Source organism: Antennarius striatus, chromosome 9 (assembly GCF_040054535.1).
Source record: "Antennarius striatus isolate MH-2024 chromosome 9, ASM4005453v1, whole genome shotgun sequence".
Classification (NCBI taxonomy): Eukaryota; Metazoa; Chordata; class Actinopteri; order Lophiiformes; family Antennariidae; genus Antennarius; species Antennarius striatus.
Genome location: NC_090784.1, coordinates 23,890,848 through 23,960,110, shown reverse-complemented (window position 1 = coordinate 23,960,110; position 69,263 = coordinate 23,890,848). Strand labels below are relative to the sequence as shown.

The window sequence follows — 69,263 nt, the reverse complement described above, 5'->3', positions numbered from 1 at the left end:
TTACATTTAGTTACATTTATTAGTTACATTAAGGAGTAGTTACATTTAGTTACATTACACTGAGTTACATTTAGTTACATTTATTAGTTACATTAAGGAGTAGTTACATTTAGTTACATTACACTGAGTTACATTTAGTTACATTTATTAGTTACATTAAGGAGTAGTTACATTTAGTTACATTACACTGAGTTACATTTAGTTACATTTATTAGTTACATTAAGGAGTAGTTACATTTAGTTACATTACACTGAGTTACATTTAGTTACATTTATTAGTTACATTAAGGAGTAGTTACATTTAGTTACATTACACTGAGTTACATTTAGTTACATTTATTAGTTACATTAAGGAGTAGTTACATTTAGTTACATTACACTGAGTTACATTTAGTTACATTTATTAGTTACATTAAGGAGTAGTTACATTTAGTTACATTACACTGAGTTACATTTAGTTACATTTATTAGTTACATTAAGGAGTAGTTACATTTAGTTACATTACACTGAGTTACATTTAGTTACATTTATTAGTTACATTTAGTTACATTTATTAGTTACATTTAGTTACATTTATTACATCTGGTCCTTTGATTAGAAATCTTATTCATTTACTTGCATTTCGGACCTTTTTCTGCCTCAAATCGTGCCCAAATCTTGGTCTGTCCTTGTGCCCCCTCCCTCGTTATGTCTGTGTGTGGTATGAGCTTTGGATTCCTTCCCAAGGACCATTGAGGGTGGGAGAACAAGGCCCCCCACTGTCCTCTGTTTTCCACATTCTTGGGCCCTGACATCAGCCGGCCTGCAGGAAGGAGGCAGAACGCCCCCCCCCCCCCCGTCCCAGGAGTCTGGACGGCAAATTCTCAAGGGGTCGGGGAGGGGGGGGGCACAACAATGCAATCAAAGGAATGCTTTACATACCACATGTTGTTTTGTGGCATAAATTAGACCAACGGCTACAATGGATTAAACCCCCCCCCCCGCCCATCCACGCCCCCCCAACATAGACAGGCCATATGGAAATTTAGGTCACATACAACGTAAATATTTTCCTTTACAAAATGACAACGTGAAGCCGACGGACGACTGGTCTGTAGCCGTAGAAAGATCGTTAGCATGTTAGCACGTTACGCTGTGATGTGTCTCTAATATTTTACCCAGTCCGGTATAAAACACACTTTTTGATTTGCTCATGAAGAAATTCCAAATTTTGAAGCATCTACATGAATAAAAACTGGTGTTTTCCTCGTCTTTCTGACTCTAAAGCGTTTTGAGGCGCCTCTGGTGTGACTCTTTATGAATAAAGTTGAGTTGAATTTATTCTGTGATTGATTGGACTAAATTTGCGGCTTTATAACGACGATCTGCGACGAACCGCATCCTGACATTGTTTCAGCTTCATGCTAGTTCTGACATCTCAGTGCTTGCATGCTAACATTTAGCACATACCGTGTTTGCCAACTCAGTTAGCAACATTAGCTACACGGAGCGTGTGATGGAAAATACCATTATATATATATATATATATATATATATATATAAAATATATAAATATCAAAATAAAGCTTGCGGTTACAAAATAAACGTCCAGCTGTAGGTGCTGCTGGTGGTGGTGGTGGCTGATGAATCTGCTAAGATTGCTAGCCAGCTACCAGACAGACAGGATCGATATGATTGGCTAAAGCTTCGCTACTTTCACTCATCCGTTACGACTGAAGCGGGGGCCGTCCTGACCCGGAGAGTTTTTTTAAAGACGTGTTTTATTCTCGTTCCCGTTGACGTTCGTTTGTGGCGTTGACATTCTGACTCCTCGTCACCTTTAACCTCCAGCAGCAGCTGACAGATCAGCTGACGGCATCAGGCGGCGACAACAGGAAGCTAACGCTGAGTAAACTGGAGGTGTGAGTGACGGGTGGAACACGGCGTGTGTGCTAAGTGTGAAAAGAAGTGGGCTTCCTGAGCATGCTAACGGCTAACAAAGAAGTCATGTGACCTGATCCAAAGTCGTCAGGGACAGTCCTGTCCTTCACCACCGACTTCTAAACTCAGACGATATGCCTACATAAATTTAGCTAGGGGGGCTAGCTACTAGCATGATGCTAAACATCCATCCATAGTTTAGTTGTGTCGCTAGTTAGGCTAAAAATGTAAGCAGCTGTCAAACTAATTTAATAAGGGTCATCTATTTGTAACATAAGCATGACAACACATTTTATTGTTGTACGCTGATGACTGACTGTTCTCACTAGCCTAGCCAATAGCGTGCTAATGATTTACAGATTCACTCAAATGATTTTAAAGCACTTCTTTTCTGGAACTCTGGTTTATTTTCGTGGACATTTATTAGATCTGCAATATTTTTATTGGTTGTGCTGTCTGACAACTGCCCTGGGGCAGTTTCTCTAGGGCTACACGAGGACGTGTTGAGCGACCTGGGGCAGCAGTCTTACCTGGAGTCTTACCTGGAGTCTTACCTGGAGTCTTACCTGGAGTCTTAGCTGGAGTCTTAGCTGGAGTCTTACCTGGAGTCTTACCTGGAGTCTTACCTGGAGTCTTACCTGGAGTCTTACCTGGAGTCTTACCTGGAGTCTTAGCTGGCTGTGAATGCAGAGGAGGTTGGTGTGATAACATTCCTGGGAGCTGGATTGACTTGTAGAGACTCACCCGTTCAGTTTGACGTTTGAGGTCAACCCAGAACAAAGGAGCTCGTCTGACGTCGCAGCGCCAAACTGTCCATAAAGTTATTTTGACTGATGAAATCCATCAGGTGTGTTTAATGAGTGAGAACTTAGCATGTATTTGACTCTATAAACTATAAAACACCCTCCAAATAACTCATAACAAGTTCTATTAAATAAAGCAAAACCCTGTCTGGAATAACTCCACCCAAAAAAACGTAAACAGGCCGTTCCCGTGACGACCCCAAGGGCGCCACCTTCGACCCGATGCCAGTTTTTCTAGCATTTGTTTTTGTAGCAGAGCCTCTGATTTACCCAGAATTCTTTCCACATGCAGTCATTCTTCAGGCACCCCCCCCCCCACCGACGAGGCCTTGTGTCGAGTTTCCCGTAAGCGTGAGGATAAGACCATGTGTGTGGCTTTGTGTTGGGGGTGGGGGGGCAGCTGAAGAGAGGAGGCTTGGGGAGGGGGAGACATCAAAGGCGAGGGGAAATCGGATCCCCTGGTCCTGGGGGGGGGGGGGGGGGTTCAGAGACAAAGGAAACGCGATCGGCCACATGACCATGAACGCCACGCAGACCCCTCCCCCCCTCCGTCTGGCTTCATTCAGCTTTTCAACTCATTCACGATTATCAGCGCCGCCGCCAACGCCAGAACACCTCCGGAGTGGACCGAAGAGTTCCACCCAAAACCTACGAGAGACTTTATTTTAAAAGAGTGCACAGAAAAATCACAGAAAAATCACAGTGAAATCATGAGAGAGTCATCTGCAAATATATTCATTCTATGTTTGGGGAAATGGAATTTAAAAAAAAAAAGTATTTTAAATTTTTTTAAATTTTAGTTTAAAAAATTAAAATTAATTAAAAATTTTAAATTGAATAAATTAATTCATTTTGCTGAATCAGGAGGTGAACTTCGGAATTTGTTTCCTTGATCATTTCTATTGTCATTGTGTCTGACTAGCCCTAGCCCATGTGAAGTTAGCATGTTAGCGTTAGCTCCTTGTGGCGGTGCAAAGCCCTCATCGCTGCAACTTTTTTCCAGAACAGCGAATCAACGACTTTAACAGTTGAAAAATGTTCCCATATTGAATGTAAAACTTTATCGATGTCCCAGGGGACAGCAGGGAAACTTGAATAACCTTTATTTAAATAGCGCTGCTTTGCAGCGACCCCTACGGTTCAGCGTGAATGTTTTCATCCGTCCACAGGTTGTTGTGTTTCAACTCAGGTGACATCACTGTTGACGCGGACTTTTTGAAAATCAATACATTCATTGATTTTGAAGAAAATTAACAGAATCAGGAGGTGAACTTTGGAAGATGACGTGGAGTCAACATTTTGAGATTGCAGAAAAACGAAACTATTTTTTCCTTGATCATTTATATTATTGCTATTATTACAAATTAGCGTGTTAGCGTTAGCTCCTCGCGGGGCTCTCCCATTGCCATAACCTTCTCCAGACCAATGAAACACCCACTTCAACGGTTGTAAACTCCTCCTTATATGATGTAAAGGTTTATAGATGTTTATAAGTAGTGGGGACATTTTCGCCGCTAGCGCTACCAGAGAAACTTGAATAACCTCCATAGGTTCAGCTGTACGTGTGAACCGCGATGTCACCACAGGTCGTGTTTCAACACGACCTGGGATCGCCGTAAAACTTTATGAATCACTGAGGCTTGTCAGCAACGCAGAAAACACAGATGAAGACGAGGACAGCGATGTCAACCATCGCCGCCTGCCCCGACATCTGCCCCTCCTTCGTCCTGGATCACGCCCCCACCACCGGAGGGATTCTGTTCACCGCTGCTCCAGTAACGCCCCAATAGTTTTCACACCAGTGAATGTCTGGAGGCTCAGCCGTCGTGTTCAGGTGTCCTCAAACTTCACCCCAAACGTAACCTGAGCTATGTTAGCTAACGCTAAGCGCAGCTTTCAAGTAGCGAAAACCTATAAATGCAAACCTACGGGAAAAATTTTTGAGTTCATCTCCATTCTCCAACATCCTCTGTGAAGCCAGAGGCTAGCCGTTAGCACTAGCGTCTATATAGGTGCTCTTCTTGAAGAAGAGCACCTGAACTCTTCTTGCAGATACAGTACTAATAAGGCGAACATGATTAGCTTTAGTTTACGTTCTTTTCTCCTCCAATAACCGCAAACGGAAAAGTTTAGCAGATTAATCCTTCGCTAAGCTAGCTCGTCCATCGCTCAACGCAGAATCGGAAAAATTACCTTCAAACTAGGAGAAACTGAGAAGTTTTCACCGAACGTCGGACATATCATCACCATATTTGCACGATAAAGTGGATGAAAACATTCATTTTAGCTTAGCTCCATTCGTTGAGGGCGTTAGCGCCCTCTACGTGAGGTGCCTCCTGTACGGGTTCGGGCTCGACTTTCACAGATTGTGAAACCAAAATAATAATTAAAGCATGGAAGCGTTTTAAAAATCCCCTCAGTGGTCAGGTGTTTGCATGAAGCTGGTCTTGACCTGTAGACGTTCAGATGCTAGCTGCTCCAGCTAACCTTACTTACCCTCCAGCCCACACTGTAAGGCCAACCGCTCAACGGGAGGTTAACGCTCGGCTGGAGCGGAGGACACATCCGCGCCACTCCTCTGTACAAACAATGCTTGTTATCACGGCTGAGAAAGCAGAACATTTCCTCAGATGACTTAGCAGCGCTGCTAGCTCCACTGCTAGCACCGCCCCGTTGGTGTTTGGGTTCTGATCAGGACGGAACGAAGGGCAACACCCCGAGAATCGACCCCAGGGAGTTCAGGCGGACGCGGTGGTAAAAGGCCGTCCTGTTCGTACAGAGTGTTTCTCATGTGGTTTGTTTGATATGCACTCAGTGTTCAGTGTGTGTGTGTGTGTGTGTGTGTGTGTGTGTGTGTGTGTGTGTGTGTGTGTGTGTGTGTGTGTGTGTGTGTGTGTGTGTGTGTGTGTGTGTGTGTGTGTGTGACACAAACACTAAAGCCAGTGAAGGATTAGACATGTGTGCGCTGTCAACACTGGAAAACACACACACACACACACACACACACACACACACACACACACACACACACACACACACACACACACACACACACACACACACACACACAGAGGATGGGTGCGTTTGCTCCGAGACAAAGACCTTTTGTGCGAGTGGAAACGTCTCGTTTACGCCCTCTAGTGGTGGAAACCCCCCCGTGGGAGGGACAAAAAGAACATTCCCATGAATTTCCCATGTCCACCAATAAGGAAGGAGATGAACGATGTGAATTAATGTCTGGTTTCAACGCCATCAGCATCAACGTGTGACGAGAGAATCCATCACCATCATCATCATCATCATCACCATCATCATCATCACCATCATCACCATCATCATCATCACCATCATCATCATCACCGCCATCCGTCACCGACGTGAAGGAGGAATTAGTTTTATTCTGACAGCTGGTCAACAAACAGACTGTCAGTAGATTTATCTCAGGAGAGAAATAAATCTGTAAAAATTAAAATTAAAGCTCATTAATTAACCCTTTATTATGAAAAACTTCTCTCTACATGTATTTAGTATAAAATATTACTTTGTGGTGCCGCGACCCCCAACCCCTAACCCTAAGTCTCCAGTTTAAGCTAAGCTAAGCTAACTGGTGCTGGTTGATTGTATTTTTTTTTTCTGGTGTGTTGTCATGGCGACTCGATGAGTCTTAAAGCGACAGTTGCGTGTCGTTCCTTGGCAGGAGCACATGAATTTTATTTCGTACAAATGATGACTTTTATTTTGGTCGAATGGTGAAAGGTTCTCACCAAGTGGATGAAGAAGTTCCCACCAGCTGGAGTGACGTAGGTGCCCCCCCATTGACCTACCCCCCCCCCCCCGTGTGTCTGGGGCGACCCTTTGTGGTTGATGAGTCACGTTTCGGGTCGCTCCATCTGGATTACCATCACTTTTTACAGCGGCTGCCCGTTGGGTTCGTTATTATTCTACCACTGTTTGTGTGGCTGGGACATATCACCCCCCACCACCACCACCCTCCACTGTGGTGACACACACACACACACACACACACACACACACACACACACACACACACACACACACACACACACACACACACACACACACACACACACACACACACACACACACACATTATAGAATAAAATTCCAGTCTCCTGAACTTCGGATTCGTTTTTATCGTTTTGTTTTCAGTGACTTTAATGATTTTCTGTTTTTAACTGTGGTGTCAAACTGAAAATGAGAAACAGGAAGTTGACCTGAGGAGGAACACTTCTCTTCCTGCTGATGACTTGACAACTAAAGTTCATCTTTTACAGCGGCGCTGAGCAATGATTAAACATTTAAACGTTTCATGGGCTTCGTGACACATCAAGCTGCATTCAGGTGGATCGGGACAAAACGGCGTGGGAGGCCTGGTGATAAAGTTCTTGAGAAATGTTGAGTCAACACTGGAGTCTTTTTTTTTTCTTTTGGTGACGGAAATTTTTTAAAGGGAAGTCGGAGTTTAAAAGGTCACCTGACCAAAATGAAATATTTCCAAGAAATTTCAAGCTTTGGTTTCAGAACGACAAACATTTTAGAAAAGATTTATTAACAAAACCTTTAAGAGTTTTAATTCAGTCGTGACACTTTTAATGTGACTCACTTGAGGTCACGTTTCATCACAGATTTGTGTGTGTGTGTGTGTGTGTGTGTGTTTTGTATGCTATTAGCGCCCCAATACACCTGATTGATCTGCTCCATATTTAATCAGAACCTCAACCTTTAAAGTCTGACCTGTGAAATAATTGAAAGAAAAATGTAACTTTTTGAAAAAATAAAATCTAATGGAGACTTGTGACGAATTTGTGAACAAAACAGTTTCAAAAATTTGTGCAGGTGAAAAAAGCAGGTGAATGTGTCTGATCGTGAACATCAGATTATTCAGGAATAAAAATGTCAAATCTATGATGTAGAAGTCAAATGTTTGAAGGCCGGGGGAATCAGGTGTGAACTATTTAGGTTTAAAGGTCGAGTCTCATCAGTTTCCAGGTGAGTTCTTCGTCGAGTGAATCCACCTGCGTGCAGAGACTGTCTCTGTGGTGTGTCACTCTGATGATCACACTTTGATCCACTGCTGCTGATTCCAAACGCGAGCCAAACACACCTTTGTTTGTTGACCTCCGCGTTAGCCGCCGTCGCTAACGCGGCCTAAAAGAACAGAATGCGGCCGGGCCACATTCACGCCGATGAATGTGAAGAATTTGTCTATTGTTGCCTGTAGCAGTGTATAACTAGAACAGAGTGTGTTCAGCACATGTTCCGTCTATTAATAGTGAGTGTCATTAAAGGAATTAGAGTCCCCGCCGTCTTTGCGCTCCTTTCCTTTCATCGTGAGCTCACTTATTTGCACGTCTTGTTTTCCTCTCGCAGCTCTTTGGCCCCGCCGCCGCTCACTGGAGGCCTTTGTACAGAAACAACACACGGTTGCTTGTTTCAGGGCAACGATTTCGTAAGAACTTCTCTGCTGCTGTTTCCCCTTCTGTCTGTCTGGCTGCTGCCCCCTGGTGGCGGAGGAGGGGAATGCAGAACGAGTTCTGTGTGATTTAAGATACATTTATCAATGTTTGGGTTCAATTCAAATGAATAAGAGAGAATTTGACGGTATCTTGAGTCGAGACGTGTACATCATCACGTGAAAATGATGATTTTAGCTTAGCATATCCACACGATTTGCTATCGAAAGAAAATAAGGAAAATTTAAAAAGTCATAAATAGGCATAGGAATAAAAATACATTTAAAATATGTTTATGTTTAAATATGTTAAATAGATGTTGATGTTATTTGTTATGTTCTATCGGCTTTTTCCTCATCTTCCTGGCGAGACTGTGGACATTTATAGAATAGTTTAGGCTAATCGTGTTTAAAATAACAGATATTAATACAAATAAGATCACAAAAACCTTCAATAATCTGCAAACCTTTTACTGAGCATTATTTATCAGGTTATTCTGGGGTTACAGGGGGATTATTGGGACTGGACCGAGCAGTAAGATACTCTAACGCCGCCACAGGATTGAATTTAAACCTTAAACGCGACATCTGAAGATTCCCTTCCCATCTTTCAGCTGTGATTTATACGTCTAGTGAAGCTGATTCAGCTTCAAGTCTGTTCAACCATTCATTTCGGCTGGATGAGACGTGTCAAACGTTTGTCTTTTGCTATTGAAGCTACGCTAACGTCTCTTTTGTCAGATCGATGGTACTAAAAATAATTGTTCAGACATACTCATTAATGGGAATAAATGTTCCCATTTAGTTTTCATAGTACATCTTGTTACATTGCTGTGGAAATGCAAATACAGTATGTATTTAGCGCACACGCTAAAGGCTAAACATGGATCCGGTGCAACCGGCTCTGGAGCGGTAATTAAATGTAGAAAAAGAGAAAATATTCTATTGTTCAAGAAGTATTTAATGATATTTGATGTCTGAATAAAACTAATACTTATCAAAGTAAAACTTTCAGGGTAAATCATCTTCTGATATGCTAAATATGCTAAATCACTTACTGCTAATCACTTTATTGATCGCTATCTTGACTGGATGCTAGGCCAATGAGGTTAACATGTTAGCTACAGCGGCTCTTTAGTTCCTGTGACAGTAATTTAACATGAAAGGTCAACTGATCAACTGTCGGTTATGGTAAAACAAACCCACATTTTTAGCTTTCTTGGCTTTTTTTTTTAAATTGTGTTTTAATTTTTACCTGTTGGAAATAATCCTGAGTGCTGAGAATAAACAATTAATGTTTTATAAAATAAAACCAGATTCTTAAAAGATGCTCAGAACAGCAAAATCATTGTGTCGTCTTTTGCGATCGATGATATTACAAATGCTAAGATTTGATTGGTCTTCTCCCTCGTCTTTCTATCTTACCCGGTACCTGAGTATACAAAAAGTTGAAATTTAACCTTGACCTAGTTTCCTCAAGGTCAAGCTCATCGTCTCATCTTCATCCCTGTGCTGCCTGAGTCATGTGCGTTTAGCTTCACCTTTCTGTCTGCAGGTTTCAGACATCTGGTGGACGAAGGGACGAACACCCACCCTGACATGACAACACATCACCGCTCTGAGGCCGGACGTAAACACCCGTAATAATGAAGTTGTGTAGGATCTGACTGCCACCACTAGGTGTCACTCTTTTACCTCCTGTCTCTGTTTGAACTACTTCAGATATGATCATGGGTTCATGTCCCACATTTCTCTCTATGTACACCACCCCACACCCACCCACACCCCTCCTCATTCAAATGCTGACTCCTCAAAGTGCCTGCGGGGGGTTTGTTCATCTAAGCATCGCAGCCTGGAGGCTCGTGTCTGGGGGGGGAAGGAAAGCGAGGGGGTGGGGGGAGACAACTTTCTCTGGTTTCTGCCGGAGCTTCAGCTTCAGCACTGCTCTGCTCTGAAGGTAGGTGCGAGGCTGCTTCTGTCCGTCGCTCTGCGACTGTTTTTTGGGGGGGTATGCCGCCATGTTGGGGTGATCCGCACATCAATGGTTCAATCTGGGTTGCCTGTTTGGTTGCCTGCACCTTCCTCATGTGCAAACCTCCGGATTACCTTTTGGGATGGGGGGAAAGAGCTGCAGGACGCCCCCAAATCTGACTGTTTGGTGACTTCCTCAGACGGATTGAATCTTCTCTTGATCGCTGACGTTTTGAGCTGAAAGTCTTCAGCGGGGGGTCAGGCAGGACTGAACCGCTGTCACTCACATGAAGCCATCCGTTTGGTATGTCGAGGGGTTAAGCCGACCAATAGCTGTCCATCGCTGGGGGGTTAATTCGTCATGGGGGATTTGAAGATATTGTCCGGGGGGAATTTACAGTTTGGAAAGGAGGAAAAGTTTGCCCTCCATTTGTGAGACCCTTCCAGTTAGACCCGTTAACGGCTGACGCATCCGTCACCGGATTAAAGTATCTGTCAGGGGCAAATAATAAGACAGAGGACTCGGCTCCTCATGCAGAAATAAACCTGCTGTCTGTTATTAGCATGCTAATGGCGTCCACTTGTTGCTCACTTGTGAGCAACTCCTTTAATTCATGAAGTTGACTTGCTCCGACTGTCAAAATGTTGCTCTGATATAGTGTCGAGGGGCAACCCAAGCCGGCTGGGATTCACACAAGTGGAAGTAGCTGACTTGAGAAGCTAAAATTAAGCCAAGGGCAGATTTGGAATGTGGCACTTGGGCACTAAGACATGGAGAAGGCAACCTGCGGATGGCGACAAGTCTTCTGAGCCACCGGTCGTCCGTTGTTCTCGCCAGATCATTTCAAAGTAAATGTCCACCACTGCTAAAACTTTACGTAAAAATAGACGTCTATCTGAAAGCACGTTTATTTTCTCCTCCAAAAAACCAACATCTCGACCTCGAGTGTAAATTGTTTTGGAGCATTTATGAGCGGGTGACCTTGGTCAGCTTGAAATCCAAACCCTTGTAATGGTCTTTGACTCATAAAACACACAGTAGGCCCTCGCCGCCGGAGATACTGGAGCTCCTTAATGATTTTTACTGGATTGCTCGACATTTTTGGAGATGCCGTAATCATGCAAACACAGAAACGCCTGGTGTTGATTTTTAAACGTTACGCCACCAACTACTGGCAGGACAGGAGCACTGCAGCGTTTCCAACTGATGCAGAACTTCATGCATGAAATGCAAACATTTCCACTATGCAGCAGGTCGCTGGTAGGACCTGACCTGCACAGGTGTTTCCAATAGATGGGTGTGGTCAGTGGGAGGGCTGTGGTGCATTCAAGGCCTGCGTGATTTTGTGAATAGGTAGTCATTGTGGCTTCATTGAGGGAACAGATGAAGCACAAAGAGGAACGGTTCTGTTCCAGTATGAACAATTTATCTTTCCGTGCTGACAGAATCAGTCTGAAGGTTTTCCGTGAGGTAACTCGTCATGGAAACTCGCCACTGAAATGAGCCGTTTGTGCCTTGTTGTAGTTGTAAGTAATCCGTTTGCTATTTCCTTAAAGTTGCTGAAAAACTCTGCTCTGACTCGTTACAGCGAGTCACATGGTAGTATCAGGTCTCAGGATCAAGGTTGTGCAGAACCGTTCTACATCAGAACCGAAGAGCAGTGACTCCATAAGCTTTTTCTGGTGCTGAAGCCATTAGACCTTTGACTTATAAGGGGGTAAAAGTCAGACCTGGCGTCCCTTCAGCTGCGGTTGGAGTAGTTAAAGTGAGTATGCAGCAGCCGTCATGCATCGAATCCCAATAAAACGTGGACCTGTATTTATGACCCGGCTCAGTTCGTGTCGTAACGGCAGGAAATTCGGACTGGAAAAAGAAGCTTCAGCCGCCAGCTGGCAGCGGCGGGCGACGCCCACCACTCCCAGCTTGTTTTGGTCCATAAAGGACGTCTATTGGGACCGTTGTGGACAGACGGACATCCACTAACAGACCCACTTCCTGTGGTGTGGAACGTGCCAAATTAAATACCAAAACAAATGAACAGACTAGGAGGAGCCAGAACCTCCATCTTCTTATTGCCAAAGCTGTGTTCTAGAAGGAAGTGAAGGTAGTAAAACCTCCACACAAGGTGAATTTAGGTCGATTTGTCTCCTGTCATCCTTTAAATCTCGTGGTCTTCGTCTTCCTCATCTGAGTGATCCCTTGTTTGTGTTCTTGGCTTAACGCATCAGAGCCACGCAGCATCAAGGAGGACCGGCCAGCGGAGTCTTTCACAGGCCAAGATGTCAGTTTCTGCTTTGCGTCCCTGGGGATTGAATATTTAAACAAATACATTTTAAGGATGCGATGATCTTTAATGTTGGATCGGGAAAATGCTGTTACTAATATCAAGTCCAATATTTGAAAAATTTCACGTTTAAAACTCAGAACTCCTTCAGTCCGGCGTTGCGGCGATCGTAACCTCGTAGCACCTGTTTGGTGGGAAACCGATCAGGTTACACTTTATTAGGGACAACAGTTTGTCACCGGAGAGAAGCAACAGGGTGGAGGGGATTGGAACACAATAGAGTCCGACGAGTCAAGGTCGGCTCAGGTTCAGGAGTCAAAGCGTCCATCCAGGTCCTGAATGTTGGACTGGTTTCTCAGGTTGGACACGGTTTGACTTTCTTAGAACGGACTGCGACGGATCATGAAAAACATTCGGCAGAGCGGTATTGATGGGAATCAATCCCACGGATGGGATGGAGGCTCACATGAAAAGTCCCACATGAAGGCATTAGGCGTTAACGTAGCCAGATTTAACTCCAAACACATCGTCTTCTTTGCACAAACAAGAATTTTTTGGGAATTCCAAAAAATTCTTGGCAATCTGGTATTTTAGATATATATCATTCCCAGAGCACCACAGGGGTTCTGTTCCTGCAGAAAACAAAACTCTTGTTGCCATCACTGATCACATGTTCAGGCTGACCGGCTGATGATTCTTCATCTGTGGTGGTTTGAGGTCCTGCTGGTGTTTGAATTGTCTTTGCAGATACGCGTCGGGTGTGTCCGCCGCTCCGTCAATGAGTGTTTGGTGGAGATAAAAAAAGGGATTGCACCCTCCTGCTATTCTTAGTGCTGGTGTGGTGAGCTAAGAGTCTAGGGTTACCGACTCTTCCTCCGCTGTCAAACTGAAGCCCATCAGCGGGTTTGTGTCAGCACCTGACCCAGAGGCGGCTCCGGCCCCCCCAGAACGGCTGGTTATTATTGGAAAAGCATCCATTATCATCATCATCATCTCATAATCGAAGCACTCAGGGTGGTGCCGCCGAAACTCGCAGAGAGGATCACGAAATTATTTGGCAAAGAGAAGAGGTGCCAAAATGTGGAGCAGGGGACCCCCGGTGGTCCTTGAATGCTCGCCAGGGCCCCCCCTCGGGCCCCCCCTCCCGTAATAAGGACAGAGTGATTTATGATTTCATTCATCAAATGCTTTTCAACGCCGTCGCCTCCTGGTATCCCATTGGCTGACGACGAGGTGAGGCGTCCCTGGGGTTCCATCCACGTCCGTCTTTTTGTTGGTCGGTTGGATCGCCAACAGGATGACGCCAAAACTGGAAAATGGATTTCCATGAAAGTTGGCGGGAGGACGGGAATAGATGAGGGTGTGGCTAATTTAGGGGAGGGGTTTGGTCGTTTCTCGGTAACGCCGGCCGTGGAAGAAATTCCACCCTAAAAAAAAAAGATATGTCGAGAACTGTCGAGACTCCGCCTTCACCCATCTCTTGTCTCCACCTCTTGTCTCGCAGCAACCTCTTGCCCGGGGTGTCAGCGGTGTGTGTGAGTGTGTGTGTGTGCGTATGTGAGCCGGAGCCATGTCGGACCCCAGGGACATAGATGAGGATGCCATCCTCAGGGGCCTCAGCGCCGCTGAGCTGGACCAGCTGGAGTACGAGCTGCAGGAGATGGACCCGGAGGTAGGGACCCATCCATCCCTAGACAAACCGTGACTCCGCCCCCCCTCCCCTCCTCATGTGCTCCAGCGTGGCATCAACATAACATCTAACCTCTTGTTCCATCAGAACGCCATGTTGCCTGCCGGCCTCCGGCAGCGCGACCAGACGAAGAAGGGCCCCACGGGGCCGTTCGACCGCGACGCCCTGCAGCAGCACCTGGAGAAGCTGGCGCTGGAGCACGAGGACAGGCAGGACCTGGTGCCCTACACCGGGGAGAAGAAAGGTGGGCGGTTGGGGGAAAAGCTACGTGATGCATTGCTCCTCAGTGGCTCCGCCCCTTGACTTGGGGTCTTGGTGGCGTTCTGGGGGGAGGGCCACTGGGTCCACTGGTTCCAGCAGGAGAACATTTGTGCTCTTCTGTCTCCAGGTAAGACCTTCGTGGCCAAGAAGCCAGCGGAGCTCCCGGCTCACGAGACGGTGATCCTGGAGCCGGAGCTGGAGGAGGCCCTGAAGAACGCCACTGACGCCGAGATGTGTGACATCGCAGGTTAGGACATGTCCAGGAAATGGTCCAAATAATGGGCAGACTGACTGTAAAAAGACCGACATTTGAAAGAGAAGGAAAAAGTTGGAGCACTTGATTGTCACTAATTGTACGAAAGGACAGGTGATCATGAGACACAGGTGAAGCCAATCAGAGTGGGGCAAACGATCAGATGGTCGAGGGACAGCGGAGAAACAAAAAAGGCAGGAGACTAAACCAGGAAGTGAAGCAAGAGAGCAAAACCGGTGGAAAGTATATTTGAATAAAAACACCTGTTGAATTTTTCTGGTGTCACCTGAGCTGCTAATGAATCAGCACGCGACATGCTACGCTACATGCTAAAGTTTCCATTCCTGCCCGTTCTGATCCCAGCAGTAGACGACACGGTGACCTCATCACGAGAATAACCCTGGCCCTGACCCTCATACGGTGGTTCTGCTACACAAACCCGGTTAGCTCTGTGGCTAACCTGGTTAGCCCTGTAGCTTCACTTTGTGAAGAACCCTTTAGCCCCCAGGCTAACAGATTTGAGCAGGCGTGTGACGGGGTCCAATTCCCCGTGGTCAGCAACACAGAAATAAATAAGCCTGGCCCCCGGCCACCAGGGACGGGTGGAGTTAGGGTTCGGGTGGAGGCGAAGATACTGTATCTGTTGAAAACACACCAGAAGGTGTGTGTGTGTGTGTGTGTGTGTGTGTGTGTGTGTGTGTGTGTGTGTGCCGCTAAATCATTTCACTGAAGCTAACAAAAGAATTCAAGTATTGTTTTTTAGATGATCAATTTGTTCCTCCATCAACTGAGTAGAAGGAGACAACAGGTAATTTAATTGCTAGGTGGCTAATTTACTAGCATCAGTGAGCAGGTAACATTAGCCTAGCCTCTGATAGCATCACACAGCTTTCACACAACAATGTTTATGTGTTTGTTGCATATAACAGCCTTCTTGGCCATATACTAGCTCTAGATATACCCCTTTACACCTCTATATGCTAATTTGGACATGCTAACGATTGACGCTAACTGTCATGGGAAAGCTAAAGAGCTATCTGACGGGCCCGCCCCTTTGCCCGGCTGCATTAGCATGTCAGACGCTGCAGTTTTAACGCTGGGTGGAGTCCGGATGAGGACCATCTGACTTCGCCCCCGTCAGGGCTTGTTGGTGACTAACATGGAGCGAATATCTTAGCTGACCTGCCTCTGAGGGAGGGGCCAACATCTGGTAACCATGGTGACTGAATTTCCCTAGTTAATTTAAACTACCAAATTGCTAAATGGAGTGTTTTCTGTAGGCCAGCTTGTGCTGCAGAGTTACGGTGGATTATTCTGGTGATGGGGGGGTGTTTATGGTCGGTTCCGCCCCCACTGAGTAGACAGCTGTCCCCCCGGCCTCCCTCTCCTCACAAGGCCCTTCTCATGGTCCCCCACACTGGGTCAGGAGGCTGGGGGGGTGGGGGGGTTGCTACCACAGCAGTTGGTGTGTGACACAGTTTGGCAGGTTAGAAGAGCAATAAAAGCTCCAGCAGGGCTGCCCCCCTGTGGCCGTAAACAGCAACTACAGGAGAGAAGTCATTAAAACTACAGTATACTACTTTTTTAGGATTGCTGTAAGTAGACAGTACTAATACTGTACTAGTATGAAGTAATCCTCTTCTTCTTCTTCTCCTTTGGGCTTTTCCCTTCAGGGTCTCCACAGCCAATCAGTGTCCTCCATCTAACCCTGTCTTCTCATCCTCTTCTCTCACACCAACTACCTTCATGTCCTCTTTCACTACATCCATAAACCTCCTCTTTGGTCTTCCTCTAGGCCTCCTGCCTGGCAGTTCAAAACTCAGCATCCTTCTACCAATATATTCACTATCTCTCCTCTGGACATGTCCAAACCATCTCAGTCTGGCCTCTCTGACTTTATCTCCAGAACCTCTAACATGTGCTGTCCCTCTGATGTACTCATTCCTGATCCTATCCATCCTGGTCACTCCCAGAGAGAACCTCAGCATCTTCATCTCTGCTACCTCCAGCTCTGTCTCCTGTCTTTTCTTCAGTGACACTGTCTCTAGACCAAACAACATCGCTGGTCTCACCACAGTTTTGTACACCTTTCCCTTCATTTTAGCTGAAACTCTTCTATCACACATCACACCTGACACTTTCCTCCACCCGTACCATCCTGCCTGCACACACTTCTTCACCTCTTTTCCACACTCTCCATTGCTCTGGACTGTTGACCCTAAGTACTTCAAATCCTCCACCTTCTTGATCTCTTCTCCCTCTAACCTCACTCTTCCACAGTTCCTCTCTGGGCACTAATGGTACTAGTACTGCTAGTACTAGTACTAATAGGACTGGTAATGTTAGTACTAATAGGACCGGTACTATTAGTACTTGTACTACTACTGTAGTACTGTCCATGTCCCAAACCCCTAAAATTATGAAAGACATTTTTATCCACCAATAGACATGCAGACCTGTATATAATCAATTATATCACAAGAACACACGACTTGTATCTCCGATAACTCGTATGTAGAGCAGCTCGTATCTCGAGGTTATACTGCGAATTATATCATAGAATGATTGTAGTTTGTGTAGTTCGGAAGTAGTTTTGAACACTCCGCACGTAGAAACAAGGTTCATCAGATGATCTGCTTCAAACCCAACGGTCCGTGTCCTCCTGTGCTGCAGCGATCCTGGGAATGTACACCCTGATGAGCAACAAGCAGTACTACGACGCTCTGGGCACCACGGGCACCATCGCCAACACGGAGGGCATCAACAGTACGTATGACATCATCTTCCTCAGGACATCCTTCAGCACCAATCCCTCCTCGGGAGCCGGTGACAACTCCCAGGTATCTTCATCTGCTCTGGATAGGTGTTGTGAAACAAGATCCTTTCAAGATCTTCCCTGATGAGCCGCCCAACCCCACTAACGTGGAGGAGACCCTGGAGAGGATCCACAGCAACGACAGCAGCCTGACGGAAGTCAACCTCAACAACATCAAGGATATTCCCATCCCGGTGCTGAAGGAGATCTTCGAGGCGATGAAGGGAAACTCTCACGTGGAGTTCCTGAGCATCGCTGCTACCCGTAGCAACGACCCCGTGGCCTACGTGAGCACCACAACGTCTGATTTAAAAACTATTCAAACCTTGGCAGTTTATTTTTCATATTGATAAGTCAGCTGTTAAGGAAATCACTTTTACACTTTATTTATCCATACTGGTATAAAATAAAAACCTTAGCATGCTAGGCTAATATATCAGACATGTTTCAGGTAAAATCCACATTCCAAATTTCGTAATAAAATCAAACAAAATCATTATCTAGTCATTTCACGCAAACTTTAACGTCGTAACTTTGGTGTTGTTTATAAGCTTGTGTGTGTGTGTGTGTGTGTGTGTGTGTTCATGCGTGTGCCAGGCGTGTGCTGAGATGCTGCAGGAAAACACCAGCTTGCAGAGTCTTAACATCGAGTCCAACTTCATCACCGCAGACGGCATGAAGGCCATCGTCAAGGCGATGGCCAACAACGCCACGCTGGTGGAGCTGAAGATTGACAACCAGGTTCGACACGCGTGAACAGACGTATGGCGCGACACGTGACTTGTGACCCGGTTGGCGTGGCATTCTGTCTCATTTTGTCGTCTCTTTGTGGCGCAGAGGCAGAAGTTGGGCGACTCAGTGGAGATGGAGATCGCCTCCATGCTGGAGAACAACTCCAGCATCCTTAAATTCGGCTACCACTTCACCCAGCAAGGCCCTCGCACCAGGGCCGCCATGGCCATGACGCGGAACAACGACATGCGTAAGGCGCCGCGAATCCGAGACGCCCTCAGGAACGCAAAGTCGACTCTGTGGTCACATGTTCTATCTCTATTCTTCTTTCGTTTTAGTTCGCCAGCAGAGATTGAGATGAGAAGGAGGCGGAGCTAGCAAGGAGAACCAATCGGCGACTCGACCCAAACGACTTGGCGTCGGCGTTCCCGGAACATTGGCAAGCGATTTTTTCATTGTAGACTCCTCTGTTCATCACTAAGGCGTGTCCAGGTCACAACGTGAGGCGTCCGCGGCGCTTTTTTTTTTCTTGTGCATCCAGATCAAACAGTTTAACGTGAAACAGGAAAACATTTACGATGTGGTGCTGACTGTGGGAAGAACTGTAAATACTTTAAATAAAAATATATATTCAAGTATGTTTGTAAATGTTTGGCACGTTTACTGTGACTGGTTATGTTCTTTATGTTGGTGTATTTTATTTATCCCTCAAGAATATTTACAGCAGTAAATAACAAAACTATCTAGAGAAGATCTTTTTTTACTCCACCAACAAAACTATGACTTCAAGAGTTTTGAATTAATAAAACTATTAACTATTATTTTAATAGTTTGTTGGTGGAGTAAAGACGTAGCTTCTGTGTTCTCGTGACTTTTGTGTTCTTTTCTTTATCATTTTTTAAGTAACTTATATATAATAATACACAGGTAAAGTTAGAATGTCTATTGGTTGATCATTTTTTTTTCATAATTTAGGGGATTTCAGGCTTTTTTGAAATAATTTTCTTTACTTAAATGTTTAAATTTAAGTAGAGTTCAGTCCCGTTGTGGGTTCAACTCGTATTCCACTGCATTTGCTTTAATGGCCGTTCAGCTGGTTTCCGCGGCGACTTGAAGACGTTATGATGTAAAATCATTACATCATAAATCTACAGTGACCATTATGTGGTGATATCCTCCCAAGGCTGACGGTACTGCAGCATTTATGGGTGTAAAAAATCCAACACGCTAATCCCTTTAAGTCCGTCCTGATCCTCTGACTCGCCTCAAGCACCTGAGCTATTTTTACCCCCCAAGCCTGATGGGAAACACAACCTGCTCCGCCAGGCTCCAGTTACCCCCTTCCTAATTTCAGACGCAACCTTGCATGAGCGGCCCGGCGCGGTTATGAACAGAAACAGCTGCTAACCTCGGAGGACTGCGACAGCATTGCTGCTGAAATTCTTTCACCTGTTTCCTGGTTTCTTCAAAGGGCAGCGACTCGACGCCGAGTCGGACGAGACGGTTTTCAGGTTGCTCAAAGGTCACGTTGTGAAAGGCTTCAGGGACATTTGGAGTCATGAGATTCTAATCAACGGTTGGTTGGAGGTTTGTCAATAAAACAGGTGTATTTATGATTGCATCACACCAGGTTGTGTGATGCTGAAAGGATTGGCGTCGAATTAAAGGAACCGTTCACCCCAAAATCACAACCTTGTATTTTCGCACTGGAATGTTTTTTCTGGACCAGCAGTTAACACGAAGTCTACACAACTTTTGGGCGAACCGCTCCTTTACAAGTCATCAGAACTTAAATATCGGTAAATTTATCTTCAGACGGGTTTCCAAGAGTTGGTTTGTCAAACTGCCGAGTCAGCAGAACGGCTATCTTAAGACCTAATGAAGTTAGCCTGCTGTCGACACATCACGGTAAATCCGTCTGGCTCCCGCCGCCGACCCCGGCGCTGTTATCAAATTCATACCGAGTGGTGAACCTTCACCGCCCAGATTAGCACCGGCGCCGCCTCTGCTAACGCTAACGCTAACAGACTTGGTCCAACTGGGAGGAGGTGAAACAGGGACAAACTAACATTTACGCCTGAGAGAAGATTTTAATCGATAAAAACAGTCACGACGCTCCTAAGGATGGTCAGAGCGACTTTAACATCAAACACATCCGCTCTGCGTTCTCTTCACCTCAGCGACTCGTGGGTGGGCGGAGCAAGCGAGGGAGGCTCCTCCTCATCCGAATCAAACTCTACGCTCTGGTCTTTGACCCACTGGCCGCTCCGGTCCTTCAGCCAGCCCTGGCTATGAAACAAAGAGACGCAAAGTCGTTAGCAAACTGCGCCGCTCGTGTTTAGCGTTGACAAAAAAAACCAACATGGCGGTGCACCTTTTCAGCTTCAGGTAGTGCTCCAGCTCACTCCTCCTCTGGGCCGTTAACGGCACTGCTTCCTGTTTCCCAGCAGCCTTTAGGTCTTTAAGTGCTGTCCCGCCGCTGGATCTGCTTTCTGATAAACTGTTGGAGAAACTTTCCTGGCAGACTCTTTCCGGTTCAGAGGATGATCCGCCGGACTTGTTCCCGCCGGCGGCGGAGGTGGAGACGGGTTGTTGTTTTTCATGTTTCGTACTGGAAAAGAACAAGATTAATTTTCAGTTTGTTATCGCGGCGCACATTCAGCAGGCAGAGGATGTAAAAGCTTAGCTGGGGTGTTAGCTTAGCGGCCAGGTGTATCACTAACCTGGTTCTTCTATGGCAGCTGTCGTAGGGGGAAGTCCTCAGCAAAGCGTGGTGCGTCAGACGCTGGGTCTGTGCCAGCAGAGGGGCCGAACAGGAGGGGCCCTTTAACGCAATAGAACACATGTGGAACAACAGACGTGTCTTAAATGCCAAGTCAAATTCTTCCTCGGTTCTGCAGCAGAACAACAGCTAAAGGTCAGTACAGAAAGTCCTCAACCTACAAACACAACTGGTTCCAAGAGGTTGTTTGTAAGCTGAATTGTTCGTAAGTTAGATGTTCGTAAATCGGACGTTGGTAAGTCGGTTGTTCAAAAGTTAGATGCTCATAAGTCAGGTGTTTGTATGTCAGATGTTCGTAACACAGATGTCAGTAAGTCTGTTGTTCATAAGTCGGATGTTCATAAGTCAGATGTTGGTAAGTCGGATGTTCATAAGTCAGATGTCTGTAAGTCGGTCGTTCATAAGTCAGATGTTGGTAAGTCGGATGTTCATTAGTTAGATGTCTGTAAGTCGGTCGTTCATAAGTCAGATGTTGGTAAGTCGGATGTTCATAAGTCAGATGTCTGTAAGTCGGTCGTTCATAAGTCAGATGTTGGTAAGTCGGATGTTCATAAGTCAGATGTCTGTAAGTCGGTCGTTCATAAGTCAGATGTTGGTAAGCTGGATGTTCATAAGTCAGATGTTGGTACCTGGAGGACTTCCTGTCCCGTACTAAACGCAGCCCCCACCTGTCCCATGTCTTCCTTCTGGACGTAGATTTCTTGTCGTCTTTTGGTGATCTCATTCTTCAGCCGTGTTTTCTTGCCGTAGAATGATTTTAACCCTGATAAACGCACACGGGTTATTTATCATCAATCAGTTTCACCTCAGCTGCCCTCACATCTCAGCTGAATGATCTTCCACCACGACAGACCGCCTCACCTTCCAGGTGTCTCCTCCCCTTCCGGTGGACCGACAGCGTGCCGACGGTGTCGAACACGGGTCGGTAGGAACAGACCAGACACGTGTACCTGGAGACGGGGGGACACGGTCAGGCTAACGGTGTCCTCAACAACATCTGGACAACAGCTTTCACAAAGTCAGGTTCACCTTCCATTTTTCAAAAGAGCTGCTTCATCTTCTGGGATGAAGCTGGACAGGAGATCCGCCACACGCCGTTTCTGTCACCGAAGTTAACGACAAGGAGTAATAACACATTTATAGCTGGACCATCGCCTTCATAGCCTCACAAGCTAGGTCTAGCTAGCCGGATGCTAACCATAACAATGTAACATCTCATCTCACGTCCCTTCAAAAAAATAAAAATAAATAAAGTTTTACCTTCAGGATGTTTAACTGACTCTTGTCATCGCCTTCCCGTTTGAAAGACATTATTTATATTGTTGATAAAGTACGAAATTAACACCTAAGTGATTAGCTTTCAAATTAATACGCGATAACGACAAGTTACTTCCTGTTTTCAGTGCTGCGTTCGACGTCGTGCAGAGAAATGGGGTGAATGGACATCCCATTCGAATGCGGCGTTCTACTCATTCATGACGTCTGCTGTTTTGAAGTTAAGCTTTACTCACTTTTACAAATTTCACACTCACTTTTATTAAGTTATGAAGTCTGTATAACTTTAATAATGATAATAATTACTATGGGTTAATCCTGTTTGCAAACATAAAATCCAAGTGAAGATTGAATGTTCGACCTTTCTTTGGTACATTGAATGCGACACTCGTGATGAATCATGGGATATGGTCGCAGCCTGGCAACAAGGCAGCAAACAACTGAGTTGAGTGAATTTTTAGGAACTTTTTCAGTAGCCTTTTAACTTTTTTTTGACAGAAACAAGTGGATAAAATTTGACTCTATTGATGTGTCGTCATTAACCGGCTGGAGTGCCCGACAACCAGTCTCAGTTACTGGTCAAAGAACGAGCTTTACGGTCGGTGCTTTAGCTAACCGGCTAACTAAGCTACTAATTAAAGCGTTAGATGCCCAGGAAGGCCGCGGTGCATCACGGGAACTCTTACCTGCGCTGACGGTAAAGGTAATTTACATTTCGATGCTCGGTCACCAGCTTAAAGCGGGGTAATTCGTCCAGGATGTCCGGGGAGCGAGCCCCTCTGCCGGCCGGGGAGGACGGCCTCCTGCAGGGCGGCCGGGCCCGGTCCTACGGCAGCCTGGTCCGCTCTCCGGTTCGACAGAGACGGGTCGAGCACCAAATCCAACCCGGGGAGACGCTCCAAGGCCTGGCGCTGAAGTACGGAGTGTCCGTGAGTGTTGCTGGTTTCTACACGTTTAGGGTCACAACTAAATATTCTACACATGTTAAAATATAAAGACGGGAAAGGTCTGATGGATTCTAGTGTGAAAGGTACCAAAATAAAAGTGTGTGACGTCACAGTAAACGTCCTTTAAGTGTAGTCCTGGAGTAAACGTGCTCTCCAGTCTGTTAAGTGTCATCAGCTCTACTTAATTACAACAGGTTCCTACTGTAATCACATGTTCGTGTAAATCCAGTGGATCAGTCTAATGTAAATAATGAGCCCACAAACCACCAGAAGAACAGCTGTTACACTTTATTTACCCAGTGGGCTGCTGTCTGAACACCCCACACATGCTTGGAATGCTGTCCTGGTTTCTTTTGAGCCGACTGATGAAGACTGATGAAGGTCATCTTGTTTTCCAGATGGAGGAGATCAAACGAGCGAACCGGATGTACACCAACGACTCCATATTCCTGAAGAAGTCCTTGTCCATCCCCGTGATGTCGGACTGGTGTCGCTGCAGCGGGGCGGTCGGTTCCGCCTCAGAGGACGGCGTCCAGACACAGAACGGCGTCTCTGAACGAGTGTCAGACCTCAGTCCGGTGGACTTCATGAAGCGTCTGGACGGCCTGATCAGTCAGTCCAAGCAGGCAGCCGTCAAAGGGTGTCAGGAGGCGGAGAGAAGGTACACATGGCGCGTTTACACCTCAAAGAAGTTAAACTGTAATGTGTGAATGTAACAGTTTGTCGTATTTGACAACATTTGTCCTGCAAGTGGGGAAAAAGAGTCTGATGTCACTTAAAAGCAACAAGATTCTCGTTTCTGATCTCCAAGAAAAATTTGTTTCCCCTCCAGTGAACGAATCAAACAATTGAGCATTGTTTTGCTTTAAAAGCACATTGTGTTCTGCGTCCTGATTGGCTGTAGACCTTTGTCAATCAATCTCTTCCATGCCGTGTCTCCTGTTCGGTACAGAACGTGTTGGGTTTGATAAATTACCATCAATCTCTGATCTTTAGCAACATGACTCTGAAGTTCTGGACTGTATGTTTGACAGTTTTCTCCCCAACAAACCCCCAATGTCGACCTAACGTTCTGCACCTTAAAGGCACCTGTGGTAGCACCCAAGAGACAGGTAGATGCTAACCATCGCACAAAACGTTGGTCTTCTGGACACGTTAAAGTTCAAACTGAGGTTTAAACTTTGACAGTTTAAACAAGAGAGAAAACTGTGAACACGATGTCTGAGAAAAGTGTAAAAAGTGTGTAGTGAGGGCTTTGACAGTCTCACAACATCGGACGCAAAACGTCGCCTGCCGTCCAACGGACAACCGACTCAACGCCTCTCTTCATGTGTTCGCCACCCACAGGGTCGCTGCCCTGGAGGCGGCGTGCGCCAGCAGGACGTCGGACCGGTGGCCGCTGACCAGGTCTCAGAGCGCCGTCACGTCGTCCGAACTCCAGCACGCGCCCCGTGGCGCTGTGCCGCTAACCATCACCAGGCTAACCAGGAAGCTGAGAGACAGCGAGGATGAAATCTTCCAGCTGTGACCCTGATCGTCAAAGGAACTCTCCCAGAATGCAACGGGGTGACATTCGGCCTCCAGCATCATTTAAATCCAGGAGCAGACCGTAGAGATCGCCTGTACCCGAGAGCTGAAAGCCATTGTGCTAGCGTTAGCTACAAAGCTAACTGGGTTTAAAAAGCTGCACTTCAGTGGCGTATTTATTTGTTGAGACGTGTCGGAGGAGACGACCCGTGTTCTCCCACATGTGCTTGTGTTGAACTTCAGGAAATGAGAATCACGTTTAGAATCTGGTGTGGGTTGGGTCGTGTGATTCTGAACGCTACCTCACGGCTCGCACCGCAAAGCCACTCCACATTTCTACCCCAAAGAAAACAAACACGCCAAAGAAATTTACCTCCACACTCCCACGCCGACGGTTCACGGAACGTTCAGGAAGGAAATGTCGGATGTCAAAACTCAACCAAAGACTCACAAACATGTTTGTTGTGGAGGCGCTGGTGTTGACATCGGGGTCAGAGGTCACACACACAAGGTTTCAGATGAGAAAACATTTGTGAATCAAGACTTCTCAAATAGTTTTGGGACCTCTGGGCTTCTGTGGAATTAAAATACTTTCAATTAGTTTGTCTCATCTTGTGTTCTTGAAATTTCACCCTGATCTTCTACTTTTGAGAAGGTGAGCAGTTTAATGACTGAAGGTGAAATGTTTAAGTCTAAGTTTTTATTTGCACATGAAATTGTATTTTTTCTGCTGATGGAAGCTGATGTTACCACAATTTATAAAAAACTCCTCTTAGAATGTATTTTGTCGGATTTTTTTTTATTTGTTGTAAGAAAATTCCTTTATATTTTATTTTCATTTTAGCTTCAGAATGTGTTCATTTATCAGGTTTACATGTTTAAAATTTGATCTTCCTCTATAATTGAAAAAAAAGAATATATTTTAGCATTTAAATGCTAAATTGCAATAGCAGGCTAATATTTTAGGTGTTTGATTGGGTTTTATTACCTATTATTTGTTCATTTTTTCTCTTTGTGAAATAAAAACCAAAGAATAGTCCGATTAAAGCCAGGTTTCTCGTCACTGATGCCCTCTAAACGTGTTTTACAGTAGTTATCCTCTGATGGGTGATTTCTTTGTTATTGGCTGCTTTGTCCTCTGGACTCCAGTAAATTCAGCGAGTTGCTGACGGATCCTGGCCACCAGGGGGCAGCGTTCGATCACAGAAGATTCTCTTCTGCTCTGTTCATTATGCAAACTGTCCAGCTGAGTCATGACTCAGAACGCCGGCGGTTTAAAATCTAATAAAACATCTGATAAAGTTTGTATTAAGTTTCAAGTTTGGATTAAATCACAATTTTACAGCAGATATCTGAACTTTACACACGAGGAACGACTCCGCCAGAGTCAGTGTTACCACAACGACGAGTTTTGTTCTCAAAGTCTCAGCAGCAGTAAGACCAGTTCCACCCAACAGGTGCGGTTATCCTGAAGATCTCCCAGTGGTTGACTCGAGGGCGCGGGGGCGTGGCCTCAGTCATATCGTCCCCTCCTCCACCAGTTTGTTCAGTCCTTTGCAGATCTTGGAGAGGTTGGGTCGGTAGGAGCTGTTGGGGTCGTACAGTTTGGTCAGGAGCTCCGGGTTGGAGTAATGGTTGAACACGTGGTTGATGCGTCCGTGGGACTTGGGGGTGAGGTGGTTGTGGACCAGCTTCAGTAGAAGGTCCCTGCAGCCAATCAGGAGGTCCTCCATCACCGTCTTGTCGAAGGTGAAGTCCACCTGCTCCACAGAGATACCGAGCGTCAGTTTTCATCTGATATATCGGCAATATTTACCATCCCGGAGTCGCGTTTCACAAATGAATCAAAGCCGTTATCGGGATGCACGCCCTTTGAAAACACGGCGCCGCTCGAGTCCATCAATTACATGGAAAGATACGAGCAGCATGGAATCATGGGAGTTCCTGATAAGAACCTGTCAGAGGTGAGATAGTCAGAGGTAATAAATTCCATCACCGCTGAGGTGAACCACGTCCCCGGATGTCTCAGAAGGGTGATCGAATCAAACACACCTTTGTCTTCTGACTGAAATCAGTTGTTAATCCTTTCTGAAAAAAGGTAAATAAATGATGAATTATTTAATTGATGTTTTTGCTCAGGGACAATTTGATGCCGATGATAAACCCCAGGTCAGGAGTTGAGGGTGCGGACGTTGTGACCTGCTGTCTTGTAGATTTAAAGGTTAATTTGAAGCGTTTAGCTAACAGTTAACCCAGGACTGAATGCATTCTGACCCCCAAGCTAACATAGGCTTTGCTAATCACAATTCTAATACCCTTCAAAACGGGCTAGTCCTGACGTTAGCCTGAGGCTGGTTGGCCTTGATTTGGGGCGGCTGGTTTGGGGGTATCCCCTGACGATGGGGTGAAAGAGTGAATTAACATTAGCTAAAACAAGTGCTGCATGCATGTCACAGCCCTGAGTTGTTAAACCTGACTAAGGTAGCACAGCATTAAGGCTAGCTGTAGCGTTAGGGCTTGGACAACTCGCCTCGTAGAAGCTGATGGCCGTCATCGCCCCCTGGTTGAGCTTCTTCTTGAACTCCTGGGCCGTTCTCAGCTCATCCGTGTTGAAGCGGTTGTTCCGGAACAGGATGGCGATCTTCACGGCGATCTTGATCAGGTCTTTGATGACCTTCTGGGCCTCGGATTTGCTGCCCGAGTACTCCTTGGAGACGTGGTAGAGTTCGTCCAGGATCTCGCTGGTGGTGTCGTCGATGAACATCTGGACTGAGGCTTTGGTGGCCATGCCGCTCAGGATCTTCTTCTGTGCCCTGCAGGCCAAGTCCTTGGAGTTGAAGGCGTCCATGTTGGCCTGAAATGTTGGGGAGAAGGAGAAGTGTTTTAGTCATACTTCATTTGTATGGTCAGTTGAGTTTTTGCTCATTCTGGTTGCAGGTCTTTGTTAGCATCTTAGGAAACTAAAGGAGATATTTTAAAATATAAAACTTTAAAAGACTCCATGCAAGTTGTTCACTGTCATCTGGAAACCCCAGGGTCCCTAGTTGACTAGAAAAAACATTCTTTATTCCTTACTTTAAAGCCAAACTCTTCACAGCGTCAAAAGTAAAAGTGGTGCTTGTAGCCAAGGGCTAGAAAATAGTAGTTAAAAAAGGGGTATGAAAGCAAAAACACCTTTCAATCAGATGTCTGTGTGGGCTCTCAGTTAATCCAGGTCATGGTATTCCAAAACTGTTTAAATCAATCCACTGGATTTGAAGGGTTAATCAGCTGGGACAAGACCAACCACCAGCAGAACTGAAGAAGCCTCTTGGATGAGAAGTGAAATGTCTTCAAGAAACTTTCTTAAAGTCCAGTGGATTGACTTAAACAGCTTTGAATCTTTTCAATCAGTTTGGGACCTCTGGGAGTCTGTTTTAAGAAGAGTCTCATTCTTCTTCTGTGGTTTGGGGGAACAGTGTGGTGTTCGCTGGACAAAGAGATTCACTGCTCCTCTAACGCCTCCATGAGACGCTGTCAAATAACAAGCAGGAGTCGTTCCTCTTTCCTCTGAGCAAGATTTAAAACGCGCTGAACGTGAAAAGACGAGTGACGGCTCCGAAAATAAAGGAGGTATTTACGGAGGTGGCCTCGGATGAAGTGAGGATCGCTTTCACTCCTGCTTCCACTTGGCTCCACTTCAGTTTCTGCTGCCAGACAATGAGCAGCTTCAGTGGAGGAGCTGGGGGTTAAATGCTGCGTTCAAGGACCGACTGTTTATCATCATGGAGGCAGGGTGGGGTGGGAACATCTGTTCAGTTCAGACCAAGTCCCCCAAATCATTTACGGACTTGACTTCCTGCTAGTTCTTCAACTTCCTTATATTTTTCGTCTGAATATTCCGAATAAAACAAAACTGAAGCGCTTTGGAAACAAACTGTCAAAAGTCGACCTGCTTCCCCGCCGGGTTTGTTTGTTTTTGTGTCTGACATGAACATATGAGACCAAAAGGGACAAGCGCCATGGAAAACACTCCAGAGGGGGTTCTAATTTCTCCAGCGGGAATGGAACCACACCTAGCATCCCTGGTAGATCCCCCCCTCCCACCTCCAGCATCCGCACGGCTACGACAGGTCAACACATCCATGTTTGGATTGGACTGTTGGGGCAGTTTGGATCGTCTTTAATGACGTTTTATCTCCTTGTAACATCGGGGATAAAAGCAGTCGGATACTGAGGACCGTTCCTCGTCCTCAGATCCATGGACATGTTGGAGCATCGGTAGTTTTCCACACCAGAACTGACTTCTGGCCTGTGTGGACACGAATCTGAACAGGGAGGCTGCATAGCTGGGGCAGGTCCCTACCTGCTGCCTCCAGATTGCATCAGTGCTGGTGGGGCAACACCAGAGACGGAGCGCCCCGAATGCCACGGCCGGAATAACAACGCCTCGGGGGCGGACGTGATGGCGGGCAGCATCCCAAAGAAACAGCGAGGGTAAAGACTAGCATGGAGCATCTCTTATGGTTGTCTTAGCCCCCTAGCTAGCGCAAAAACGTTCTGAAAGACAGGGGCCAATCAGGCAACCTTTTTGGGGCCCTGTCCTCACCGATGTCTGCATCCAAACATTCACCACAAACATTTTGAAATGCATCTGCAGGCCATCAGACAACCAAGAACAGATTCCGTCACTCCTAGGAATCTCTCGCTCCGACCACCGCCCACCTCGGCGTGCGTTGCCATCCTGTCCGCAGCGTCCACAACGAGCTAAAGGTCACTTTCTTCAGATATCTCACTAACTTTCATTTTACAGGCGCCATCATTCATTTTAATTCCTAATAGCTCACTTTGCGACGCTTGGAGCTGCGGATTGTTTCCCTGCAGAGAACGGAAGAACATTCATTAGTTTAATTTCCCTGAGCGGTGATAATGGTAGCGGAGCAGCGTGGTAGCTTTTTCTGATTCATGCTTCAATCTCATTTATTTGCTAAAAAGACCGCAGGGATTTGGTGGGACGCGCACAGTGTGCAGTCATCAGCCGGTATTCCTCACGGAGAAATGTGACTTCGCAGTAAGATCGCGTCGCTTTTGGGATGTTTGTGCGTCTGAGTTGTGTATTTTATGCTGATCTGTCAGGTACTTTGGAGACGCGCAACCACCGTCCTTCAGTCGGCCATCAGTTCATTGCTTCTGGTGGGTTTAAGGGGATTAAGGAGGTTACATGTGTTTGATTGTTGTGCGTTTGTTGCCCCAATCCCACCCCGTCTTCTGTTAAAAACCCCATCCTGCTCGAAAAACAAAGGGGGAATCAAAAAGAGGAACTGCCTATGGATGGTGCCTCCTGCCCCGGCCCCTCCACCCGCCTCGCGGTGAAGCATCTTTAAACAGTAGGTTAATGGACATTAAAGGAGGCTGCTGATTGGTGGAGCCATCCAGGCAGGCCAGAGAGGTAAATATTTAGCATTCCTCAGATGACTACAGCCGCTCTGTTTGTGTTCGTGTAGGAACTTGTGCCCGTTGGGTTTCTAGAAAGTGGTTTCCGGTTGTTTTTGGGGCAGATTTAGTTTTTTCTAACTGGAGATAAATCACGAAGAATCAAAACGTGGTTTGTGCTTTTATCAGCTCGATAAACCTCGAGTCACGGACTTCCAGCCACCCCCGACAGAAGGGGGTCGGGTCTTGTTTGATCGGGTCAAACAATGAGAGACAGGCTGGTGGTATCATCAGCATTAAGTCAAGCCTGCAGGAAATCAACTTTCTCTTCTTTAGCGTAGCATCTGCTAGCGTTATCTCACCATCAGCGTGTCGCACCAATCACAGCTTTGCCTGCAAAAGCGTCACTTCCCTTGAGGTACATCGCCTGTTCTTGCACCACCACATGATTTTATGATGGTGATGAAGACAACGGCGACCTCGCTGCTTTGCTGCTGAGCTTCCTGTCGGGAGGGTCGGGGTCAGGACCTGGACCTGTTTGTTTTAGTTGACTAATTGTAATTCACTGGACTAAATCCTCATGGAAGGGTTGTGGTTGGGTTGTTGGCGCAGATACTAGCATCAGTCCACACAACCGCTACCATCCCACATGACCTCATAGTTGCAGAACCTGTATGCAAAGATTTACGACCGCACAAACAGGCAGTCTGATTACACTGCATCAATAAAGTAGCAGTGGTTTGCGGCGGGTAAGGTAATACCCAGGTGTATGTTTTTGAAATACTAACAGATTGGAAGGCCAAGTTCAGGTGTCCTCATCCGTCACGTCTCAATGACCCCCCTCTCTTCCGTGTACCATCTTATCGACGGACGAGGACGAGTTTGGAAACTGTCAGAAGGCAGATTTTACGGTTTGACTTCAGCATTGCACAACTGCCTGGAACTGTCATTGCTCAAGCCTCCACCCATCTGCAGCGCCGCGGAGGGGAAGTGAAACAGACAGCCGTTTCCAAAGCAGCGGGCGACTCGTATTAATCTCTCCACCTGATCACCTGATCAACCCCCCCACCCTCATTCTCACCCCGCCCCCCCGACAGGTTAAATCAAAGTAGGCCAGCGAAGGAGGGAAAGTCCACTTGCCTAGATCTTGTCTAGATCTGAGTTGAGCAACTCAGAGGACAAACACAAGTTGGTGTTTCTACGTCGGTTTGCCCCAGCTGGGGCATGTCTAGATAAAGGGGGGGCAGGGTTGGGGTGGGAGGGGGTGAGAAGAAGCGAGAAGCGGAGACTCTGTTTGCGTCTCCCGGGTGAATACCTGAGAGCTGGAACCCGGTAGAAGGGTCTTACCTGTGTTTACTCTGGTCCCCCCTCCCTCCTGGTCCTCCTGGTTGCTTCAGAACCCCGTCCCTCTGCTGTCCGTCCCAGGTCAGCTGGTTCACGCAGATCCCTTCATCTCCACGGCCAGAACCCAGAACACGAGCCTCCTGCGGTGTTTGTGTTGCTGTTGCCACCCGATCTGGAGACTACGTTGAGTTGGACTTCCTTGAGGAACTAAATTGCTACGACACACCCCTTAGTCTCTCTCTCTCTCTCTCTCTCTCTCTCTCTCTCTCTCTCTCTCTCTCTCTCTCTCTCTCTCTCTCTCTCTCTCTCTATCTGCCCCCCACCCTGCTGTCTCTCTGTTGGTGTACTGCTGACGTTGTGCCTCTGCTTGTCCAGACAAGTGAAAACCCCAGAAAGAATTCAGAGGTAATCCGGTGATGCGTCCGCGTGAAAAGGGAGTGGCTTAACCCGCGTTTTGTTCACCTTCGCTGGAATGTGGCTCCTGTCAGAGCACTGGTGCTCCGAGCCCCCCCCCCCCACGTCCTTTATTTAAGGTGGAATAACAACAAACCCCTCTGCGGTGCACTTTCAGCCACTGGAGTCCTGATGGGGGGCATCCTGCTCTGGACGCCGGCGTTTTCCAGTTTGGGCTCAATCATTTTTTGCTTTGTTTGTTTCCGTTATCGTTTGTTTATCGTTACGTCACAAAAGTGCGAAGGGACGATTGATCATCCCGCCTCTCTTTTCACGCACGTGGCGCCAAAGTCTTGATTGAGCGATTTTCGCAAGACAATTGACGTAGATAAATTTTCCGATTTCGGAGGAGAACATCAACTTCCGGGCTATAATCCGTTACCCTAGGGTACACTTCTTTTACCCAGGGTGTCGCCAAGGGGAGGGGGCAGCAATGATGTCATCACCACTTCCTGATTGATGCATCCAGTCCGTTTGGTGCGTCCTAACCAGGTCCTGAAGGGGTTGGATGTACAGTAATCCCTCGTTACTCGCAGTCAATATGTCTTGAAGCGCGAGTACGTGTCTTTTATAGGGTTGAAGTTGTTCCGCCGCCCCCCAGGTTTGCATCCCATAATCGGTTTCTTCATTTACCTCCTTACTGTCCTTAAACTTCTGCCTGTGGTTCTTTGATGGTTTCCTGCTTTAACTCCTCCCATCAGAGCGTCGCTGTCCTTGGATGCAAACGTACGTAAACTCATCTAGTCTATAAATCCGGTGTCTCCATAACGACCGGCGTGATGTAAACGACGCACTTTGTTCCTGATAATCCTGAGAAACAGCCAATAAAGTTGAACCCCCCCAGCCCCCCCACCGTGGTGACTTTCACTGCAGCGCCGGATAATAAAACCTGAAGGCTGATATCGCTCTGATGAACGAGGCTTTGTTTGAGGCGCCGCCGTAAAAACCCACAACCTTCTTTAAGTCGTGTTTGAGTGAAAGGTAAAACACAGATGAGAACATTATGGGATGTAATTCAGCATGAATTCCCCGATTCTTCCAGAACCAGGAAGTGTCCGCTGGTCTCTGCTGTTTACCTCAATGACAACCAGCTGCACTGAGGGGGCAGCTGTAGGACGAATCGTCCAATCAAATCCTGCCGATGTTAATCGCTGTCAGATGTCGGGGTCAAAGGTCACGCCGACGCCCAGATGGGGTGGGGGGCGGCGGCTCCTAATGGAGCGAAGCACACCTGCTTTGTTGTTACCCCCCGACCCCCCCTAGAAGAAATTAAGTTGAGTAAAGTCAGCAACTAGATTGAGGTCTGTCGCCGTGGAAACAGACAGGAAGTAGTGCTTAAGCGGTTTCCTGATGGCTTCCTCTTTATCGTGTAATGACATCTCGCAAGGAAACATCAGAAGGGAGCTCTCGGTGTGTGTGTGTGTGTGTGTGTGTGTGTGTGTGTGTGTGTGTGTGTGTGTGTGTGTGTGTGTGCGTGAAGGAGCACACACACGTCTTTTGTTGAGCTCACACCTGCCGGTACACAACTTACACACTCGCCTCTGTTGGTGATGAGCTAATAAGAGAAACTTCAATTATGTTACTTATCGTTCATTAAAAGATCACACACACACACACACACACACACACACACACACACACACACACACACACACACACACACACGTAGAACAGCAGTGTGTTATCAGCGGTGACTAAGAGGGGAAGAACTGACCTCATAACCACGAAGGTCAGGGAGGTACAGGCTGCAGGTTTGATGTGAGGATGAGGAGGAGGATGAAGGAGGAGGTGTGAAACAGATGGAGGAGGTGAACAGATGCTGCTTCAGGGGGGGCTGGAGATTTCATTTGATTAGTCTGAGCTAACAGGGATTCACTCCCCCCCTTTCACGTCCTTCTGTCTCCATCGGTTCTGTTTCCCACCTCGTCCTGCAGTGGCAGCCTTCAGCCTCCGGGTGGCGCTGCTCTCCGCTCCCCTTCACCCTCGCAGTAAGACGTCAATGTGATGAGACACTTCGCTCCTTCCTCTACTCCTCTGCTGCTGCGACTCTATTTTTAACCTCTTCCCTTTTCCGTTTGTTCTTCTTCTGCTAACTGGCGACGACGGCCTGCTGCAACTTCCTGCAGTTTGTTTGAAGGCCTGAAACCCCCCCCCTCCCTGAAAAACTACTTCTACACTTTTTTTTGACCCAACTTGTGGGAAGTTTCACATTTTTTTGTGTCACATCAAGGCAAAAACTTTTTCTACTTATATATTTATATGTCTTTGGGTTCTGCTGGTGATCCGGATCATCTCCAGAACTGGGTTCTATCTTCTACATAAATGGACACCGTCACATTTCGAGTCGGATCTGGATCTTCCGGAGCTGTTGATTCAGACAGAGACCAGTAGACTCATGACTGTACATCTGGTTTTATATAAATAAACTCATACAGTGAACAAAGCCGCGTACAGGAAGGAGAACGTTGTGAAGGTCTAACCTACAGACGGACATAAAATACACCCCCTGGAATGAAGGAAACACTCAGAACGTCACCATGAAACTCTCTGGATCTGCGTGGCGTTTGAGTCTAGAGGACATTGCAGTTCCCTTTATTTTTAAAGAACAGTCCACGTATGGGGGAACGTTTTGGGGGCTGATCAGAGGGTTTTTAATCTCAGGAACCTCAAACGGAGACGTTCAGAAACCAAACTACTTTTGTTTTAAGATAACTTTTGTTGGCGTCGTGTTGACCTTCACACCCCAACAATCCGCTCACAGGATGGAGCAGGAGGCGCTGCGGACGGGCAGGTTGGTGGGCAGCTTGACGTACTGCTGCCTGAAGCTGTTCCTCTTCATGCTCAGCAGGGGCCCTGGGTTCTCCACCTCGTCGCTGGGGGGCAGCTCCAGCATGGGGTTCCCCTGGGGAACCTCCAGCCGGGCCCCCTTGTTACTCTTCGCCCGTCTGACCTTCTCCTTGTCCTGCAGCTCGGCGGAGAAGGTGGGGGGCTCGTTGGCGGCCTCTGGTGGCGGCGGCGCGTCCAGGGGCAGGTCACAGGGGCTGGGCTTCCCTTCGGCTTGCACCTCGTCGCTGGTGATGACGGAAAGCCCGTGTTTGGCTCTGGTGCTGGTGGACCTGGAGATGTTGGAGGACGTTAGCGCTTCTCAGGACTTCGTAGGGCGTTCTCCTAAACCAACCGGATCGAGACGCCGACCCCGACTCACCCGTCAGAACTCTTGTCCTCCGAGTCTTTCTGTTCGCTGTTGTAACGGAGCTCCGCTGGAGTCTTGAAGGACAGGTCTTGCTTTCCTTTCAGCCAGTAGGTCTTCATGTAGCCTTTACCCTAGAAGCCGTTGAGATAATGAGAACATCTGAGATCCAGAATCAGTCAGACGATCACCTTAAAACTAGAGAAACCAGGACCAGGAGGAGAACAGCCACTGACCTTCACGAAGATCTTACCCCTCTCCTCAATGATGTAGGGCTCGTGTTCCAGGTGGTCTTTGGTGGTCTGGCTGATGTGGATCTGCATGCCCTGTCCACATAATAATAATGTATGTATAATAAAGTCTGGGCAATTTATGGGTTTAGTCAAAGTAAACACGCGTGTCATCAGGCAATTATTGATGATTCAGCTGATCTTGTGGAACCAAACCAGAGTTTCTGGTCATTTCCTGTGAGGTCACTGATTCCACCTCAGATCTGATAGAAAAAACTTGCAGACATGCTTACTTTCAGACAAAGGGCACGCTCTGATTGGCTGATTTATTCTGAACTACGCCCACCAAACCATCAAATCAAGTTTCTGACAAGTTTATAGTTTGAGGATAGCTGGAGATGCTGTACGCCTAAAGACCTCTGATCACTGGTTCCTCAGATAATGAGAGAATCTCTCCTGAAGAACCTTCAGAGGAACCGGCTACCAGATGGTTCTACCAGAGGGAACCAGGTACTGGATGGTTCTGTTGGGAGGGAACCAGCTGCTACAGGGTTCCATCAGTCTGGAACCCGTGGGTCTTGCATGTTGGATCAGTCACAGTTAGGGTTAAAAGTCGTCGGCGGTGTCCTTCATCGTTTAAAGGAATGAACTATCAGAACCACGAGCTCCATTTGAGCTGAAAGCCGTTTCAAATGAAGGGAAATGAAAACATTTAGCTTAGTGGGCTCTAAAATGAGAGGTTTATTCCTTTATGGCGGCGTATGGAGGGGAATTAAGCCTGCAAACTACCTCTGTTTAATTCTCTTGTCATCAAAACACAGATTCTCCACGTATCCTGACATTAAGTTGTTTTCCTGTAAGCAATGGAACGTAAACAAAGTCATTATCTTGTTCCCTGAACTAAAACAAAGCGTTCCCAACGCTGTCAGGTGTCACACAGGTGTACACGAGCTGGAATCAGGTGCGGGAAGGGGCAGCTGATGGTTTATGAAGTGTTTGTGTAGTCACCACTCCGTTGCTCTCCATCCTGGAAGCCGTGTTCACGGTGTCACCAAACAGGCAGTAGCGAGGCATCTTCAGGCCCACCACGCCGGCCACCACCATACCGGAGTGGACACCTGCAGGGGGACAGGTTGCCCAAACATTTCCTGTTAAATTTCATGCCAGAGTTGCAGTAAAAGCAAACAGAGGACGTGTTGAAGTCAGGACAGTGCCCTCTAGTGGCAAAACGGTGTAAATCTTCAAGGTGTATATTTGTGGCTGCCTCAAAAACGGTAAACCGAGATACCCAGGTGTCTCATGGGGGCTCACCGACTCTGATCTGGATGTTGTCGCCGGTGGACGGGTCCCTCAGGTGGTCGATGGAGCTCAGCATGTCCAGGGCCATGTCGCAGATGTGGTGCGCATGGAAGGTGGTCTTGTTGGGGACGCCCGCCACCACCATGTAGGCGTCACGAATCGTCTCAACCTGGGCCGAGATGTGGAGAAACCTGTTTGTACCGAACAGCGACGGAACGGCTAACCGCTACCCTACGACCAACCTTGTAAACGTTGTGCTTCTCGCTGAGCGTGTCGAAGACGATGTAGATCTCGTTCAGCATGTCCACCACCTGCATGGGTGTGATGTGGATGCAGATCTCGTTGAACTTGACCACGTCGCTGAACAGGATGGTCACGTCCGGGAAGACCTGGGATACAGGCAAAGGTAACGAGATGGACGCTAACCGCAGGGGTTTTTGCGTCGTGGGTGTTGGATCTGGTACCTGACACGTCTCCAGCGCTGTGATCCCCTTCCGGAGGCGATCGGCCACAGCTTTAGGGATCATGGCGTACAGCAAAGAGTCACCCCTTTTCTTCTCTTCGTCCAGCTTCTTGATGATTTCCTGCAGCTGAGCGTATTTCTGTTGCTCCTGCAGGATCGGACAAGTCTGCCATTACCTTTTTCCTCTTTTATAGCTCAAACATCTTTATTTCTCTTCTCTAATCCTCTTAATCCACATCTACTGCGTAACTGGAGTGGATTTAAAGGGTGACATAAAAAGAAAAGCGGGGCTTTCACCTGGTCGAGACTTTTAATGGAGGTTTTCATATTGAAGGACTTAGAATCAACCAATCCCTGGTCTGATAGTGCGTCTTCCTCTGATGCTCTTCACCTGGGGGAGGAGGACTCACCTGATCCAGAGCCAGCTGAAGCTCAGCCGACTGCTGCGTTCCGGCCAAAATGAGCTCTCTGCTGGAGTCGTGGAGGTTCAGGTCGTTCACGTAGACCCCCATTTTTATCATGTCCTCCACCGTCTCTATGCTGCAAGAAGAAAAGGTAAAGTCAGAAACTATGAAAGTTCTGAAAAGACAAGAAAGTTACTGAATTAGCAGACAGGAAGTCACGTGGAAGAGAAAACATATAATACATAAAAGTATGATAATATAATAAATCCTTAATTCAAAGTTTTCTATTTAAAGAAACCTTGACGCATCCTACGAAATCTAAAAAAATTGATGCACAATATTTTTAATTTTTGTCTAAAAACTGATATTTGCCAACTAATTTTGACTAATAATCAATTGTTTTTACAAGAAATACAAAACTTTTCAAAATATAACTCGAGTAATAAAACTGATCAACAGTACTTAATAATTTGTGTTTATTCAAAGCCTTATTTGATTTGATTTTATCGTCAGATTGACAGAAATGTTTTGGTTTCTAGTTTTAATTTAAATCTCTAGGTCTTGATGAAATACAATAATAAAGAAAAGTGTTAATTTAATCTAGATTAGGATTGGATTTGCTTGCAGTCTGGTCTGGGACCAGTAACAACCTCTGACCACCAAACACAGTTGGTCTACAGGTGGGGGTCTTACATGGGGGTTCCCAAGAAGATGAGGGAGTCCCACTGGGGGACGTACTTCATCTGCCCCTTCAGGTGCAGCGGTTTCTTTGGGGGCTCCCTCATGTCCTCAAAGATGGTCTCACTACACTTTCCTGAAAAGAACCAACGGGATTAAAGACATGCTAGCAGACTGTAAGCGGGCGTGGCCTCGGTTAGCCTGAATCGTAAATGTTCCGACCGGTGACCGTCTGGAACGCCAGCAGCTCGATGTCCTCCCCTCCGGAGTTGGCGGGGCTGTTGTACTGGGTGAGGGTGCTGCTGTACTCCTGGTCCGAACCCTTCATCTCCTCCACCGCCTTCGGTTCTGAGGAACAGAGATGATGACATGCAAGACCACACTTGGTTCATATCTGTGTCCGCGAAGGCCTTAAAGGCACCCTCAACCATCTAGATTAGACCAATCATGTTCATCCAAACGGGTCAGTACCTCTCTCTTCTTCCCTCTTTGCTTTCTCTCTGTCCTCCTTCTCCTCCGGCTCCTCCTTGTTCAGTTTGGGTATGCTGATCTTCTGCTTGCTCTCCACCACGGCTTTGGACAACAACTCGAACACATTGTTCAGGTGGGTGTAGATCTAAGGAGAGTCCGAACAGAAGACCTGTTTCGTCAGCAGGGCGGCGGTCTGAGTCGTAATGGCGAACCGGACCTTCTCAACTCACATTGTCCCAGCTGAACTCCAGCATGGGCCTGACCAGAGTGAACTCCTCATTGACCTTCTTGCCCTGAAGGTCGGAGAAGACCTCCTTGAGGCCATCTCCGATGCGGTACATGGTCATGTCGCGGCGGAAGATGACGCTGAAAGGGAACATGTCAAAGAAGATACCTCGCTTCATGGGCAGCTTCTCGTAGCTCGGCGCCGTCTTCTGCTGCGGCATCCGGTGCTTGAAGGCAGCGTTGTCGAAGTTCATCTTATAAACCTGGACCAGCAAAGAGAAGCTTTAGCAGCTTTAGCATTTCAACTACCAAGTCCTGAAGATGCTAACCCTCAAAAACAGTGTGCAGTGCGCCATCGTGCATTTGCGCATCAACGCTCGCGACTTCACCTCATTGTGGATTTTTAGTAGGCAGTCATGTGACACCGTACTAACCGCGAATAATGAGGGGCACTGTATTTGTATTCCTTATTTATTGGTTATTAATGTTAATAAAGTCACTAGTTATGCTAATATAAACACCCTAACCAAACGAAGAGCTTGATTGGATACTGAAGAACCATCTGCTCTGGGGACAACCAGCAGGTGCTGACATTGACGCTACTTGACGCCATGGCAACACTTATTCAATGTTGTACATTTCCGCTCTGTGCTGCTGCAAATTATGAGTTTACCCACAATCCCCTTCCAATAAACACTTATCCTCATCCAATACACACTTCCTGTCTGAGTGTAAATGAGGTCCCCGGCCGGCGTCAGATGGAAACCGTCTGACACAAAGTCGACTTTGACGTCGGGTGAGGGATACTTGGGTACGTACCACATACGTCATCTTCTCTGTTTCCTCTTTGGACAGGATTTCCACTTCGATGTCGGTGTTGTAGAACTGTCGTCCCACTTGAGAGAGTTGCCCTGCAGGAGGCAATGACACCACCATGGATGGGGAGGGGGTTCAGGTTCGCATGGAGGGACGGTATCCTCATCAGCGAGGGCATTAATTTGACTTTTCAACCTAGACTTTTGTTCGTATAGCAGAAAACTTGACTTTCCCACCCTCCCAGCTGCTTTATCACTACCTATCTCCACTCCACAAGGTGTGACTTTGCCTTCATGACCTCAGGGGGCCAATCAGGCGCCCCGTTGGCTACCTTTGACGAACTGGGTGAAGCCCTTGCGGGTGCTCCGGTAGTGTAGTGTGAGACTTGTCTCGCACTCCTCTTCCACGCAGAAGCTCGGCGGCTGCACCTTGGGGAAGGAGAAGCGGAAGTATTCGTGCAGGTTGTCCAGCTCGTTGATGAAGTCGCGGACATTTCGTCCTAAAACCTGGAAGAGACGGAAGCAGATATTTAAATCACCAAATTACCAAAAAAGTTTTTCTGATTTTAATTTGAGATAATCAGACGAGTCACTTTGGGTTGGAGTTAACGTTCTTTTAAGTCACTTCCTGTTTGATCTTGTAGTCTCTCCCCTTGTTTTACTTGACACTTCCTGTTCTTAGATTTTCCCGCCCTAATTAGCCCCATCTTTTGCTGATTGGATGTCAGCAAATGATGACAACCAATCAGCAAAAGTTGGGGGACCTGTCTTCCTTCCTTTGTGGTTGTTTTTTGGACTTCTTTTGGTGTCTCCTTCTTGCCTCGAACGTCCGTAAGTCCTTCATTCTTCTCTTTGTCATTCGGAACGGCATCTAATTCCGGACTCACCTTCAGGATGCGCTCGTATCCGTAGTTCCCGATCCTCTTCACCATGTAGACCCCGAAGGCGTACATCAGCTCGTCGTGGGTCTTCCCCAGAACCTCACCGGCTGCCTTCGCCAGCCTCAGGATCAGGTTGTCGCTGCGGAGAAAGTTAATCATCCGTGTTTGCTCGGCGTTCCTCATCCGTTCTCTGAAGGTCACGACACTGATCAGTATGTTTGAACTGTTCCTGTTCGACCCCCCCAGTAAAACAGTAAAACAACCAGCACCTACTTGTACATCTGGTGCCGGACGAACTTGAGGTGGGGGATCTCTGCCCGGTTCTCGATCAGCCTCCACACATCCTCCCCGTAGGATTCGTTGATGTAATCGTTCACCGCTTCCAGATACAAACCGTACATCTTGGAAACCTCCAGACTGACGCCGACCTTAGACTCTCAGCTAAGGGGGGGTAAAATAAAAAAAAAAACATCAGTGGAGTCACTTCAAATCCATCCGTCCGACTCTTTCATCCTCCTGCCTGGATGGAAGATTTGCTTCTACCTGCTTCTCACTGAACCTCATGAAACCTGGGGTGACCTCCTCATACGCCAGCTACATCTGACAAGAGAGAGAGCAGGGGGGTAAATCTACTGCCAACACGCGTCTGGTAAAAGTTCTGGAGTATAAGGCGCCCCCCCCTGCTAGTTCCCGCAGCGGAACACGGAAAAACAACCAGCGTGAAAGGAGAAGCCCGTCGTACCTGCAGTTCCGCGGCGCTGTGTCGTCCTGGGGTGCGACTGTTCCGGGCGTCGCCTCACCCTGCTGAGAGTTTCCACCTGCAGATGACAGCCCCCCCAGCCCCCATCACCCCCCGCCCCCCCGGGGACACTTACCTGTCAGGTCAACAGGCGACTGATAATAGCTGTTCCGCAGCGTGTTTGTGGCAGGTGGCAAAAAAAGAGGCTGAAATTCGTGGATTTCACCCCCCAGCTGGCAAAACACTCCGAAACGATTCCTGCTATATATATAAAAAAATACACGCTCTATTTCTGTTCCCAACTCCAAACGCACAATGTGATGCTCATTATTCTAAATTGGCCTCGTACTTGTTTCTGTCTTCTTTTTTTTCCCAACCACTCATGAGGACTAATTACCCTCATTTGCATAATTACGGTCAGGTGTACGTTACACCGACGGGCGCCGCGTTCAGATTAGCATCAGAATCGTGCTGCCGGATCGACCGTTGCGACGTTCCGCTTCAGACCTGATGTCTGTGTTTGACCTTCAGAGATTACTTTGACATCGGAGAAGCGTGACGACAGCAGATGGGTGCTATTCTCCGCCTGTCCACTGGGGGGCAGTGTAACAACATGATTTATGTCAGGGCCGAGCCGGAGCTCCAGAACGACAGCAGCTCAGAAACGAGGGGCGATGGTGGCCTTTTGGGTACGACCAGGCAAGGAGATCAGGATGTCTTTTATTTTACGACACTCATGAACTTTTATTCCCGTCGTCTTGCTGAACACACACCGGATTCCAAACATCATTTCTCTCCGTATAAAGATTTGCTCACGAAAAATGGCTCAACTTTGACTCTAGCGTATAAATTCTTCCCCTCAGGATTTGCTATTCCGGCCGGTATGCCTTCATTTCCGGCGTCCTCTCACCTCCGAGGACCAACCAGAGGTGTGCGGACATCGAGACTATATAAACCCTCTCTGAGGGATAATGAGCCGGCCGGCCGCGTCCCATTTCTCCGGCGGCTTCCTGCCTCCTCTTCCTCTAGTTTAATGGCCTCTGGTGTGACGACGCTGTCAGCCCTGGAGGTCCGCCGCCGCCTCTTCGCCGGGGAACAGAGGGAGATAACAACGTGCTGATGGCGCCACCGCCACTCCTCACGGCGGCTTTCATTAACGCCAACATGACTCATCTTCCTCCTGTCGGTTTTACACCCCAGCTTCTTTCTCTTCATCCCCCCCCCCGACCTGTTTCAGGCGTCCTCTCATGTCAGATTTCAGACGCTAACAGGGAGCCAAGCAACACCTACCACCCATCGTTTGATGCTAGCAGACACACACCAGTGGCTGCATCTTCCTCCTCCTCTTCCTCTTCCTACACACACACACACACACACACACACACACACACACACACACACACACACACACACACACACACACACACACACACACACACACACAAACACACACACACACACACACACACACACACACACGACTGGTGTCATATGTTTCCTTTCCGTCCCTGCTTGTTATCTCCCTACGGAGTTATCAGTCTCAGCCAGCCTAGCCGAGCGATGATCCGATCTCCGGGGGAGAATATTGGGGTCACCGCAGGAAGTCGCGCCTCATTGGGGCACTCCGGCACCGGCGCCGGCTGATACCTTAATATTGTAAAGCGGGGAAAAAGGCCCGCCGTTCAATGAAGGCGGGACAATGATTAAAACCTCAGCGAGGTTATTGGACCGCCGTGTTATTGGGGACAAACTTGCACCATAAACGGCTTATTATCGTTCGCAGCCCCCCCCCCCCGAAGCCGGATAAAATTGTAAATCCTGTCGGTGTAGCGGCACAGAAGCTGCGGGGATGAATCATGGGATGTGGTGAAATGGAAATGCGTTGGTGCCGCGCGACCTGCCGTTGAATCCTTAATGGGAGTCTATCGGTTTCCCAGAAGTCCCATCTCTCAGTCCCCCCCCCTCCGCGCCAGGCTTGAATGCCCCAAATGTCTCCCATGATACCCCCCTCTTATTGGTTTTACTGCAGGCGTAGGAAGAGCCGGGCCATAATGCCCCCGCTAGCTGAATGCTAACGACGGCGGGGCGTTTATAGCCCCCCTGTTCGCTGTTTCCTTTCACCCTCACCTGTCCACATCTTTTGCTCCGCCTCCTACTTTTCGCCTTCCGTTGTGACTCGTTTTGCCGATAACTGCGCCGTCCCTCTTTATTAGCGTTAATCGAGTCGGTTGTCAACCCCCCCGTCTTTTTGCATTGATTTCTACGTGGCGCGGCTAATAGCCCCCCCTGAACAAAGCCACGTCTCGTTGAAGGCCTTTTCCATCGGAGTAAAAATAGTGTCAAACCCCAACAAAGGCAATTCTCCAACCAAGGGTGGGGGGAGAAAGGGGTGGAAAGGAGGGGGGCTCAGGAAAGAAAGGGGATTCAGGCTTCTACAGTCTGCATATAAAAATTCCATTAACTGGAGCCGGACTCCATAACGGCGCGGCGGCGCGGGGCCTGGAATTCAAAATGAAATTACAGCAGAGGTGGGGGTGGGGGGGTGGTGCTGTTGAAAACGCCGTTTCCTTCTCTTCTTCCTCTTTCACCCCCCCCACCTTATCGCTGATGACACTAATCTAATTCCAGCCCGGCTGCTGATGCCTCCTACGCGCTTTGGAGTCGCACCGGACGGCGGCGCCGAGGCCGAATCGGATTGGTCCGGAGGACGCAGGTGAGAAAACCTTACAGCCAATTAAATGTCAGACATTTAAAGGTGAGTAATAAGTTTCAAACCAAACCCGGACTCCCTGAAACACTTCAGTCTTTTCTACTGTTGGTTTGTTTCTAACAAACAAACATTAACCAACATGAGACATAATGGAGGATGAAAGAAACACAGTTCAGAACATAATCCTAGTCCACAATGTGAATATTTTACTTAATCTCAGTATTTAGATTTAGATTGAACCCCCCCGTTAAAGTGGTACGCTCCAATTCCCTTCAGCTCCCTATAAATGAGCCCTGGAGACAGGTGTGACTCTTTAAGGAGGATCAGACCAGAACAGGAAGTGAGTACTATATTTATATATGTTCAACAGTGAGGTTAAATAAATGATTAAATCTTTGTTGTACCGAATAAAAATAAATATTCATGGAATGAAAACTGGGTCAAACGTAGCCGGAATAGCAGCATTCAAAATGTTCGGTGTGGAGCAAACAAAATAATGATGACTCTAACTGAAAATAATGGAGTTATATTATAACGTGAAGTCATGCAATGATCAGAATGATGCAAAAGTACAACAATAAATTAAAAATACTAAACTGATAAAAGACAAAACACAAGTGAACCCCTCCAAAATAAAATCAACCAGACGAAGGATTTTAATTTGAGCTGATTAATTCTGTTGGATCACATTCTGGTTCTGCTAAAGCACTGAACTGGTTGGAATTTGCATTTAATCTGTTTTGAAAACAGGAGCAATCAGGAGTAATCAGATTACTCGGAGTAGATCTTCCTCATTATCTGCAGTCCCTTCAATAGGAAACGTAAAGCTGTGATATTCTGCATTAAAGCGAGTCTGTTAGGATTCCAGCTCCTCTCCGGAGGCGGACGCGTCTATGTGATGGATTTCTGTTTGATTATCGGATGTCGTTGCAGAATCACGCGGATGGAAAAAAACCCCCAACACATCGACTTTGTTCCTGATCGACCGAATCCAAAGCTGTACGTTTCTACATCAGTATTTAATGCTGATTTAAAAAACAACTTGTATTTTATTTTTCATGTTCAACACAAACACGCTCCCGTCTTATTCCAGATCCTTTAAGTGGAAACACTTCCTGCAGCATCAATTAACTCAGAGTAGTTATTGTCCTGTTGGTGTTTTCCGGTGATTTATGTTGTTTTTTCATTAATATTTCTGCTGCATTAATGTGTTTTACATTTTCCTGCAGTAGAGGTTTCAGTTTGAGGCCGTTTAACTGCTTTACATTCTGCTGGCTGGCGTTAATCTGCAGCCAGGCTTCATATTCTATATGATAATCGTGTCGTTTAGGAAGCGGAGCGACTTTTTAGCTTTAAAGAAATTAAATTACACTCAGGATAGAGTTGTCCCTGAACAGGAAGACTAATCTGTGTGGTTGTGGAAATAGAAAGCAGAATAAAGCAGTGATTTAAATGTTCACTCAAAACAGGAGTAAATACACTTTTTGCTGCTAATGCTAGGTGAATGGATGGTAACAACCAGCCTCTGGACTTGAGAGCCATGCCCGATGTTGGTGACGCCGGTGGCCGCTTTGTTTGATTTCAGGCTACTTCCTGTCGTTTCATAAATAGAATGTTGGATATGAACCTCTTTTTAAATAAAGTTTAATTCTAGCCCAGCCAACCACAAAAACGTATGACCCAATAGTTACGTCCTGGGTATGACGTTAAACTGCATCCAACCTGGAATGGGAGGTTTAATCGCCCAAGACTCACTGTATGATGACGCCCCAAGAGGTTTGTCTGTGATGCCCCAACGACTCCCCGGGATAGGCTAGGTGAGGCTAGGCTAGTCTGTATTAACACGGCGTCCTTTCCTCAGAAATGAAGTCATTGTTTTTTACTGGTAATTGTACGAATGATTGTTTTTGTCTTGGACTCTTTCTGTCGTTTCATAAATGGAATTAAATTGAATATCAATCTTTTTTTAATTAAAGTTTAAAAACTCATGAACCAATAGTCTGTCAATTCTTCCTCCTCAAAGAAGTCATTATTTGCTTTTTATTTACAGCTCCCTGATTGGTCAGCAAACGTAAACACCACTGATGATGATCTAGCAGACTGGCGCCATTTTCAAAGGTAAAAATAAGACTGTTGTTAGCCGTTAGCGAAGACAGCTAAAGTTCCCCTTCAGACACAGGCTAGCTAACGTGACTGACTGGTTTGACCACCATATTGATGCACTGCAGCAACACGACCTCATATAACCCAAGGTGCTGATTGTAAAACTGAATACTTCTAATAGTTTAAGGTACGATTGGCTAAAAACAGCCTGGGGGGGGGGGGGGGGGGCGCTAGTTGGAAGCAGGATCTCGTCTTTGTCGAGTCTTGGGACAAACACTCACAGGAAGTTGTGGACCTCTAGTTGGTTTGTAAATCCCGGCCTTGCGGGACCCAGACCCGGTGTGAGTGGTGTTTAGTAGCGCTGGAGAGCTGAAGAAGGCTCGTATGCTGAGAGTCTCCTTCAAGTGAAGTTCATGAATTTTACTGTCACGACTCGAACATGTGCTGAACGAAGCGCTTCTCCAGCGGCTCGTCCTCCACGAGACGCGGCGAACAAGAACGACGGCGCCAAAAATATGTTCCTTCTGCTGCGCCGCGTCATCCTCCAGTGTGTTACCTCCACACGGCTGCACAAATTACCCCCAAACACACTCCACCCGAACGGATGCACATCAGAACATCCCATTTCCGTGTCTTATTCACTCCTATCCGCTGGGACCTCGTCTCCAATCCTGGTTTTATTTTTTCCCCCTGGAGTTGATATTTGCGCCGCCGGGTAGCGGTGACTAAACGGGAGCCAAGGTCACGAAGTCTTTGTCGAGATGCTCTGGAGAGACAAAATGAATGGTGCTGGAACAAAAAGCCTACATAACCCTCCACGGTGAGAGGTAATTGCATCACAAAGTGGTGATTCGGAGCCGGGTCGCGGCCGCCAGACGGTGTGTGTGTGTGTGTGTGTGTGTGGTAATTTCTTCCCCAAACACAACCCTGTGTTGTAAATCACTCACACAACGTTGGGACAGTCTTGGAGTCTTGTATCCAGTGAAATCACGGGCGACCTTTGGACCTCATTCATCACAAACTGTCATCCGGGGCAGCCTGACAGCGGAGAGTTCGTGAAATGCTCGGAGGGTAATAACGGGCTGCACTCGGCCCTTAACTGCCCTCTTATTATCTCATATCGTCTGCATACGTAGAGTATCTGGGCACGGCAGGAGTGTTTGGTTCTACAGGACTACTGGAACCACGGAACTTCTCTAAATCTATTAAACTTGAGACGTTCTTGTTGTAATTTTATTTAGTTTGTCTTTCTCTGTTTTGTAGTCCAGACCAGAGGTTTCATCTCCATGTTCCACCTCTAACACAAAGATTTTGGATCATCTGAACTTCAATCCTTGGACTCGATTCTAGACGTCTACCTGGGTGAGTAGATAACCATAAACAGCCGATACCGACAGGAAGTAGCATCCAACAGCCATTGATGCACTGGTAGATCTCGTAGTCTTTACCTTAAACAAGGTTGGAGATGCAGAAACCAGCTGAAAATGTCGTACAAGAGTAGGTTCATTGAGGGATCACCTGTCATGGTTGCCAGGTCCTGACTCAGGACAGTCTTTCCTCCCCCTCTCGGGTTCAGATAACCATCAGAAGTCTTCTTCATTGCAATCTACATCTTGTGTAGAACTCTAAATGTGACCTTCCTGTGTTCTTTGTGGAACCAAAAACAATTCTAGAACTGAATGTGGAAGAGGCTCAAAATCTAATAAACCCTCCCTCGGTCCTGGGATCATCCCACCGCAAAATTTCATCAATTTCATCAAATTTGAGAGATCCATCCACAAACAAAAGGAAAACAAACATCAGCTGACCTCCAAGCGGTGCAATAACCGAGCCAGAGGTTTCTCCAGGAGGACCCCGGTGGCCTGAACCTCATTCATGGATTTCAACGAGTCTCTTTGTTCATGCATGTGGTTTAAGAACCCAAACAGGAACGCGAAACACATCCTGATACTTTTCCAGGCCAAGTTTGAGCAACACAATCTTGAATAAATATCAGATTACGATTCTCGTCCCACAAAACACACAAGTAGATTCCTCTTGCGCAATTTTCCTCCAGTGCTCAATAATCACAGAGAGAGAAATCTATGGAGACGGGGGAAAAAGACCAATTTCGTCTTTCTCAGTGGTCTCAGTAGAGCGGAATACAATGCAGCCATTACAGAGTTTGTGTTCTCAGAAATAAGTCTTCTCTGGTAAAAGTAAAGTGTGTTTTTTGCTGCTGCTGCACTTCGTGTTATGATTATGTCTCCTTCCACCAGCAGCTAAAACAAATAAGACGCTCTCTGAGGATGCTAAAAAGCAATTCTGGGAAATGTAATAAACAAATGCAGGACTAGAGGTTGAGAGCGAGGGATTTGCCGAGAACAAGCGGAATGCTTTGAATAACGCAGAGGAGCTGGTCTGGAGTGGGAATAGTGTTTAAATCCTGCAGCCGGCAGCGGAGAGCGGGTCATCTGGCAGCCGATGAGTCCCAGCAGCGCTTTAAAACGTGACGAGTGGGTTAAACACCCCCTGCTGGATAAACCAGCCTGGTGTGTTTGTCTAAAAGCTCTAGAAATGGTTTGAACCCCAACCCCCCCAACGCAGAGGCTGGTGGTGAGACTGGAGCCAATCCAGAAGTCTTTTCATTAGCACTAGCATTCGAATTAACATTCAAAGGAACGGCTATTGTTTTTCGCATGGATGCTAAAACTGCTAGTGTCAACCCGCTAACCAGTAGTTGGTCTGCCACCCCCAAAAAGTTGCAGGACATCTGCTGAAGTTGCAGCATGTTAGCGCTACCTTTGTTAGCTCAGGAGCTATGTGAGGATTTCTGCTCAAAATGTCAATAAATGCACAATAAAACCAGTTAAAAAAGTGGTTTTAAATTCATTTTGGAACCTCGGGATATCAGGAGCATTGGAGTGGCATGATGTTCCAGATCATAAACTAGATCTGGGAGATTAAAATACATATTTGGAGTTGGGGGGGAAGGCAGGAAATAAGTATGAGAGGTAATTCACCCGATTGGATTTTATGCGTCGGCGAGAGTTGATGAAGACTGTTGCCTTGAGGATAAGACGAGTGAATATCCTCTTTCTACCCCGTTGCCACTGGGGTAAATTTATATGCATTAATGCTGTTTGCATCTCATGAGCGGCTTTATGTTTATGTATACGTCCATAGGTTTTATGAAGAGCGTGATGAGGATTGATCTTCATCTCTAAACAGAGCGGTACCTCTGTGGAGAAACTGAGATGAACTGCTGCTTAAATGCTTTTACGGGATAATGGAGAACTTCCATCATCAACAATGGGACATCCGACATCAAAGTCACGCACTAAAACCAGCAAGGACAGAACGTTTGAAGACGTTTGCTTCAGTCTCAGACGGGGAAATTTGTGGAGTTTGTACCATTTATCTGAATATCTGCACATAATCCAGACTTTATCGTTGGTAATCTAGCGGGTTGTGAGTCTAAACGCAGACACACACTCAATGGAATATGAATGGAGTGTGTCGCTAGCCCGTCTCGCTCCTGTAATGTGTGGATTTGTTGGCGTGCCAGCGCGGATAAGACGCCGCCGTGTGTTTTGCCAGTGCGTCCGATGCATGGCGGCGCGACTGCTTTTGGATGCTGTGATTGGTCCTCTGCCAAGGGATTGGGTCTGAGCAGGAATCTCCACATGGGGGGTAAACGGATACCAGATTGTGGGTCTTATACATTAAACACACTGAAGTCGTCTGCCAAAGCGTCAACACGCGTGACGGGGTACGTCTATACGAAACGTCGTGAGATGTTGTTGACTCTTTTCCACATGCGATGATTAAATTCCGTGTGTTCAGCAAGCGTGCTAAGACCTGTGGTTTGGAATAAATCACACGCAACATGTGAGATTAAAATTCCTAAACGATGTCCGTCGTGCGGTCGTTATACGAGACGGTTTGGTGTCTTTGTTTCAAAAACACTGTCTTTTGGTCTTGCCAAGTACATTATTAGCCTAGCTTAGCACAAACTCTCAGAGCAGCTAACGTCTGCCAAATTATGCCTTCTCACAACAGTTTGTTTCAACGCCGTGTGTTGAGGCTTCGTTTAGGCGTCACAAAGAGAGGAATTGTTGTAACTTCACCAGGAGGAGAGGATTAATGGGCCCAAGAGTTTGGTTACCGATGGCAACCGATGGAACCAAAGGGGGCGGGTTCAGTCTGGATCTGTCAGTAGATTCATCATGGCTGCAAAAAATGAATATTAAACATGTCTGATACTTTCAATCTGGACGATGACGTCATTACTTACGGGACAAATTGTTCATCTGTTTATCGTGTGCTTTAGCTGAGCGATCTGTAAAGTGGTCTTACTACGCAACACGTCCTTTTTTCTCATGGAGTAGCTGATGTGTGCTAAAATGTTGAGTTAAGTTACCGTCGATTGCTAAACTAACATTAGCGTGAAGCTAACGCTCTCGCAGCAGGCTAGCAAACGGCAGTCGTAAGGAGCTGAAACATAAAACCGCTGCTCCGCCAGAGAACAAGTGCTTTTCCCAGAGTGTGGAGGTGCTGTTTGAATAACATGCTACGTTAAGCAGCTCGCTAGTATGAGACGTTCAGGTCGGGAGATAATATCTGGCAGCGTAATGAGTTTTGTTGCAGTGGGAACGGAATACAGGAGGAACACGATGAGCGTAGAGCAGCGCTGCCTCTGTCAAACATCAGTGTGGGATTAATACTGACTGCTTCAACGTCTTCATTTCGTACAGATCTGAGTTATTACTGCGCATGTGGCTCCATTTCCACTCTGTGGTGGTGAATCTCTGACGGCGGTGGATAGAAGTGTTCAGATCAATGTGGTTTAGGAATGTGACGATGTGATCTAAACATTACAGACGGCAGGTGGAAGTCGATCCTGACACACAGATTGTTCGTTTTTGTGGTTCTGTGGTTCTGTGGTTCCTGGGATACGATCCATTTTTATTTAGTAAAGACAAAACGGAAGCAAAATTCTGTCGGAAACTTCAGAGTATTTTATAGAGAAATCATGTTGATGGAAGGTTTGAGAAGATCTCTGGATGAAACGGGTAGAGATTGAGATCAAAGGGCAGCAGTCCAACCAATAAATAAAGATTTACAGTACAACCTCCAGATACAAGCTGATCGAGATACGAGTTATTAGAGATACGAGTCATGCTTCAGGACGCCACCGCTAGTTGGAGGATGGATACATCAGTCAGACCGGATCTCGTTCTTTCCCTGTTAGTACCCCTCCGGTCCCTGGGATGACATCACTGAACTCTTTCGCCGTCTGCAATCCCAGTGCGAACAGAAAGGCGACACACATGCTTGATATTCGCTGCCCTATTGTCTTCCTGTGCGCTGAGCAGGCGGATAAACCCAACACGACGGCGGGGGGAGTCGGGTTTGACTGGTGCCAGATGCTCTCGGCTTGCCAAAGACAGCCACATGCCACCCCCCTCCTCGAGTCCACACCTTCCTTTGCCAGGTCGATGCGACCATCTGCACCTGTGCTCGGCAGCATCTGCATACAGTCCATTTGCATTCTTGCACAATCCTCATTCCGTCCCATCGGAGCCCCTCCCCCTCCCCGAGGGAATGCGTCAACGCGTCTGCGTCCAAGATGTCCCTCAAGCATGCCTACGAACGAGAGATTTTTTAATTCTAACATGCATTCACGCACACCAAAGGGAAAGTACAGTGTTGAGGCACAGGCGCAGTCCGACTTTCACCAGGAGCTCTGAGGCCATATCTGAGCGCCTTCATGGTGATTTCACCCCGGGGCACGGAGTGTGATTACATTGTGTGTGAGGCCTCAGACAGACTCATTCCATTCCGTGTCTGTGTAGAAATGGAACCTTTTGTTCGTTTCATTTTTTCATCTCTCAAGAAATTGAGTTACAGTCAGACGATCTTGACCGCTGTACGAACGAAGAGCAACAGGACGGAACAATTGGGTCGGAACAACAACAGATGCTGAGGTGTGAGTCGGCGTGGCGATGATAGCACTTCTGTGGAAGATGGAATTACAGGTAATAAATAAACACAATGAAAGCTGATCCCAGATAAGACTATCTGCCCTCCAACCGTCCCTGGTGTCTCTCTCATTCCCAATTAGAGGACTTCCAAATCGTCCAGGTGTGTTTTATTGCCAATCAGATAGCCGTCCCGCCGCGGAGGCCTCTGGTTAATATTTTATCCTCAGCGGTGTGAGACCATCAGGCGGGATTTCCCATTCCGCTCGTTTCGTTTTGAGCCGCTCTGAATAGAGGAATCCATACCCGGTCCGAACAACGGCGATGGTGTCCGCGTGTCCAATCGATGCTACGCTAACCGTCCCAGCTCGTTGTTCCAAAAACACGTTGGTGGGAAGAGGTAATCCATGACGACACGGGGATCAGGATCAGACAAATTTAGAACAGATTATATTTAGAGCAGGAAATGGACAGTAAATAAATACCAGAGAAGGATTTTTCCGGCAGGTTTTATGAAAGGAAGTGATCTCGTACAAACCTGGAGGTTGTTCTGTTTGCCCTCTGATTGGCTGACGATGCTTCTCACATCATCTTGAGTCTTCTTCCTTCTCGTACCTTCAGTAGAACCAGTCTGTTTGGGTGAATTGAGATGTGGAGGTCGCCTCTGTTAACAATTTGTAGAAATCGATTTTGCGTAAGGTAGCAGACGGACTAACCGACCCAACCGACATTGGTGAAAACACCATTCCACACAGGTGATCACGAGTGACACACGTTTACTAGTCACGACTAAACGTTCTTACAAGATACCAGAACGTTCTCTCTCCTAGCGGCTCATTTGGAGCCGGTATTCTAGGTCCAGGTTTGCCTCCGGGTTGCGCCGACTCCAGGCATCCGGCATCAGGACACGTTAGCTTCTGACTAAAGGAGTCCAGCTAAAAGAGAAAAGGTCATGTGGGAGTCAGCAGCGGTGGGATGCTTTAAAGGTTACCCCCATCTAGCTCCATCAAATATTAATGACATGGGAGCCCCTGACAGGACCCCCTGGTAGACAAACAAGTCCATTTAGCAAAGGGTGGGCGATTTAGGAAGCTGCGATCGCTGTGGCGCAACATTTTGTGATTGCCCCGGCTGGATGTTCGCTTTGTGCAACTCTGCAGGCTCGAAATGGCTCAGCAATTCCGAGCCGCGAGGAGCTTCGTAGCCAAAATTCCTGGATTTCTTTCCAAAGGTCAGGGGCAGGTGGACTGTGACTTCTTGCCCTTATATTTCACGCATTCCGTGTTAACTTATTGATCCGTTTACGTCAATGAAGGAAGCATAAAGGTTACGGCGGTGTGCCTTTCCCGCATGCTTGTCTTCTTAACTGTACAGCCGGTCTGGAGATATTCGCAATTAAAGGTGCCAAAACTAATATTACACTAGGAGAATGTGCCCATAAATAAGCCCTACTTCCTATAATGAGATATTGGCAGAACTCCAAACGTAAATCACCCAAAACAGTGCAGCTATTGCTGATTAATTCCAAAAATGGGTATTTTATTAGAATGGGAGCAAGTGTTAAGAGAAAAGTGTGGGATTTGTGTTTCTCCTGGCAGGTCACGAAGCAACTTTCTGCTGTTTACCTCTTTCCAAAGTCATTTCTGACTCGCCGTGACCAAGGATGAAGACATTTCTCTGGAGATTACTGTAAAGAGATGCAACCAGGAAGTTACAGGTGTCGGCCAGATGCTCCTGCAGAATGCTGGGAAATGAGGCGATGTTTAGTTGTGTCGCAAAAATAGATCCGTGAGAATTGAAGACGTACAAATGGCTTGAAGCGTAAAATCAATTTGTGAAAGCTATGTCATTATTCTCATGAATAATAATTATGATCATTTTCTTTGTGAGACACATTTCAATACAGCTCAAAGTGCCTTTCAGCAAAGAAACACCGAGAGCTACGCATGAAAAGAGTAAAAATTTGAATAGATTTGTACCGAATTTCAGCCAACAGCCAATTGGATACAGCGGTGGTGAAATTCCATTTATTAAGCTAACCTAATGAAGCAATCACTAGTCAAATGTCTGAAACGAACTGTAGATGCATTACGGAGAAAAACATCTGTTTTCATAAGGCTTTGAATAAAGACCTACAGTAAAGATGAGACCGCATCTCGTTCTTTACCACGTGTTGGTGGATGGATGCAACATCAGTGAGACCGGATCTCGTTCTTTACCACGTGTTGGTGGATGGATACGACATCAGTGAGACCGGATCTCGTTCTTTACCACGTGTTGGTGGATGGATACGACATCAGTGAGACCGGATCTCGTTCTTTACCACGTGTTGGTGGATGGATACAACCGATGACGGATTAAACGCAAATCTCAAGATTCTACTGTATTTCCTGTAGTTCCATTGGTCGTATCCGTGGCCACGCTAACTTGGGATTCTGGCGTTGCGTGCCGCTAGCAGAAGTAAATCGGACTGAATGAAGCTCCGCTTGTCGCTGGAGGCTCTAAACCAGCACTGCGCACCTGATTTGTTCCCTGAATTTGGGAATAAAACTTTTGGAATAAAAATAACTTTGTGATTCAAGGCCAATTCTCAGCTAAAGTACGTTTCCACGGCCGGGGGAGGGCTGAGCGATTTGTTCTGAATGTGCAGAAGTCAGATTCTTTTCCCGTCTACAACCCGGCATCAGAGGCGTTTTGTCCAGGATGTTAAAGTGGATGAATTCCCCGCTCGCTGCTTTTATATCCTCCAAACTCACAGAGAGGAGCCCCGGCGGTCCTTCCCTGGCTTTGATTCGGCCTTAAATAATAGATGGCGGTCAGCTAGTCAAGTCCTCCTCCTGCTCCGGGAGGCCTCCGGTTCCTCCGCTGCGCCGCTCTTCACGGAGAGCCGACTGGGAACAAACCGGCTTCCCCGCCCGCGGCGGCTGCTTCTGACTTCCTGTTTGTACTCGGCGCTGCGGCGGATCGGGAGGTGAGTCGGAGGTTGGTGGCGTCGCACAGGGGAGCCGCCGAGACGCAGATGAGAAAGTTTGCTCTTCATTTCCATGTGTGGAAAACGAAGCGGCAGAAAATCACCACCAGGAATTGCTTTATGTAATCTTTTATGTCTGAGTCTGCATCCGCAATTTATGAGGCTGTAAACAGCGAGCGCATATTTCATCTCTGCCGGGCGAGTGTGGGTGTTCGTGGGGGTGTTTTGTGGGGGTGTGTGTGCTCGCCGGAGGAGGGAGGGTTATAATCGCGCCGCGATATTAGGATGTGAATAATGCATACAATCCACCTTTTCACTAAAAAACCAGGAGCGGGGCGTTAAAACGCTCTAAACTGAGAATGATGGAAAACTTCAGGTTTGCCAGGCGAGGCACCGGCGCAGAGCGGCGTCCACGCTAACATCTAGCATTAGCATCCAACCAGTTAACATTGCAATCTGGGGTGGTGGTGATATTGTGAGAAAAGGGAAAGTCACCACTGTCTCTAATCCATAACCACTGTCTCTAATCCTCACCACTGTCTCTAATCCCCACCACTGTCTCTAATCCCCACCACTGTCTCTAATCCCCACCACTGTCTCTAATCCTCACCACTGTCTCTTCTCCCTCCTCTCCTCCGTTGATGCACAAACGTTCTGTTTTATTCTGCTGATTTAACTCGGTATAAATCCGTTCTTTATTTGATCGCTGCTGAGAAGTGAAAGTGTTCGGAGCTCCTGCCGGTGGAAACCATGGAAACACACACGGCCCGCTGGGTTAACACACACGTGTGTGTTCACGGGTGTGCGGTCAGGTCTTCACTGACTGCTGGCTGGATATCAATTTGTCCATGTACCAGAGAAGGAGGGTATCGACGTATTGACGCCACGAGTTAAGGCGAAGCGCGTTGAGGCGACCGCCGCGGTCACTTCCTGTTTACGCCAGGTGGAGTCAAGATGTGAGACGACCAGGAGGGAATCCGACAGGAAGTCAGGATGGGATAGTCTTCAGCTTTCCAGTCTTTGCTATTGAAGCTTTGGATATTCCACGTGATGCACACCTGGGAACCCCGTCTTCTCCCACGACGAGCAGCGAGTCGGAGTTTGAAGTGTCTTCTTGGAGGGGGGGCCCCTGCGGAGCTTTCATTAACCTGTTTTGTTTGCACTCAAACTTTCTCATCAGGATTCAGCGGCGAGATCCAACGACCGCCATCAATCCCCCCATTGAGCTCCTTCAAACGCCGCAGACGGAGCCAATCAGATGCATTCAGCACCAGAACACCGCTTCCTCTCGTCGAGAGCAATCGCTTTGCCTTGAGATGGCGCGGCGGGGCTCCGCCCTCCTCGCCATGAACCCGGTTGTAAGAGACGATCATCTAGAAATGCTCATTTTCTGGGGTAGTTTGTGTCACATGGAAACGGAGAACCTAAACAATCAGTTATTCATCACAGAGCTGGTTCAACCTCCCGATGATATCATCACGACAAGGCGTGGTCTACTTCCTGGTCGGAGTCTCTTGGATTACGAAAAGACACTTCAAACAGAAAAGCGTGTCCGTCGCCATGCTAGCGTCGCCTATCAGAAGATATATCCCGTTTAGATGATGTCATAGTAAACTTTGCCCCTCCTTTAGGAAGGAGACACTTCATACTCACTCCACTGGTAACCCTAAGCCACACCCTCTTCATAAAAGGGGCGTGGATTTTTCCAAATTAAGCCAAAAGCAGGAGAAGAACCCTAATTATTTGAGTATTCTAGCTCTAAATTGAAGTTCACGCTGCTTAGCCCCGCCCACTCCTCCTAATTTGAAATAATCCACCAATCAGATGATAGCCGTAAACTAAGCCCTCGCCGTTTGACCGGGTGAGGGTATCATGGGTGGTATTAAACTAGTGCTTCACCAAAGTAAGGGCAGCTTTATCTCGTTGCAGTCGACTCTGAAGCGGCGTAACGTTCTCCTCATGGAACCTTCGCCGCAGGAACGCCGTTGAGACGTTGAGGGGTTCAGTGTGGAATAATCGGCACAGATGGTTCCTGAGGACCGCTGTGCTGCTGAGGTTCTCCAAAGTTTTCTTTTTCCATCGTCGACTTGAGCAACAGAGCTCCGTCGGCTGTTTGATTTCCCCAGAGGCGCCGGCACCTCATCGACTGATGTGAACACAATTAACGTCAGGAAAACAAAGACGCCGTCACAACACTCGGCGTGGACGAACCAGACTGCACAGGACACGTAACGAGACGGCTGGGCTCAAATCATCGTCTGCTTAAAGGAGAGTCACCTTTACGCAGACGATGCTGTGTTGTTAGCATGTGGGGAGCCAATGAGCATCGAGCGTTTACCCAGAGTCTCCCTGTTCACCATGCTTTAGTGTGTCTATTAGTGAACACAGTAGAACCTCGATATAAAGCTGCTCCACATACCAGTTATTTGACATACGAGTCGTCCTCTGTCCATGTTTTTGTTTGACATACGAGCAAAATCTGAGATACGACTCTTGATATTGAACCACCTTCTACCTGTATTACCTTTTCCCACACTTAGACTGTTTAAAGCACTTGTATTGAACAAAAGAGATTTTTTTTAGCTATACTTGTATTATTTTCTTTCATGTTTTAGTATTTTGTCCTTGATGCTGGGAATCCCTTCCTTGAGTGGTCACCTTATCGTGGTGGAGGGGTTTGTGTGTCCCAATGATCCTAGGAGCTAAGTTGTCTGGGGCTTTCTGCCCCTGGTAGGGTCACCCATGGCAAACAGGTCCTAGGTGAGGGACCAGACAAAGTACTGCTCAAAGACCCCATATGATGACAAAAAACACTGACACACGTTTTCCCTTGCCCGGATGCGGGTCACCGGGGCCCCCCTCTGGAGCCAGGCCTGGAGGTGGGGCTCGAAGGCGAGCGCCTGGTGGCCGGGCCTGCACCCATGGGGCCCGGTCGGGCGCAGCCCGAAAGGACAACGTGGGTCCCTCTTCCCATGGGCTCACCACCTGTGGGAGGGGCCATAGGGGTCGGGTGCATTGTGAGCTGGGCGGTGGCCGAAGGCAGGGACCTTGGCGATCCGATCCCCGGCTACAGAAGCTGGCTCTTGGGACGTGGAATGTCACCTCTCTGGCAGGGAAGGAGCCTGAGCTGGTGTGTGAGGTTGAGAAGTTCCGACTAGATATAGTCGGGCTCACCTCCACACACAGTTTGGGCTCTGGTACCAGTCCTCTCCAGAGGGGTTGGACTCTCTTCCACTCTGGAGTTGCCCATGGTGAGAGACGCCGAGCAGGTGTGGGTATACTTGTAGCCCCCCGGCTTGGTGCCTATACATTGGGGTTCACCCCGGTGGACGAGAGGGTAGCCTCCCTCCGCCTTCGGGTGGGGGGCCGGGTCCTGACTGTTGTTTGTGCGTATGCACCAAACAGCAGTTCAGAGTATCCACCCTTTTTGGAGTCCTTGGAGGGGGTGCTGGAGAGCGCTCCCACTGGGGACTCCATCGTTCTGCTGGGGGACTTCAATGCTCACGTGGGCAATGACAGTGAGACCTGGAAGGGTGTGATTGGGAGGAACGGCCCCCCCGATCAGAACCCGAGCGGTGTTCAGTTGTTGGACTTCTGTGCTTGTCACGGACTGTCCATAACGAACACCATGTTCAGACATAAGGGTGTCCATATGTGCACTTGGCACCAGGACACCCTAGGCCGCAGTTCGATGATCGACTTTGTGGTCGTGTCATCGGACTTGCGGCCGCATGTCTTGGACACTCGGGTGAAGAGAGGGGCGGAGCTGTCAACCGATCACCACCTGGTGGTGTGTTGGCTCCGATGGTGGGGGAAGATGCCGGTCCGACCTGGCAGACCCAAACGTATTGTGAGGGTCTGCTGGGAACGCCTTGCGGAATCCCCTGTCAGAAGAAGTTTCAACTCCCACCTCCGGCAGAACTTCACTCACGTTCCGGGGGAGGCGGGGGACATTGAGTCTGAGTGGACCATGTTCCGCGCCTCCATTGTCGAGGCGGCCGACCGCAGCTGCGGCCGTAAGGTGGTCGGTGCCTGTCGTGGCGGCAACCCCAGAACCCGTTGGTGGACATCAGCGGTAAGGGATGCCGTCAAGCTGAAGAAGGAGTCCTATCGGGCCTTTTTGGCCTGTGGGACTCCTGAAGCAGCTGATAGGTACCGGCAGGCCAAGCGGAATGCGGCTTTGGTGGTTGCTGAGGCAAAAACCCGGGCATGGGAGGAGTTCGGTGAGGCCTTGGAGGACGACTTCAAGACGGCTTCGAAGAGATTCTGGTCCACCATCAGGCGTCTCGGGAGGGGGAAGCAGTGCAGCATCCACACTGTATATAGTGGGGATGGGGAGCTGCTGACCTCAACTCGGGACGTTGTGACTCGGTGGGGAGAATACTTCGAAGACCTCCTCAATCCCGCAGACACGCCTTCCCATGAGGAAGCAGAGTCTGGGTTCTCTGAGGCGGGCTCTCCTATCTCTGGGGTTGAGGTCACCGAGGTAGTTAAAAAGCTCCTCGGCGGCAGGGCCCCGGGGGTGGATGAGATCCGCCCGGAGTTCCTAAAGGCTCTGGATGTTGTGGGGCTGTCCTGGTTGACACGCCTCTGCAACATCGCGTGGACTTCGGGGACAGTGCCTCTGGATTGGCAGACTGGGGTGGTGGTCCCCCTTTTTAAGAAGGGGGACAGGAGGGTGTGCTCCAACTACAGGGGCATCACACTCCTCAGCCTCCCTGGTAAGGTCTATTCAGGGGTTCTGGAGAGGAGGGTCCGTCGGGAAGTCGAATCTCGGATTCAGGAGGAGCAGTGTGGTTTTCGTCCTGGCCGTGGAACAGTGGACCAGCTCTACACCCTCCGCAGGGTCCTTGAGGGGGCATGGGAGTTCGCCCAACCAGTCTACATGTGTTTTGTGGACTTGGAGAAGGCGTTCGACCGTGTTCCTCGGGGGGTTCTGTGGGGGGTGCTTCGGGAGTATGGGGTACCGGACCCCTTGATAAGGGCTGTTCGGTCCCTGTACGACCAATGTCAGAGTTTGGTCCGCGTTGCCGGCAATAAGTCGGATTCGTTTCCAGTGAGGGTTGGACTCCGCCAAGGCTGCCCTTTGTCACCGATTCTGTTCATAACTTTTATGGACAGAATTTCTAGGCGCAGCCAAGGCGTTGAGGGTGTCCGGTTTGGTGGCCTCAGTATTCCGTCTCTGCTTTTTGCAGACGACGTGGTGCTGTTGGCTTCATCAAGCCGTGATCTCCAACTCTCACTGGAACGGTTCGCAGCCGAGTGTGAAGCGGTTGGGATGAGAATCAGCACCTCCAAATCTGAGACCATGGTCCTCAGTCGGAAAAGGGTGGAGTGCCCTCTCCAGGTTGGGGATGAGATCCTGCCCCAAGTGGAGGAGTTTAAGTATCTTGGGGTCTCGTTCACGAGTGAGGGTACAATGGAACGGGAGATCGACAGGCGGATCGGTGCAGCGTCTGCAGTGATGCGGACTCTGTATCGGTCCGTCATGGTGAAGAAGGAGCTGAGCCGAAAGGCAAAGCTCTCGATTTACCGGTCGATCTACGTTCCTACCCTCACCTATGGTCACGAGCTATGGGTCGTGACCGAAAGAACGAGATCCCGGATACAAGCGGCCGAAATGAGTTTCCTCCGTAGGGTGTCCGGACTCTCCCTTAGAGATAGGGTGAGGAGTTCGGCCATCCGGGAGGGACTCAGAGTCGAGCCGCTGCTCCTCCGCATCGAGAGGAGCCAGATGAGGTGGCTCGGGCATCTGGTTAGGATGCCTCCTGGACGCCTCCCTGGTGAGGTGTTCCGGGCACGTCCTACCGGGAGGAGGCCCCGGGGACGACCCAGGACACGCTGGAGAGACTATGTCTCCCGGCTGGCCTGGGAACGCCTTGGGATTCTCCCGGAGGAGCTGGATGAAGTGGCTAGGGAGAGGGAAGTCTGGGCTTCCCTGCTTAAGCTGCTGCCCCCGCGACCCGACCCCGGATAAGCGGAAGAGAATGGATGGATGGATGGATGGATGGATGCTGGGAATATATTTCTCCCCCCTGAGATACAATCAGTCCACATCTTGAGCACCTTGTGTATCCGCTCTGTTTTGGTTGTCTTGTTTCGGAGTCGTCTCCCGACGAGGATATCCGTCTTCCTGAAGCGGGTCAATGGATGCTGCTCTTTACACGGCGTGAAATTCACAAGACGAATGGCTGCAAACCGGCTGCAGGAGCAGCTTGATAATGATTTTATTTCATCCTGCGCTCGGCGTCCGGGACGCTGCAGGTCGTTCGGCAGCGAAAGTGTTAGTGCGATTGATCGCGGCCACCTGATAAGGTATCCAGGCGACAGGCTGTTAACCTCAAACGTCGAGCGCATTAATCCGTTTCAAAACGTGTCACCGCTTTACGCTCGGCGCCGGACTCCCGTCTGCATCTCCTTGTTTCACCGCACTTTTGTTGTCGGTCAATAAAAGGAAGTAGCGCCGTTTCCTCCTTTGAGGCAGAAAAATAGATTTATTATCCGCTGTGAGGTTTTTATTTGCAGGTTTATTCTGGTTACAGGTTTAATGAGGAGAATTATTTCGGCGGTTTACAGGCGTTTGATTTACAGGTCAACCCGTTTGAAATGTTTACAACCGTAACTCTGAAAACGGATTAGCTCGGGGCGCGCCTGGAGAAATATACGGGATTGGGCACTAATAGATTTGTTAAACAAAGTTGCACAGAGGGAGTTTTACCATTAATGGGTGTGTTTTTAAGAAGAGTTGAAGGTTAATGGGAAACGCCTCGAGGCAAAAACACCGATCGTTTCACATCGAGGGACATTTGCTAATGAATTACGCGACGTGTTTGAGATTATTTGACGTGGTCGTAGGTGTGTGTTACAGGATATAGACTCGTCTAATTAAACTAAAGTCGATGGAACGTCGGATGTGTGACAGTCCCGATGAGAAATGTGGAGATTCAAGAATCCGATGGCTCCGACAAAATAAGGGAAGAGGAGATAAATGACGACGGATGTTTTTGTACCGAGGATTTAGCGTCTAGAGGCTAAAGGTGTGTCATCACTTATCAAACGGGAACAACAAGGTAACATACTCTGAAATGTCAATGTCTTCCCCCTCGATTATTGGTGGACTGCGAACATGTCTCCAATAGCGCCCCCTTCAGTATGGGGGATGTATCTTTTTACTAGTTATACAACAATCCCTCATCACTCGCGGTTAATGCGTTCCAGGCCCACCCGCGCAATAGTGGCCAACTGTTTTATTATTTACGGTAATTAAAACGTTTGTGAACCCCCCCATACTGACATTAAACCACCTTCTATCTGTATTACCTTTAAACACTCTGATAGACTGTTTAAAGCACTTTTGTATTAAAGAAAAGTGCGCTGCGTTCTGTGAGTCTTGGTACGGTATCGCGTACCTACTAAAAATGCACAATGTAGTGAAGCCGATCATCTTGAAGCACGAATAAGTGAGGGATTACTGTATCCTGACATATATGAAGCATCTCCAAAGGGTCCTTTTGTGATGCTGAGCGTTTGTTTCTGCAGGTGTTTTCCTCATGAAAACAGCTTTTGTGGCTGTGACAGCGGAATGCTAATTATCTAGCGTCACACATCTACCCTATGTTTTATTCTGTCATTCCAACCGTTGTTCCCGGTTCCAGTGAAACGCCTCAGACTCCAGGAACGTCCGCCCGAAGCGTTCCGCACATCCTCGTCTTGGTGCGACATCGGCCGTCGCGTCGCGTTCGCTCAGACGTGAAGCCAGACATGCTAACCGTACAATTCTATTCTTTTCCTGGGAAAAATCCTGCAAGAATTTTCTGCATGTTTGAGTGAAGTCTTGTTTACCTTCCTCTGACACTTCATTTCTGTGCGCCGTGCACAACCCGGCCTGCTTGGCCATAACGATCCGGGTGTCTGAGCGTAATGCAGTTTGACCCGTTGCTAATGATGTCCTGACACTTGCTTAACGGAGCTTTGCATTGGGTTAGCCGGCAGCTAATTGAAAGTGACAGGACGGCACCTGTAGCGCTCCCTCTCTGTGTTTACGGGGGAAATGTTGGGGGTGACGCTGAGGGGAAGGGACTGATGACCGGGCTAACACTTTCTGCTGCGCTCACACCGTGAAACCCATTCATTAGACTCGAGTGCTGCTACAGCATCATTGTCCACCTCCAGCACTCCTAAAAGGATAGTTAGCACCTCAGTGCGCCGTTTGGGCAGCTAGCCGTGAGAGTTCAGGAAGATCGGCAGTAAATAAACCAAAGAAAATGAAACCGTGGGCCGGGTCAGGTGACGCGATGGGGTTCTCAGGACCCTGGAGATGTTCTGTTAGCTCTTTAAGGTTAGTCCAAGTCTCGTCTACGGTGCTGGAAACACCAAATAATACACAGGTTCTCGCAAATAAAAACTAAACAAGTGTTTTCCTGCAGCTCAACTCCTATTGGAGGTTGTAGGTCGTCATCAAACCGTCAACCGAGGGAAGATCTGTCAGGAGAACGTTAGCCGAGCTTCCAGAACAGTTATGGGAGTCCAGGATTTCCTGGAAGAACAGGTCCCGTGTCTCACTGGGACTTTCCTGGCTGGGATTGACATCGTAAAGTATGACATCCAACTTCCAAAGTGGAGTCTTATGATATTTAGAAACTTTTATTGGTTATAGTTTTCCATTTCCATGGTTACACGTTGAATGTGAACCCATTCACCGAACAGGATTTCTTTCAGGAGTTCCTGAGGTGTAGAATCCAGAATATTTCCTGGTCTTTTATATATTATGAATACCAGTACGGAGCAGTAATTAGGTTCTTTTTTGTCTAATTTATTAGTCTCCATATAGACGAGTGAAATTCCTTTTTGGAAGAAAATGTAAAAGAAAGTGTAAATAACTTCTTCATTCTGTAAGTCGCACCTTCTTTTGAGGCACAGGTGTCATCCATCAGCTACGTTTTTGCTGTTCCTGCCAACAAAACCCGAATCAGCCGTAACTGAAATCAGGCGTCTTCCTAACTTCAGTAACACTTCCTCAGGATCGATAATGGCGCCGGAGCCGCCCGAGGTCGTTTGACACGTTTGTCTATCGGTGCAGCAGAAGCACCTTTTTCAACTTTGAAAGGTTCCATCTCCGGTAAGAGAGCTCTATTTTTCCTCGCCGTCTTTATCACCTCTGCCCAGACATCTCAAGGAGCAGAGGTGGAGAGAAAAGACTCCATATTTTTTTCTTATCCTCATTAGATGTTCGCAACGAGCTGCTTCTTTTTTATTTTTTTATTTCTTGCTGCTACCCCGGCTTCCTTTGTCTCTTAAATCTGTCTCCGGGCCAGGCAATAGGAGTCGTGATGGAGCTGGTGCCATACCGGGTGTGATCTTCTCCAGCGATACCGGTGCTCTAAAAAAGGTGCTTGAGCACAGAGAATGGAAACTAATGCGGTTCTCCAACTCACACATCCTGCAGGCTTTGGCATTCACAACCACAGCCAACTTCATTTCAGCAGCAACGGCGACTAATCAAGTCGTGAAGGCACCGTTTCACATTTTAAGGCTCATTCCAGTGCCTATAAAAACTGCAAGGATAGTCACAATTCTCTATCTGGTTTAAAAATGTCTTTATTTAGTTTGTTGTGTCGGAAGCAGCCGTCTGGATGCAGCATAACCTGGCGACTTAACAAAGGTGAAAATAAAGAGTAATTGATCGCGTTTCAGCCGCGGCGAGGTTTTTAAAATGAATCAGGATTTATGCCACACAGTCAGGCGCAGAATTTTTTTTTTTTAACCAATTTCAGAGAAATGTTCTGCTTCCTATTTCCAACAGCAGTGATTGTGAGTTATTTTATGGTTCAACGTTTTATATGTAAGTTCACACCGTCGGATTCATCCTGTTAAATGAGACGGCGGCGCAGCAGCGTTCAAGAAAACCTCCACAGGTTGAGACAAGGGTTGCTAACACATTAGCCGTAGCAACGTTAGCATCTTTTGGCGGGAAGTTGCTGCAACTCATTTAATTTCGTTCTCACAACCTCAGAACCCAGAAATAATCAATTAATGCAACTTCCAGGTAATTTTGTTTTTCAAAAGACATCTCAATTTTCTCACACGTTTTAAAATTTGGCTTGTTTTTGACGTGCTTTTGTCAAAACGTCAATCCTGTCTCGACAGCTTTGTTATTACATGCAACGACTCTAATGAGGCTCTGATTGGCTCCAAGGACAAGACCTTGCCGGCGATTGACAACTCTTAAAATTATTTCCTTTTAGCCGTGCTTCTCATGCTACCGTTGGACTTTTGAAATCAATGGCGAGGACGTTCCATTGATTGATGGCGGTGCGGCACGCTGTGATGTGATTAAGAGCGTGAAACACGGCAGATAGCGGCTGTTTGTCTGCGGAGTCCTGCGTTAGGTCGAGCGTTGTCAATACGCGAGATGAATGTGTGGAGATAACCAGCGAGTCCCTCACAGCCTGTGGCGAGGATGGCGCCCATCCATCAGTTCAAATAGCAGAATAACTAAGAGTGACATTCAATTACGATATGCTAATTTGTATTCTTTATTTATTTATTCAGGCTCTACCATTCATTTACTTAATTAACCGTTTTGCATGCGAGCTATCATGAGCAGATTGCAATATTCTTTCCAATAACGGGGCCGTAATGAAATATATTATTAGCAATAAAGTTAATGGAACAAGCGGGGTGAGACTCCTATCACCACTGGATGGATGGCAAATTAAGGATAATAAAGGGAACAAACAAAGAACAGATGCAAGAAAATAGCTTTTCTGAAGTATGTTTAAGGTTTCCATGAAGCGTCAGCTTGACGTGAGCTGCTCTTCCATCGATCGGAGCGTTTTCTTTGTCCACCTGTCAACCAGGAAGTGTCTCCAGACATTTTGCCGCTCGTCGTTGTCGGACTTTGTTCTCAATGAGAACGTAATTAGAGGGAGGTTGACGTTTGAAAGGCCCGACGCAACCCGGCTTGAACGCGCTTATAAATATTCAGCTGGATTGTGCAGCGTCTGGTTTTCCCTGAAAGAAATCGTACGTACAAAAGAAAACGATGCACATTAAGAAAGATCCAAACGTTCCGTCTCGACCCACGAAACGAACGTATGGGTTAAATGAACAAATGAATGAAAAGTCTCAACTCAGAGACCACGCCTCTGAATCGCAGACTTCCTTTTCATCATTTTCAATTACAGCTAGTCCTCAAGATATGAACATGGGAGTTGCGAACATTCATAGACAGAAACAAACGCACTACTGACTGACACACGGTCCGGTACTGGTCCACGAGCCGTGGTTTGGAGTCTAATAATGCGTTCCATTACGATACTACAGTATTATAGATTATTATATGTTGTTTTAATATCCTGTCAATGTTTCTGGTCAGTCTTAGGAAATAATACAGCAGTATTTGGAGTACCGTAATCCCTCGTTACTCGTGGTTAATGCGTTCCAGGATCATCCCCGGAAAACAAAATTCAGAGATGTAGCGACAAAATGTTTAAAGTACTTTTAAGTGTTTCTTTGATACACGGAATCCGAGACTGATGGAACGTAACGCACTTCCGGATGCCGTCAGCCAATAGAATGTGCGTACGATATCAGGTGACTACTTTCTAAAAATCCGCGATGAGGTCGTGCATCTTGAAGCGCGAATAATCGAGGGATTACTGTAACCAATTAGAAAAGAACGCCAGACAGGAAATGACATCAGCTGTACCTTACCCTTAAATGCCCCAGATTTGTTAAACGAACCGGTTACAACGAGCGTCCTTCGTCATCTATGCTAAAAACGACATTTTGCCACCGTCGCGTCTCCGCCCCGTCACCTCGTCTGCGGCTGAAGCTGATGAATAATGAAGCTCACGGGCGTCTGAGTCTCACCGGCGTCCCGTCAGGACCCGGGCGCTCCATTAAAGAAGGAAAAGGGCGCGTTCCTTTGTTGCTCCCGGATCGCTCCGTCATTAAAGACGGGACGCGACGGAAGAAGGTGACTTTACCTTTCATTGAATGACACATAAAGAGCGGCCCCCGTCAGGTCAGAGATGGGGCCCGCTGATGAGGAGGTTTCGACCAGAGTGGAAAGCAGTTATTGATCGACGGCGCCGGCGTCACCGGCGGTCCGTCAATCACCTGCAGACTCTTTTCTTCTGGAGATCACCCGCTTCCCAAACGCTCTCCTCCGGGCCCCGGGCCCTCGTTTAGCTTCATTATGGAGGGCCTGACAGCTGAGGAAGAGCAGCATCCTTCCACCCTACCCTCTGTCTCCCCCCGACCCCCCCATTGTCTTTCTTCTTCTCTGTGGTTATTCTATCACTGTCTGCCTCTCCCTCCCCCGCCGCGCCCACAAATGTAGCTCAGCAGCATCGATAACCGTCTGACAGCCCACAGAGGAGGGCTGGCGTCAGCGCCTGGCCCCCGTCCCCTCACCCTCACCCCCCCGCTCTAATGCGACGCCTCGCCGTCCTCGTCAAGGTCGCCCTCCTGCCGGAGAGGAAGGCTGACAGGCTGTGAATGGAGGCGTTCACCTGCCGGGACTCGTCCTTGTAAAGGTTTCCTGCAAGACTACAAAAGGAATGTGTGTGAAGTGAGACCTGATGCGTCTTCACGCGCCTCATAATGACGTCGTTACAGCGCTGGGGGGGGTCGTCTGAGCTGGAGGAACGGGATGGACGGGTTAGATGTGGTCCAGGAGACTTCAGGACTCCATGGACCACCAGGTGTCTGGATACGCATCAACCTGTCCTAACAGGTGGACGCCATCCTGAGGAGTCAGGAAGTTTTCTACCTTTAGTATAAAAGGACAGATTTTATTTCCCCCTCCATTATTTGTAAGAAACACAAATTCAGGTAGTCATCAACCTACGAACACCACAGGTTGTTCATAAGTTGAATTGTTTGCGTCGTTATTGATTAAATTTGAGGTCATTTAAATGTCATTACTACAGTAACCCCTCGTTGATTTGCGCTTCACTACAAGAACAGATTTTTGTTGGGTAGTCACGTGATACTGTACACGCATTCTATTGGTTGACGGCATCCGCGTTTGTATCTACAAATGTTCGTAACTCCGATGTTCGCATCTTGAGGACTAGCTGTAATTGTAAATGATGAATTCTGAGATGCTGAGTTGCTCTATTTAGCAACTGGTCTTTATTTCTTAAAAACTGCATAAAGTTTAATCGAGTTAATGATGAAGGTCAGAGGTGGGCGGGTCGAGGCTCTGCTGTCAGACCCACTCCGTCTTTGGAGTCTCTTCCTTTTCACACGCCGGTGTTTTAAACATTTCTGCGGTCCTGTGAGGTAGTTTTAACACAACGGAGCCCAACTGAAACATCAGAGCGGGGGAGAACACGCCTCGTCTAGCAGACACAAACAGGCCGGCGTGCAGCTCTTGTGAGATCAGTAAACCTGTTTTGCAGCGCGTAGCTCTTCTCTCCGGTTCCCTGTTTCAGCACAGATTGCTCCGTAATGGAAACTACAAAGAGCAACAAAGCCTCTGTTTTCCTGCCTCCTCCACGTTTAGTCTTTCCTTGTTTCTGTCTCGCGTCTCTGACATCATCATCTGAATGCTAGCTGCTAACGTTATCCGGTGTGGATCCTGTGTTCTACTGAGGTTCTAGTGACCTACGCTCTGATTACACCTGCTCTAAATGGGAACATAAGAAACAAGACTGTTTCCTACCTGGGGGGTTAAAGTAAGAGCCACTGAAAAAAAGCATCATCTGCGTAAATGTAATTACCTGTGGTTGCGTCTATAAATAAAGCCACACCAACTTCTGAATGCTATATGCTAACATACTGATATTAGTTAGCGTGGCTTTACCATCTATTTTTCATCTTCGTTAAGAGGAACCCATGAAACAAACAATTTAATAGAGCAGAAACAACAGAGATGATGGTTTTAAGTAAAGTGTCACTCCGGTCGTAGTTCTAGGATCTGTTTCCACGACAAAAACATTTCCGGTTCCCGAACGCACAAACTGTTGAAAAGGGGCTCTTTTGAAAATGCTTTAGCTTAGCATCTTTGGGAAGATGGCAGTCCAAAATGCTTCTTCCGTTACAATTTCAGCCCAAGTTACAAATGCGGGTGAAAAACGTCGCCATCTACTGGCTCGCTGTGCCCACCGCAGCATTTTTCAGCGAAGGTCGTTTTGGGAAACTTTATTAAAACACGAAGAAAAAAA

The 69,263-nt window shown here is 47.6% G+C and overlaps 5 protein-coding genes across 6 annotated transcripts; 2 read left to right on the top strand and 3 right to left on the bottom strand.

Moving 5' to 3' along the window:
• The first annotated feature begins 10,045 nt into the window (after positions 1 to 10,045).
• Positions 10,046 to 18,842, top strand: tmod4 (tropomodulin 4 (muscle)). The gene is made up of 9 exons (XM_068324633.1): positions 10,046 to 10,154; positions 13,958 to 14,125; positions 14,231 to 14,387; positions 14,532 to 14,651; positions 17,331 to 17,423; positions 17,521 to 17,759; positions 18,070 to 18,213; positions 18,310 to 18,454; positions 18,543 to 18,842. The coding sequence occupies exons 2-9, from the start codon at positions 14,024 to 14,026 to the stop codon at positions 18,563 to 18,565; spliced, it is 1,023 nt and encodes a 340-aa protein (XP_068180734.1). The 5' UTR covers positions 10,046 to 10,154; positions 13,958 to 14,023; the 3' UTR covers positions 18,566 to 18,842.
• A 467-nt stretch (positions 18,843 to 19,309) lies between these two features.
• On the bottom strand, positions 19,310 to 22,401 carry scnm1 (sodium channel modifier 1). Of its 2 annotated transcripts, none has more exons than XM_068323265.1 (7): positions 22,247 to 22,401; positions 22,016 to 22,086; positions 21,848 to 21,936; positions 21,616 to 21,749; positions 20,928 to 21,028; positions 20,579 to 20,815; positions 19,310 to 20,493 (listed from the first exon to the last, which is right to left on the bottom strand). In XM_068323265.1, the coding sequence occupies exons 1-7, from the start codon at positions 22,295 to 22,297 to the stop codon at positions 20,376 to 20,378; spliced, it is 801 nt and encodes a 266-aa protein (XP_068179366.1). In that variant the 5' UTR covers positions 22,298 to 22,401; the 3' UTR covers positions 19,310 to 20,375. The 2 variants fall into 2 exon arrangements, with proteins under 2 accessions (XP_068179366.1, XP_068179367.1); XM_068323266.1 differs by having other exon boundaries at positions 19,321 to 20,493; positions 21,655 to 21,749; positions 22,247 to 22,400.
• On the top strand, positions 21,867 to 25,904 carry lysmd1 (LysM, putative peptidoglycan-binding, domain containing 1). Its single transcript, XM_068323267.1, has 5 exons — positions 21,867 to 22,004; positions 22,390 to 22,859; positions 22,995 to 23,190; positions 23,607 to 23,869; positions 24,556 to 25,904. Exons 3-5 carry the CDS (start codon positions 23,020 to 23,022, stop codon positions 24,734 to 24,736), a joined length of 615 nt encoding a protein of 204 aa, XP_068179368.1. The 5' UTR covers positions 21,867 to 22,004; positions 22,390 to 22,859; positions 22,995 to 23,019; the 3' UTR covers positions 24,737 to 25,904.
• A 151-nt stretch (positions 25,905 to 26,055) lies between these two features.
• On the bottom strand, positions 26,056 to 31,697 carry tnfaip8l2b (tumor necrosis factor, alpha-induced protein 8-like 2b). The gene is made up of 3 exons (XM_068323268.1): positions 31,495 to 31,697; positions 27,266 to 27,589; positions 26,056 to 26,495 (listed from the first exon to the last, which is right to left on the bottom strand). Exons 2-3 carry the CDS (start codon positions 27,581 to 27,583, stop codon positions 26,253 to 26,255), a joined length of 561 nt encoding a protein of 186 aa, XP_068179369.1. The 5' UTR covers positions 27,584 to 27,589; positions 31,495 to 31,697; the 3' UTR covers positions 26,056 to 26,252.
• Positions 31,698 to 34,699: 3,002 nt separating this feature from the next.
• Positions 34,700 to 41,158, bottom strand: LOC137601509 (soluble guanylate cyclase 88E-like). Its single transcript, XM_068323712.1, has 17 exons — positions 41,144 to 41,158; positions 40,874 to 41,041; positions 40,607 to 40,739; positions 40,052 to 40,226; positions 39,724 to 39,815; positions 38,910 to 39,167; positions 38,680 to 38,824; positions 38,431 to 38,556; positions 38,224 to 38,344; positions 37,537 to 37,666; positions 37,128 to 37,274; positions 36,906 to 37,052; positions 36,676 to 36,832; positions 36,373 to 36,482; positions 35,371 to 35,460; positions 35,150 to 35,268; positions 34,700 to 35,060 (listed from the first exon to the last, which is right to left on the bottom strand). Exons 2-17 carry the CDS (start codon positions 40,999 to 41,001, stop codon positions 34,700 to 34,702), a joined length of 2,439 nt encoding a protein of 812 aa, XP_068179813.1. The 5' UTR covers positions 41,002 to 41,041; positions 41,144 to 41,158.
• Positions 41,159 to 69,263: the final 28,105 nt, after the last annotated feature.

What these genes read in the sequence shown, in the direction of transcription:
- LOC137601509 (XM_068323712.1), bottom strand. Translation starts at nt 41,001, where the DNA reads ATGTACGGTTTGTATCTGGAAGCGGTGAACGATTACATCAACGAATCC. An exon ending in GTCCGGCACCAGATGTACAA is followed by an intron (nt 40,740 to 40,873) that starts GTAGGTGCTGGT and finishes CTTTCTCCGCAG; the next exon opens with CGACAACCTGATCCTGAGGC. An exon ending in GAGGACAAGAGTTCTGACGG is followed by an intron (nt 35,061 to 35,149) that starts GTGAGTCGGGGT and finishes CAACATCTCCAG; the next exon opens with GTCCACCAGCACCAGAGCCA.
- tnfaip8l2b (XM_068323268.1), bottom strand. Translation starts at nt 27,583, where the DNA reads ATGGACGCCTTCAACTCCAAGGACTTGGCCTGCAGGGCACAGAAGAAG. An exon ending in CGGCCATCAGCTTCTACGAG is followed by an intron (nt 26,496 to 27,265) that starts GCGAGTTGTCCA and finishes TCTGTGGAGCAG; the next exon opens with GTGGACTTCACCTTCGACAA.
- lysmd1 (XM_068323267.1), top strand. Translation starts at nt 23,020, where the DNA reads ATGTCCGGGGAGCGAGCCCCTCTGCCGGCCGGGGAGGACGGCCTCCTG. An exon ending in CGCTGAAGTACGGAGTGTCC is followed by an intron (nt 23,191 to 23,606) that starts GTGAGTGTTGCT and finishes CTTGTTTTCCAG; the next exon opens with ATGGAGGAGATCAAACGAGC. An exon ending in TGTCAGGAGGCGGAGAGAAG is followed by an intron (nt 23,870 to 24,555) that starts GTACACATGGCG and finishes CGCCACCCACAG; the next exon opens with GGTCGCTGCCCTGGAGGCGG.
- tmod4 (XM_068324633.1), top strand. Translation starts at nt 14,024, where the DNA reads ATGTCGGACCCCAGGGACATAGATGAGGATGCCATCCTCAGGGGCCTC. An exon ending in CGAGATGTGTGACATCGCAG is followed by an intron (nt 14,652 to 17,330) that starts GTTAGGACATGT and finishes CCTGTGCTGCAG; the next exon opens with CGATCCTGGGAATGTACACC. An exon ending in CAACACGGAGGGCATCAACA is followed by an intron (nt 17,424 to 17,520) that starts GTACGTATGACA and finishes TGCTCTGGATAG; the next exon opens with GTGTTGTGAAACAAGATCCT.
- scnm1 (XM_068323265.1), bottom strand. Translation starts at nt 22,297, where the DNA reads ATGTCTTTCAAACGGGAAGGCGATGACAAGAGTCAGTTAAACATCCTG. An exon ending in GCTCTTTTGAAAAATGGAAG is followed by an intron (nt 21,937 to 22,015) that starts GTGAACCTGACT and finishes CCCCGTCTCCAG; the next exon opens with GTACACGTGTCTGGTCTGTT. An exon ending in AGCTGCCATAGAAGAACCAG is followed by an intron (nt 20,816 to 20,927) that starts GTTAGTGATACA and finishes GTTCTTTTCCAG; the next exon opens with TACGAAACATGAAAAACAAC.